The sequence below is a fragment of the Protomyctophum bolini genome (assembly GCF_963924005.1).
Source record: "Protomyctophum bolini genome assembly, chromosome: 17".
NCBI lineage: Eukaryota > Metazoa > Chordata > Actinopteri > Myctophiformes > Myctophidae > Protomyctophum > Protomyctophum bolini.
Genome location: NC_137878.1, coordinates 13907412 through 13969809, shown reverse-complemented (window position 1 = coordinate 13969809; position 62398 = coordinate 13907412). Strand labels below are relative to the sequence as shown.

The 62398-nt window shown below is 41.6% G+C and overlaps 2 protein-coding genes across 2 annotated transcripts; one reads left to right on the top strand and one right to left on the bottom strand.

Moving 5' to 3' along the window:
- Window positions 1-25204: 25204 nt before the first annotated feature.
- LOC308331610 (relaxin-3 receptor 1-like) lies at window positions 25205-26326 on the top strand (the record flags this gene model as incomplete). The annotated part of the gene is made up of 1 exon (XM_080787095.1): window positions 25205-26326. The coding sequence occupies one exon, from the start codon at window positions 25205-25207 to the stop codon at window positions 26324-26326; it is 1122 nt and encodes a 373-aa protein (XP_080643221.1).
- A 6827-nt stretch (window positions 26327-33153) lies between these two features.
- syngap1a (synaptic Ras GTPase activating protein 1a) lies at window positions 33154-61655 on the bottom strand. The gene is made up of 20 exons (XM_080787583.1): window positions 61593-61655; window positions 60854-60975; window positions 57384-57537; window positions 54913-55011; window positions 54511-54750; window positions 52484-52819; window positions 51311-51455; window positions 50630-50774; window positions 50079-50315; window positions 48534-48735; window positions 47015-47205; window positions 45897-46101; window positions 45183-45635; window positions 44289-44456; window positions 42045-42575; window positions 41341-41550; window positions 39062-39223; window positions 38459-38670; window positions 35507-35568; window positions 33154-33303 (listed from the first exon to the last, which is right to left on the bottom strand). The coding sequence occupies exons 1-19, from the start codon at window positions 61635-61637 to the stop codon at window positions 35517-35519; spliced, it is 3909 nt and encodes a 1302-aa protein (XP_080643709.1). The 5' UTR covers window positions 61638-61655; the 3' UTR covers window positions 33154-33303; window positions 35507-35516.
- Window positions 61656-62398: the final 743 nt, after the last annotated feature.

Here is a 62398-nt window from a genome sequence, read left to right as displayed (position 1 = left end):
CATTATCAACCAACTTCATCTTACAAAACACGCAAACACACACACACACACACACACACACACACACACACACACACACACACACACACACACACACACACACACACACACACACACACACACACACACACACACACACACACACACACACACACACACACACACACACACACACACACACACACACAATGCATTTGTGAGAATTAATATGCAATAAGTGAAATGACTAGCCATGCTGTTGTATTGCAATATCACATTGTAAAGATTAAGTATGTGGCTTGAACCCATTAAGATCTGAGTGGTTGTCACGCTTACACAAAACTTTTCAAAAATGTTCAAAAGTAGCAGATGTACAAGCTCACAAAGTAAAGCGCTGCAAGCTTGTATATCTGCTGTTTTAGAATAGCCAACGCAAAGATCTAAAATAACTGATGCTTTGCCACTTTTAATGGGTTAAATGTCAGCCAGTAACACATTCCTCCGAATTCCTCCAAGATAAAAATAGCAAAACGGTGGGATTAAAATATATAAACATGGCCATTTGCAAAGCTTCAATCGTGAGGGAGAGTGCACCATGCTCTATAGCCCAGGCAGGCAGGCAGCCACAGGAAGAAAAAAAAATGGCTATTGTGTCGGCCGCACCAGAACTGTCACATCGCCTCATGTCTGGCCCTCCACCCCTCACTGGGGGGCCGAGATAGTTATTGTTGGAGTAAAGAGGCCCGGGCCTACGTGTCAGCGTCTTGGAATATATGTCTGGCCGAGGCTGAGGGGACACAAAGGACAACCCTCGTCTGCCAATGGGAAGAACCCGCGCCTTTGAATGTGAAAACTCACTGTGCACATCTGCAGAACTGAGAGAGAGAGAGAGAGAGAGAGAGAGAGAGATAGAGGTTGACTGTCTTTGGCATGACTTCCTAGGAGTGAGTGGTCTGTGCCACTGCGTCTATCATCTGTATCTGTGTTTGCATGTGTTATACACATGAAATACTATTATATACTCGTACTATAAAGTTCTGCATGGCATGCATGCCTGCTTGCACACATGTATGCATGTGTGTGCTTCCACTAAAGGCCAGAATGGGTGTTGTCCAGTGCAGTGGTGGATAAAATACTCACAATTTTTACTTAAGTAAAAGTATCAATACTGCAATGTAGAACTTACAAGTAAAGGTATTGGCATCAAAATGTACTTAAAGTGCCAAAAGTATTCATTATGCAGAATGTCCCAAATTACAATGCATCGCGCCGTGAGACGCATTGTGAGCTTGTAGATCTGTGAATTTATTATGGCCAAAGAATATATAGGGCTGAACTGAAGTGGGTACTGTATGTTTTGTAATAATAATCAAAGTTTTCAAATAAATGTAGTGGTAAAAGTACAATATAGGGATCCGAGATGTAGTGTAGTAGAGTCAAAGTACTGACAATTTGAAAAAATAAAAATAAAAATAAAAACGTCATCCTACAATCCAAATTGTACTTAAGTAAATGTAAATGTAAATGACAACACCACTGGTGTTGTCTAAAAAGGTGGGAGGGGCGAGCAGAGTTCTTCCAGAGATGGCAGGTGTTTGGTAGGCAGACGCTATCAGATTAGTGCATGGGCTGTGTGGCACGCCGTCTCCAATGTGGGGGGAGGACTGTACAGGAGAAACTGGAGGGTGGCAATTAAGGGGTTAAGGTTAAGGCGAACATAATGAGTTAACACAATGGGGATGAAGTCAGAGAGCTGAGGGCAACAGATGGGAATAAAGAGGCCATCAGAATGGAGTTGTGGCAGCTTCTACACTGTATAGTGCTTCTGTGTTTGTTGTGCAAAGCAACCCTGCGATACAGCCTGTATTGCTGTGGTTTTATATAACCAATTATATATAATAAATATATATGTACTTGTTTGCGTTTGCTTGGTGCTGTGTTTGATAATGGTATTAATCTTATGTAAAATTCCCTAAGCGTTCCAGTTCCCCCTTTGTGTGCTTCTATAATTTGCCAAATCTTCCCCACCTTGTCAGCTCTCATCCCACGACACACTGAAAAGCCCTGCAGAGGAGATCCGCAACGAGATGCAGATATCCAAACATGTTGCTCCGGGGGGGGGGGGGGGAGGCTCGCTCGTTTCTTTCAGAATCCCCCTCACACTCTCTCGCTCTCTTTCTAGCTCTTTTCTTTGGCAGATGAATAGCCATGTCCAGTCAGCTGTCCCCTCACATTGATTCAGCCTGACGTCCCAAACCAGCTCAGCACAAACTCCCTATGGTCAGGGTACTGGTGCTGAGAGGCTGTGTGTATGCACGTGCACGTCTCTGTATGTGTCTGAGCGCGTACGCACGTGCACACACACGAGTGTGTGTGTGGGTGCACGCACATACACACATATGCTTGCAGGGAAAATGTCTGTTTGAGAGTTCTATGTGTGCAATGTGTATCATTTGTGTGCTTTGTTGATGCACCAAAACGGTGGGTCTAATTCCCCAGCTGGGGGGGGACTGGAAATAGAAAATGCCCCTTAATTCATTAAGAGCTGAGGCCGATTCTACAAATGCCTTATAAATAAGTACGGTATAGTTCTCACACTTTTGAGATGTGATATGTTCAAACATAGCAGATGTACAAGCTCGCATATTGCATGAAGTGAGCTTGTATATCTGCTATTTTGAATAGCCAAAGCAAAAGAAAAAATCTAAAATGATGCAGAGACGCTTTCCCGGCTTTGACGGGTTAATTCACTTTGCATGCTTTTTCACTAAAGGCACACAAATGAGTTTAAATTGCCATTGTGAATCACTCCCTCAACACTCTCGAGACTAAACAGTAAGTCTGCTAATGGCTAATCTCGGCACTAAGAACCTGTACTATAATCACCGGCCGCGCTGCAAGTCTCTCTGAATAGCGTCTGCCAGAGATAGAGCCTCACACGGAATATGCTATCTGGCATACTGTGCGTGTATGCGCGTGCCTCCATGCTTGAGTGCACCATGTGTGTCTTGTTTGTGTGTGCGGTGCACGGGTGCGTCTGTGCTGAAGTCATCCAAATACAACCAGTAGCGAGCATGTGCCAGCATACCCCTGAGTGGAGGGAGCATGTGACCGTCCTTATGTCAGTGTTCCAGGCCATAGGCAGTAACTAAGCTTCATCTAGTAGGCTACCTTTCGATGATTTCATGCACAATAGTGGTCCTGCCTGTTTCTGCCAAATTATACAAACGAGAAACACAAATAAAAAGGTTTGCGGTATAAGCTCATCAGTTTAGTTATTTGACAATGAACCCAAGTGAAGAAATACACAGTAAATTGGTTACATACTGTAAATTAAATCTAATTTAAAAGTGATCATTTCAGTTGAATAGTAAAACGGTATCAGTTGCTCTCCACAACAATAAAATGTATAATAAAAATGAATTAGATACTGTAATGCATAATGTACGTATTAATTAACTGTATGTGTTGTGTGCAAAAGCTTAAACTAGTAAAACCGATGTTACTTAGTCAGTAATTGTGAGCTACCTGTAGATCAGCTGAGGTGGGAAGGAGATTTGGTGACTAGAGGTTAAGGAGAGGACCCGTGGAGGAGCCTCCCTTTATTCCCTCTACTCAGGGTTTGACACTAGGCTCGAAAGTACTTCACCATCAGGCAAGTAACAGGACATGTTCACGTGTGTACGTGTGTGTGAATAGTGGTTAGTGATGACATGCAAGCCTAATCAGTAACATACAGGGCCATGCAGAGGGCACTGAGAGGGGAGGGGCTCAATCCCCAGAAAAGGGCACATTTTGGGGTGGTCTTTTTCTGGGGTCTGTCCCTTGTGCCATTTCATGTCATTGGACAGTAAAATAAGCAATACGTTCTTATTAGAGAGACTGAGCACATTAAAAGTATAGGCCTAGTTATAAACAACAATTATGATAGTGGAATTACCATTATTTGTCAAATGTTTGTCTTGAATTGGCCCCCTACATAAGCCCTTATTGGCCCCCCACATAAGCCCTTATTGGCCCCTACACAGCGAAACGTGTCGTGCAAATAAAGCAATGAAGCAAAAAAATCTTGTCCTGAGCGTCTCTGGAGTGTGCGGTCCCTGGTCGACATTTCATGCCTTCTGCCTACCAGCACCTCCCCCACTTGGATGTGCACGAAAAGCTACCTGTGTATATATATATATATATATATATATATATATTTATTTATTTTTAGGGAAAGGGCACTTTGAGGCAAAAAGGCAGGGGCTCAAGCCCCCCTAGTGCCCCCTCTGCACGTGCCCGGTAACATATTTAATTACAACAAGTATCATACTCAACCGTGCACCCTGTGCGTTCCTGTTCAGTTTGTCTAGACGAGTCTCATTTAATGTTCAATGGAGGTGCCTGTTACACTCAGGCCTCAGTTAGAAAGCGAATGCAACCAAAATGTAGGGCCGGGCCCATGATCATTCAACTGTCTATCATACTTTTTCTCTCTCTGATAAATCATATGATAGGCCATTTCATGCACTTAGTGAAAGGGACAAACAAATGATAAAAGCACTGTGGGCAATGAATCCACAATATATTGAAACCTGCATTGAGAATTAGAACCAATAATCGTAGGTTCATTGAGAAGGATGGTAAAAGATTATATACTGTATATATATTTCTTTTTAATTTCTTATTATGTCAATGAATCGTCATGACACGGTCTGATTAACCACTTAGCTAGTGCTGTGAGCTTAATGTAGACCTTCTATTTTCCATTAAAAAAAAGGTAATTAATCATATTCGAGGCAAAAGTTTGAAATAATCGTGATATTGATTTGAAGTCGTGTGTATTTATCAAAGTAATAGTCAACTTATCAAAACAGCTGTCCAAAGGGGGAGTGCCCATAAGTCAGACCTGCGTAGCCGGTTAAGACTCACCCGTGCGGCGGGTTAAAAATCACCCGTGGCATCCTGTGAGGTTAGGGTTATAGGTTAGGGTTTGGAATAGTGTTAGTGTTAGTAATGGTCTGACTGGTCGGACCAATGACATGTTTCTGTCCAAAGTAAACACTAAACTCCATTTAAGATTGTACAGCATCCAGCCGTCCACTGAGATGGCCCGTTTCAAGCTTGGCCCTTAGTGTGTAGATAGACACCCAAGAGGGTAATATTAACCTTTTGGTGTTAGCATTATGTTATGCTTTAGCTATTGAAAAATAGCAGATATACTAGATCATAGCACCGAGTGTCGCGCTACGAGCTTGTAGGTCTGCTATTTTTGAAAAATCGACTGACATACGACAACAAGAAGACATTTTTAGAATTTGATCTCAGGTCAAATGGGTTAACCACTTGTGTGCCACTTGATGTTTGTTTAGGCTAACATTTTAAAAGGTAGGGCAACAGATGAGGATCAACTTCAGATGTTTATATAGTCCTTGTGTAGACAACATCAGTGGATTTTAAAAATATATATTAAATTATACATACATATTGAATTGAATGTATTTGTCTAATTTAAATGTCTAGCATTCATATATTACCAACGCTACTGTGAAATTAAAAGCATATCGACGATATCTTTGTATTTGTTTATACAGAGTTTTCTTGGGTGAGTTTACCAGGGAAGTTCTCCCTGGTTCTTAATTCTTCTCCTGACATTACAAAATGTATTCACGATTTCCGAATGTTGGTGCACTGCACGGAGGCTTTATCTGTCCACACACACTTCCAAAATGTACATATTTATGGTTTATGAGAAGGTTTTTAACATTATTAGAATTCTCAGCGTTTTAAATGATCTTGGTCTTTTAAAGAACATTGCAATTTATGACACATAGTTTTACCCTTTGATTCTCAAACACTCACTTTGACAAAACTCTGCTGTAGTGTACTTATATAAAGGATTCTTATTTTCTTATTGTTCAAATGTTTACTGTATTTCTGTCATATTCTCTTGTGTAACATATTTCATACACGGTCCCTATTCATAATGTACAAACATTTTGATTCTACAGATATCCCTCCAAAACCATGCATGAGTAGCATGCTCAACAGCTAAATATGTTATACATTGAGAAAAAACACTTTTTAAACAAATGTTACGCAGTATGTTTAACTAGAGTTGTTTATGCTTTGTACAGAAAAAACAAAATAGATTTACTTTAATTTTGTATTGTTGTTTTGAATGTAGGTATTTTATGGGTCACTCACAGGCAAGGTGGCTTAACTGCAATTTTTGAGAAGTTAAGCAGATCCGTAATGGTTGACAGTGGGTCCCTAATGACTTAAATGTTGTGAAAAATAGTAAAATAGCACAGCATTAGGGCCAAATGCTCTAATGTACCTAAGAGATTAGATTGCCACATGAGCTCAACAGCCACGCACGCGCACACAAACTTGTACACATCCCCGGCCCATCCCCCGCCTTGTTCAACTGTCCCCTGGGTTACACAACATATATACAGGGATTATTCTTCACTGCATGAGATGAGCGGCTCAGTGAGTGGCCTTTTATCAAAGATGTGCCTCATCCAACAGAAGGCAATAGACAGATTAGGACCTGAGGCCCATTCTGCAAAATGCCTTCTAAATCAGTAGATCTCACACTTCAACATTTTTCAAACATTTTCAAGACGTAAAAGGGAAAAAAATGAAAAAAGCAGATGTGCAAGCTCACAGCGTGGCACATCTGAATAGTCAACGGAAAGATCTAAAAGGACTTTCCCGGTTTTTGATGGGTTAAATTGTCCATGTTTGTACTTACTATAATATACTTTGTATTACAAACATGAGTACACACACACACACACACACACACACACACTTTATCACCCAAAAATGCCATTTTGGATACCGGTCGGTCACTCACATGCAACGAACGGCATATAACTTTGGACACACAAGGGGCTAGAGGCTCATTCAAATGCTTTTTGAAATGTCACACCACACAGGCTATAATAGGTAATCAATGTTTTCTTGATCGACACACGACATCTTTTTAGAGCACAGTGCTGTGGACCCACGCTCATTTCAGCGTGGATTGGCCAGTGTGGGAGACACTGTAGTATAATCTGTGGGCATTAACTTGCTCTCTAAAAAAAGCACTCTGGACAGGGATTAGATTATCATGGTGCAGTCGGCTCAGACTCCCTCTCTCTCTGTCTCCCGTTGCGTTTCTCTATGTCAGACTGCCCTGTGCCTCTCAGAGTGTCTGAACATCATTGGTTCTCCATCACAGTGGTTCTCAAAGAAAATTGGCTCAGGCCACCACTGTAAATTGTGTGCTGGCTATTTTTTCACTTACTATTGCTGTAAATAACCTTTTCATCCACGAAACCCCTGAATTACATTGTTACTTTATAGCACCTTTTACCCCTTTATAGCACCCCCGGGAACCCCGAAACGGAGTTGCACAACTCACTTCACACGGGTGTGATTTTATACTATTCACAAACAATAGCCGATCTACAAACTCACAACGTGTCACAAAATGCGTGTTGTGAGCTTGTAGATTTGCTATGGTTTGGTGAAGAGACTTGTCTTGGTGTACTGTAGGGCCAGGTTGAAAAATAACTGGTTGTGTTGTTTTGGCTACTTGTACCTTATATGGCCAATGCAGCCCTCCCTGGGCAGAGATTGATAGAGCAGTGCATGGTTCTCAAAGTGGGTGCCGTGAGGCAGGTCCAGGGGTGCTACAGAAGACTTTGAATTGGAATTCATCAATGTCACTTCAGTTTAAGACCCACTGTACTTAGTAAACCGGACCCAAGTTAACCCATTAAAGACCTGATTTTTTTTTAAAGATTTTATGTCAAGGTCCCCCAACATGATATGTATTTAGCCGCGGACCCCCATCTGAATATGTTTCGTGTCAGGGACCCCCAGAAGAGATAATTTGTGTTAAAAAAACCCCACAAAAATAGCAGATGTACAAGCTTGCGGCGTGGCCCGAGCTATTTTTGAGAAGCACTGTTCTAAACCAGGCGTTCTCAACCCGTGGGTTGCGACCCCCCGGTGGGTCGCCAAATTATTTTGGGGGGTCCACAAAATAAATTTACACACAGTACATGCATAAAGTTTCCTTAATGATTATATCTGGTTTCAGTATTTATTTATGATGTATTTCCGCTATTATTAAAGGGATAGTTCAGATTTTTTTAACTTAAGCTGTATGAAATACTTGCAATTAATATAGTGGTTGCAACTGTATTAATTGATTGCCAGAGTCCCATGGTGGGAGTTCTGCTCTGGTTTTGGTGAAATATCAAGTAGTTCCGGTCATTTTGTGGGGGGCACTGGGGGCCACGCAGTAAAGGTAAATTAATCCAACAAAACTAACGTTATTTGTATTGTTGACCTATTTCTAAAATATTAGTGCAACTTTCGTTGGGGTCGCGGGGGTCGGGAGACATGGCCAAAGCATTTTCATTTTCTTAGGCTTGCTGATAAACTATCATTGCAGGTTCGCTGATAACAAAATAACAAACTAGCATTAAACCTGGGTAAAACTGAATCCATTCTCTTTGGGTCCAAAATAAACTTCAGCAAGGCCGACGGCTTCACAATAAAAGTGTGTGACAATATTATTCCAGTGACAAAATAGCAACTAACGGCCCAGACACATTGGAGGACTTTTAAAGTTGTTGGGGAGTCATCAGATCGTTATGTATTTCACACTATAGGAGCCTTTTTTTTTTAATCGGCTGTCATTATATCTTTGTGGTTTTCACACTAAATGATTGATCGCCAACTAGGGATCACACACTGCAAGATGATGTGATCCAGACCCGATACATATAGGCTACATTTGTTTTTTATTTCAATTATTTTTGACGTCTCACAAATGGGTGCAGGATCCCATGATACATGCACGAGACAGACAGGACGCAGCCTGCGTCTCTCTCTCTCTGCGCACACACACACACACACACACACACACACACACACACACACACACACACACACGCACACACACGGTGGTCCAAATGTTTGCCCTGCATTTTAATATCAACATTATTCAAGTGAGATGCGTTGGTTTATATACCATAGGTAGATATATATTAGGCTAATATAGCTACCTATGATACAAACAGACAGACTTTCTGTCTGTGGCTCATATTGGCTGTAATACAGGCCTTCTTGATGTCCAGTGCATACTGTATGATGTCCAGTGCACACTGTATGATGTCCAGTGCATACTGTATGATGTCCAGTGCATACTGTATGATGTCCAGTGTACTGTATGATGTCCAGTGCATACTGTATGATGTCCAGTGCATACTGTATGATGTCCAGTGCACACTGTATGATGTCCAGTGCATACTGTATGATGTCCAGTGCATACTGTATGATGTCCAGTGCACACTGTATGATGTCCAGTGCACACTGTATGATGTCCAGTGCATACTGTATGATGTCCAGTGCACACTGTATGATGTCCAGTGCACACTGTATGATGTCCAGTGCACACTGTATGATGTCCAGTGCATACTGTATGATGTCCAGTGCATACTGTATGATGTCCAGTGCACACTGTATGATGTCCAGTGCACACTGTATGATGTCCAGTGCACACTGTATGATGTCCAGTGCATACTGTATGATGTCCAGTGCATACTGTATGATGTCCAGTCGGCGAGACAGCAAAATATCAAACCTCCTAGATATTCGGAAACGCTCAGGAAGGCGCAGCTCCTTTCACACACAGCGAGCAAAACCTTGGCGATGAAAGCCGATCTTGCGTCAGATCAAGGGTTTTATCGGCGAGCACCGAGAGAATGCTTCCCGACAGCATAATCGGAGTAAATATCGTGCAGTGTGTACAAGCCTTAAAGTAATCAAAAAAGTCAACCAAAGAACACAATTTCTGTACAGGATCTCCTCACTGGCCAGTCGCAACACATTGGGGACTCTAGTTGGAGCTGGACGGTAACAAGACTACTCGCCCCGTTTCTGTTTTCCTCCCAGAATTTTCCCCAGTGAGGGGTGGGAGAGGCTGGACAGCAGACGGCTGGATTTTGAATTTCTCTAACTATAAACTTTCATGACAGCAGAACAGCCTAAGTACAAATATAATTTATGAAAAGCTACTACAGTGAAGTCTGTTCACAGAAGTTGTTGTAGGATATGTGGGGATTATCTGACGAGGTACCATTTGAGGGGGCAAAACCTTACATATACTAAATAATACTAAATTGTTTATAGGTTCAATATAAGTCAAATAATATAGCCTTTCCACAGCAGTATCTTTTCATATTTTTCCAAAAAGAATACAAACAGCATATTACAAAGTTATCCACCTCACTGGGGAAAATTCCGGGAGGATAAACGGGCAAGCACCGGGGCGAGTAGTTCAGTATTCAGCTGGACTATGACTACGCATGCACCTCATGGTACCATAGCACCACAAAAGGTCTTAAAAGAGGCAAAACAAACTGATCATGATCATCATGTTACTACTTGGCCTCACACCTACAACTCATCTAACTCCTTCTGATTTTGCTAGGGGGGATGGCGCATGCACACACACATGTGCACGTACACACACACACACACACACACACACACACACACACACACACACACACACACACACACACAAGTTCACTTGTAGCTGTCTGGTTGGTACCACCTCCAGTGACGTGAACGAGCTACCAGCTTTTCTGTGGGGAGGCCGATTCCAGTCAACTCCCACCATGTAGTGAATTAAGCAATGTTACACGAGAGGGGGGTGGTTTAATGTTATTATTGCCACGACAGTGATGCGGTCAGGAACGAGACGTAGTCGAGTTCCACAAGCATCATTGAAGTGGCAAAAATCACGTTAAACCACACCCTCGAGTGTAATATTGCAATTATACAACAGTTACCCTTAAAACTAAGAAAATAGCTGAAAAAACATATTTTTTTAATGGCAGATGTAGTCACTACGACCACAAATGTCCCAAGAAACTAGCTAGCCTAGCCACCGAGTTTGCTGCGCAGCTGAATTCTTTGTTTTGATTAGGTGTGGAGTGGTGCTCGTTTGAACCACGGATTGCTTCCTCGAAACGACCATGTTGTAAATGTGTATTTCTCCTTGCCGTCCGTACCAATTACCAGACTCAAATATGCAGATGCTCTCTCCAGACTCACCCATCTGCACCAGAGATCCCATGCAGTGGATGGACAACTGTTGATGTTGGATAGTTAGAAATGAACTGGATGTGCACGACCCCTGTATTCATTGAGTTTTGGGCTTGTAAAATAAACTATGCCTTACTACCACAGACCTCTGCAAACTCCAGAACTGTACAAACCAATAACCTGACGGAGATTCAATGCCTACAGTTGAACAGGACAGTTCTGATGAGGTTGCGTAGTTCAATATAAACATTGACTGCCAATGATGTTAATAGACGTAATTTCAAATCCAATGCACAGACCACCATTATTAGTATTTTAGGATTTATAAGAATACTCTGCTTTCTGTTTCTAACTCTAAGACAGCGTTCTTGGTGAAAACAAGCTATATTCAACTGCCAATAACTAAAGAACGGAATATTGCGGAAAGTTTTTATCCAGTTTTTATCCAGATGAAGGTCTCTTCTTTCTTTTGAGACATTTGGTGTTTACATAGTCATAGAACAAAATATTCTGTGGGTCTTGAAAGATTAGTAAAAACGCTGGCAGTGTGTGCAGACTCATAGAGACACAGTTAATGAGTTAAGACTGATGTGATTATTTTGATAATAAAAAGCAATTTTTTTTGTTTATTTGCTAAATTTAGCATCGGCCCATTAGTTGCAGAGTTATGCCATTCACAATATATCACATACTGTAAGGGCCGAAAACAAGTAATCAGCTGCCATTTTGTCATTGCTATTATAACATTTCATAAACTACAGCCATGTAGCAATACAAAAATCACATGCAACCTTTGTCCCTTTTTATGGTACAGATATCCGAAAACGAGGCGTCTGGCCCATGTACTGGCCTGATGACATCAAAACAAGGCGTCTGGCCCATGTACTGGCCTGATGACAGGCGTCTGGCCCATGTACTGGCCTGATGACATCACAATCCCCTAGTTTCTGTCTTTGGGTGAGAGAGTTTGTTGCACAAAAATGAATGACTGTCATCATGAAAATATCAAGATTCAGTGGATACTTAAGCAGTAAGCTTAACCCAAATGTGATTAATCATATATGGTCCGCAGCAGTGTTGCAAATTTAGATTTAGTTTTAACGTAGTGTTTTCTAATACATTTGTATTTACTTAGTCATAATTTAGTAATCTATAATGTTTTAGTCTAGTTAGTCTAGTTTTAGTCAACTAAATCTACAGTTGATTTTGTATGTATTTTGGTGAGCCGTGATGGCGTCGTAATGGCTGATTTTACACTTGTTGCATGCTGAAGATTGTAGATCTGCTATTTTCAGAGCCCAACATCTGAGTGCAACCAAACAAAATGACAATTTAGTCTATTTGTTGAGGAAATATTTAGGCTTAGTTTTAGTCGCCATAGCTTAGTTTTTATGTAGTTTTTGTCAGTGATAAAAGGTAGTTGAACAGTACTTCCCAAGCGATTTAGCCCAAGACCCAAACGAAAAATTGTACAGTACGTTTCCCCAAACTTGTGACAATAGCAGATCTACAAGCTCACAACGGCACTTTGTTTCCTCATTTTAATGTAGTTGACGGAAAAAGAAGATATTTACTCACAACCCATAACAAAATTGGGAAACAGTGATCTAGTCTAATAAAATCATCTTTAAAAACGCGATCAGTGATACAGTAGATCTATATCACTGATCGCTTATCCAGTCTTTTGCCGTCTTATCCAATTCATTCTCAATTCATTAAATTTGCTTCAGACTTCACAATGATAGACGTGATTGCATTAGGCTAATCTTTAACTAATGCAATGGTTGAAAGAACTCGACACCATAATCCTATCTTGTTTCAATATCACTTCTGAAGACAGAGTGTTTGGCTTGTTGTGTCGAACTTAAACATCAATTTTAATCGATAATCAACACATACTGTATGATGAGCTGCAGAGAAAGATGAGGAAAAACAACCAAGGATCCCTTCCAGAGTAATAAAGTAATGACTAATATAGAAGTATTGGTGGTGCTCCTGGATCAGTGGAAAAATCAGTAGTAAAACAAAGGAATGATCCGGGCACTCAACAAAATGGGAGGGGAAAACATGTAGTCTTTATCAGAGCAACGCGATGAAGACTGTGTTGGTATACTAGCCAATACGTATTAAGATATTACGAGTATTACGTTTTGCCTCCATTTTTTTGTCCACTGCCCAGATTGCTCCTTTGTTCTCAACATGTACAACAGAACAAAAATACATGTTCCCCTAGGGGGCAATTTTCCCATTTCCCTGCTATGGTTAAGGTAAGGATTGAGCAAGAGTAAAGTGATATGTGCTTAGCGATTTCACCCTGGAGCACAAGAATGACAGCTGGCAGCAGGGCCTGGATTAGGTTTCCCATAGCGCACTGCATCTTTTACACCGTCGCCTCGGTGGAGTAGAATGGAGCTATAGTAACCTGACTCTCTGAGATCCATCCAATCTCGTCTTCCTCTGTCTCAAAGGGGCCAAACAGGAGGGATCTGTGGACGCCTTCCCTTGCTCATCTCTCCCATCTCCCATCTGCACACATTTCAACTGTGTTTCAACCCCTGATATGCTCTGAGGACTTAAAGGGACAGTTTATTTTTTTGTTTGCTTTTATCATGCACTTAAGAGTAATTTAAGCTCTTCCCCCGTAAAACAAAATCCCAACCATGATGTACATGTACTGTTTGAACGTCTATTCACACCCAGAGATTTAAAGGCATGATAGGCCAAATAAAGCATTCAATTTCAGTTTAAGGTCTACCATTGGCAACAAGTAAATGCAATAAAGCAAACAAGATCAGTCAGTGGGAAGTGGGTTGTTTCAGTGAATAATCAGAACAAAATTATGTGCTAATATTAATCGTATTCACATCAAATAACATAGGAATAAAATGCTATGGGGGACACAATAATAATGGAATTCATCACTGGAAGCAGTTCAAAGTCATACGATTTGTCACACACGTTACCGCAGTGAAATTTGTTCTCTGCATTTGACCCATCTCTTGGAGCAGTGAGCCATAGCCAAGGACCCCCCAATCCAACCCATTGGTGCTGAGTGCCAAGCAGTGAGGCATTGGGTCCCATTTTTACAGTCTTTGGTATGACCCGGCTGGGGATCAAACCCCGACCTCCCATTTTTACAGTCTTTGATATGACCCGGCCGGGGATCAAACCCCGACCTCCCAGTTTCAGGGCAGACACTCTAACCACAAGGCCAGTTTTATATACACCGCAGACAGAGACTACATAGCAAGGGTACTAGCTAGCATGTGTTAGCATGTTACTGGATACCATACTGTATGGCACACACACACACACACACACACACACACACACACACACACAAATAGTAATCACATCAATCACATTAAGGATTAATGTTCTAAAGGGTTTTAAGTGTCTCTTTAAAGTTTCTCGAAGGATTGTGAGTCTAACTCAGGGAGAAAGAAATTTAAAAGCACTCACTAAACCACTACTGAGATTTTTCTTTCTTTCTTTTTCTTAACACAATAAACCTTCATTCATGTTTCTATCACATTCAGGGGTTGACGTTAAGGTCTCAGAGGCATGTTTGCCCGTCAGACAAGTACAGGTCACATTCTACATGCCCTAAGGTAATGCTCACTTGCCCGAAAAGTAAAGCGTCCATTATATAACTTATTTTTTACTTTCTGGGGCTATACCAACATTTTTATGCCAAATACCTACATAGACATAGATATGAATAAATATGACTATGGGTTCACACTTGATATTTCATATGTTTTAAGTGTAGCAACAGTGAAAACAGCACATTTATTACAGGTAAATAGTGCTCTTAATTTACATTCCACAGACCAGAAGACAGCGCTCTGGCCACGTTCACGTGTTGTGTTTATACTTTATAGACGGTTGCGTCCCCTCACAAAGCACTGCTGGGTCGGGCAACCTGATGGCAAACTCCACCTGCCTGGAAGTTCAACCCTTAGTGTCAAGTCAACGCCTGACACTCATTCTACTGTATCTATTCTACAGTAAACAATATATATATTACACCTCAACAGCCAGGAGCTGATGAAACATGGAATAGACTATCTTAACCTATTTTGCATATCCCCACCCCCCAACACACAAATGTCCCCCCCTCCAACCCATCCCCAGACCCCTAGTCCTCCTGACCTAATCTGGATGATTAAATAATTTTTCTTTGGCACAAATTTAGTCCCTCCTCCACTGTCTGTCAGTTGTCACACACACACACACACACACACACCCTATTGATCGCCATGCTGAGGAGATTACTGTAATAGCTGGGATTACCTCCCCACATGTTGGCCACCCGGGGGATGGAGGGGTACGTGTGTCTGTGAAGGGTTATGGTGTGGGGTAGAGGGGGGGTACCCATATAAGTCTGTTTGCATTGTCTGTGTACCCCCTGAAGTAGGCTATTAGGCTACGGTGGAATAAAAAATGAATGCCTACTTTTGTAATGATTCAAGTCTTTCATATAGTGTTTCAATCTACAGCCTGTCAGTCTTTGCTATAATCCCCTGATGGTTAGCCTATACTCATTATCAGACAATAGAACAGATATAGGTGGGTTAATAATAAAAGGCCTTTAGTAGCCTACAGTACGAGCAGTAATTAAACCGCAAGTAACGCTATGTATCACCATTTTGGCTGTGGGCATTATTGCATTATTAATAACCACAGTTGACACTTTGGGTCCAATGTGCCCCGATGGACATCTATAGGCCTACAACATCGTCCTGGCTCCTGGGACCTGGGGCATCATGTCATGAGGTCCCTGCTTGCAAACGAGCACTTTTAGTATGTTTCCAACAAGAGAGCAAAAATAAAGACGTTACCAACAGAGGCAGGCGTCATGACACCACACTGAGAGGCCATTCAGACAGTGGACAGAAAAGGAATTCTAGTAATCCGCTGCTGATCCTGTACAATGGCAGCCTTGTCTGTCCTGTTTGAGCCTCTCACTATAGTCACTATACCACCACAAGTTAGCCTTGACATTGTACACACGCCGATGGCCTATACTAGGCTACTCATTGTCCCAATGTCCCCTCGTCCCAATAATAAGGTATGGGAGCAAAGAGACATCAGCATGTCATGCCACTTGTGTTAAGCACTAAATCCCGGCCAGCATCCTTAATGTGGGACCCGTTGTGAGTTTGTCGATCGGCTATCATTGTTCCAGTGCTATATGAGGCTCACTCACTGCTGCTGGACACTGTTTGATGTTGTGGGACAGTGGTAGCACAACTTTCGCCCTCATAGACATTCGGCTGATCAACCCGTCCCGTCCAGAACTTACATTGCACTGCACAGTGCCGCGCTGTGCCTATGGTTCAAAACATGATCTCGATTAGTAGCCTATCTGCAATCTGCATGCCACAACGCACCGCTCATTACTTCACCTGTACTTCACTGCATAGATCAATCTATTGTATGACTCTACGAGGATCCTTACCTTGTGTTTAGACGACAGCCCATGGGGTAGAATTCTAGCACAGCACAAGGCTAAAAAAAAGTTGTCAACATTAGAATATCCAACGCTCCGATTAGGGTCTGAAGCTTTCCAGGGAGCGCGGAGTGTTCCTGTGTGCCACTGTCTGTTGTTGTTCGGTCCTACTCATCCATCCATCCATCCGTCCATCCGTGCACAGCGAGCTACGTTTAACGGTCGGGACTCGGGAGGTCAACAATTCTAAAGCCCTGTCATACTTGACACCGATTGGGTTGAGCGCGGCGCGAGACACTGGCCAGCCCAGGCAGCGCACAACTGCTGCTGCTGCTGCTGAGCCTCTCTCTCTCTCTCTCTCTCTCTCTCTCTCTCTCGGGACAGAAGCCAAGGCCAAATCACGCGAGCGACAGAGAGATTGAAAGAAAAAGTAGAGGTTGGATTGAAATACCTGACAACACGAGCGAATGACTCTGAGAACAGAGGGACGCTGCCTCGCTCTGCACGCAGTTCTGGTTCAATGACCGCGCGCTCTCGTGCGCGTGCTCGTGCATAGTCCAATCCAAAACATCAAACTCGAGCGGGAATTTGGGAAAGGTTAAATAGTGGTGGTGATGAGAGACTATGGATATGAGAGAGAGAGAGAGAGAGAGAGAGAGAGAGAGAGAGAGAGACAGACAGACAGACAGACAGACAGACAGACAGACAGACAGACAGACAGACAGAGAGACAGAGAGACAGAGACAGACAGACAGACAATAGTGACAGCACCGAGTGGTGGTAGGGGGTAAACCAAGTGCACAGCAGCACAGCATCAACCAAGGCATGCCATGTGCCTTGGTTGTTTTTTGTGTGGTGTGTTACCCCCCATTGATTTAGAATCTAAATCAAATTTTAGATCAATCACCTGTGGGCTGCTGGGCATCAAATCAAAGTTGCTCCCCTGAACTTCTCAAGCACACTGATCTGCCAGTCAGACCATCTCCAGCATCATTATTAAAGGCAGTTTAACTTTTGAATAGCCTACAATACAAATTTGGAGAGAGTAAAAAACCCAGAAACAGAAGCAGTAGCCTACAATTACAGTGCAGAAGAATAGCCTATAGGTATTTTTTTTATCTCAATTTAGGGCAGCGGATATGTGGTGCATAACAACTGTACACTAGTGCTTTTCATTTGGATTCTTGGGACAGAAAGCAATGATCTGTCCCAGACAACCTGAGAGGTCATGATGGTCCATGATACAAAACAAGATTTTAAAGGATATTAAGGCCCTACATTTTATACACCAACAGTAGTATTATGGAAATCAATTATTTGACAGACAGAGAGCCAGTGTACGTGCAGACAGACAGACAGACAGACAGACAGACAGACAGACAGACAGATATTGTCTATTTGGTTCCATCTGACATTTAAATCTCAAACGGCTATGTGCATAAGATTCTGTGTGCAGGACAAGTTATATTATAAGGTAGGATTGTCCATAACCACATACCGGTAGGATAATAATAAAGTGTTTTGCATAAATTACAGCCTAAACTACTGAGTATGATTGCAGATTGAGACCTAGCAACATTCATCTTTATTTCCATGTGAACTAAAGCAGTGGTTCTAACCCCTTTTCTGGATCAGGGCCCATTTGAAATCTCAAATCTCCATCAAACTGCCTCACGCTACAAAAACAGTATACGCTCCTACATGCCCTATATGGGCCTCATGGCTCGGTAAGACTTTGCCTACTTACTGTACTACTGTGCCACATTGTTTAATATTAATGTTATATTATCAATTTTATACAATATTAGTGTTTTGCTATTAATTGACCACTTGTCCACTTGCAGTTGCAATATTCTCACAGCCCACAGGTTGAACCATTGCATTAAAGACATGCAGGACAGCCAACCACCATAGCACAACGAGCACTTTGCTACTGCTGAAGGAAAGGAGAAGCCCTTCAACTGCATCCTTCCCTGCAGCAGCTGAGTTAAGCAAAAGTAGAAATATTCCATTGTATTCTGTATTGTATTTTAATACCATTCCAAAGTACCACTGTTTTCTACAATCTGCCAAATGTGCCATACTTTAAGCATTCTGAATCTCTCGTTTTCTACAACTAGAGCGGTGCCCGTGGGGCCTGGCCTCGTGTGTCTAGATAGATAGATAGATAGATAGATAGATAGATAGATAGATAGATAGATAGATAGATAGATAGATAGATAGATAGATAGATAGATAGATAGATAGATAGATAGATGGCTTTGGGCTTTGTTTTTGATCTTTTGTGTTGCCTATAGTGCTGTAGGTCTAAATGTAGGGCTGTAAAGGTATAGTGCTGTCATAATGTTCTCTTACTTCAACACATTCTAGGCCTATATATTTAGTTGAAAACCTTCAAAATAAAACATGCTTCAGCGAAAATATTAGTGCATCACATTCACAGGAGACAAAATAGGAGTTCAGCAGAAGTGTGATAGCCACAGGTGCTAATTGCTGCACCAGAGCACCACCCTGTGGTTCTCTGCTTGCATTCAACATCCAACCATTGCTCATTCCACTGCTACAGTATAGGCCACCTCCTAACCTTGTTGAGCTGTCACAAAAAGCCTATAATTATGATCACAAGTAATCTACAAAGGTACTGCAGAAGCAAAACCTTGTTAAGTTATACAGGACGAACAGAGAGAGCATGCACATGTGTCGTTTGTTCCAATTAGAACATTAAATTGGTATATTTGTCTGATGAAGATCTGAGGAATAAAATATAAACAATCCCCAAATAAATGCACCAAGCAAGCTAGTGTGGCTGGTTGTCATTGTAGTTTGTTACTTGTCGGTATACCTTCAGGCCCTGTCCTATAGGAGTATAGGGCCCAGCAAAATATCCCAAAAGGACATACCGGTATGTCGCTTAGCCTTCCAGCCCGCATCCTTGTTGTGGGGCGAGTAGGACCCTAGGAGAGACACAGATCAATCACTTTGCTAAAGTGACATGACGAGCTTGTAGCCTAAACAGTGACTTTTCCATGCTATTACACTACTTTAATGGTGCGGATTTTCTCGGTTCATACAAGACTCCTATCTTTTTATGTGTGCAAAGAACATAATTGTTTCTTTGTTATGTGAATAGGCCAACACAACATTCTTCATAATTAATTTACCATTGTGGGGCATTTGTTGAATTCTTCAGGATTGGCCAGTACACCATCTCCAAATAGATTGCACATACATAGATTGCACATACAGTTTTGTCGCTCACTCTCTCATACAGGTACTAGCAGAAAATTGTTGGAGATGTACAAGAGGGCAGTGATGGAAGAAGTACTTACATGTTTTTTACTTAAATCAAATCCTGTATTAAAAATGTACTTGAATAAAAGTAGCCTACAAACGTGTTAAAATATACTTAAAGTAGTGTACCAAAAGTAAAAGTACTACTCATTGTGCAGAATGTCCCATTTCACAAGTTCAAAATATAAAAAATCTTTTGAAAATAGCAGATCTACAAGCTCACATCAACATGTCACATGCGGTGCATTCTGAGCTTGAAGATCAGCTTACAATATAAAGCCTAATTGTAGTGTAGTAAAAGTGCAATGTTTGCCTCTGATATGTAGTGGAGTAAAAGTTTTGAACATTGTAAATACCCAATTTAGTAGTAAATATTTAGTAGTTTTATTATAGTCTTTTAGTCATCGTAGCTTAACTTTTATTTAGTTGTCAGTCAAAAAGGTAGTCGACAAAATCAACACTGCTGGCCAGCATATGGGTCAGGCAGTGAAGTGTTGTAGCTTCACTTTTTTTACCATAGGGTGCAACAAAGCGACATTGCTAAATCCACCCTTCCCACAGATATACATTTTCTTGAGCTGATACACATTCTAGATTTTTAGAATTAATGAATTCTGCATATTCAGTGAGTTCTCAGCTTGCCATTAATGGCAGGGTAACTTAAGTAAAAGTAAGTAAAAGTATCAATACTGCAATATACTGCAGACCTAAAAGGTACTTGCAGAATGTCCCATTTCACACATTTGCAAATGTCTAAAATGTATTAAAATCATTTGAAATGAGCAGATTGTCAATTTTTCTCCATGGAAATAAAAACGTCTGGGTTTCCGAGGCTAGTCAATTTTCAAAGAGCTGAAGGGCTGAAGTGGTTAATGTAGGTAGGCTATGTTTTGTAATAATAATTTAAAAGAAAGTCTGCAAACTTAATAATGTATTATCAATCAATCAATCAACAAAGGAACTATAGTAACTAAAATTTTCCAATAATTGTGGTGGGGTAAAAAGTACAATATTTGCCTCTTAGATGATGTAGGCTAATGAAGTAGATAAGTGTAAGTTTTGAAAATTGGAAATAAATTAGTAAAGCAAAATTACCTCAAATTTGCACTTACTGTAAGTACAGTACTTGTGTAAATGTACTTAGTTACTATCCACTCTGTATGTTCAGCTCTTATCTTATCATTATATGCATCTCATGTTGCTGGAGTTACTGAGTTTATTGCTATACCTCTAGAAAATTCATGTTGACGTGCTACAAACAAGCCAGTTGTATTTCTGATACAGAAAGGCTATACACTCCTTCAAGAAATGCAATTATAAAATGGTATTTATTTTTATCCTGTGCACAACATCTAATATGGAACTTACTCCTTCGTTGCTTGGTCCTTTTTTGTGCAAATACAAACACAACAGATTTCAACGTTGCGTGTTCCTCAGTATCATGACAGTCTGGGCCGTATAGACTGTAATTTAGGTCTTACTGTAGTTTACAACAAGTGCAGTCAATAATCAATCATGTCATATACTTTATGGAAAGGCAAAACCATAAACCAAACACCATCTATCAAGACAATCACAGTCCACACAGTATAATGTAAACAAACCATTAAAGAGACATTATCCTTTTATACAGAGTTTCAAGCAACAGCAGAAACCATATAACCAGATGAAACCATGTAATATTCCTATATTGAACGGAGAGTCTGGAAAGGTGGGAAAGAGAAAGGGACATGACATGCGAGCATCCCTGGCCAGCTGCAGGAATGAATACAGCATTTTCATTTGAGTGCGGACAGGCAAGCGCCTGGTGTGTCTCACTCTCAAGGTAACCATGAAGAGACTCAGCAGGTTCATTCCCCCCTGAGCCTGTCAAAGCCCTGAACGAGGACAAGACAAAACACAAAAAACACCACCTGAAAAAGTTCTTTACATTAATTCAAAGTAGGCCTATATCACAAGTGTATAAAAATAAGATAATAATAACCATATGCTGGCTTTAAGAGATTGAATGCATTTAGCTGATCTTATCAGTTCTGGGAGACTATTACATTTTACAGAATGTCTAGCAGAATAGACATTCTTTAATAATGCACCATGCAACTGCACCACCTCTAGGACATTGCCCTGCTCTTATCCTTATCATAGATTTGCCTTTCTATGAAGTTTAACACTTATAAAATGTCCAAATTATTCTTGTGGATAGTGAGTGGGAAGGTTAATTCCGCCTTTTCCAGAAAGCATGTTACAAATGTTGACTATTGGCCGCACCTCTCAGCTCCATGCATGGCCTGTATATGGTACCTCATAAAATGACTCCAAATTATGTTTAAGGTTCAAGGTTTCTTTATGGTTAGATCTTGTGTGCACCTGCAAGTAGCCTACAAGTTACGTAGATTGTTAACCTTTAGCTAAACAGAAGAATCATAGAACCCATAGGTTATCTTGGACAGCTTACCCCAATGAATCTTTTTTTCTTTTCTTTATTTATTTTTACCTAAAGCCAAGGTACCCTACATGTTAGATCAATTTTATTCACTGGCAGTGAAAAAGTAAATATTTCAAGGAAATGTGTTTTCTTCTTTTCCAGCTACTTGATGAACACGGCACAATTTAAGCAGACCAGCATTAATCAACTGCATCACCCTTCCGCCTATTCCAACCTAATCTAGTTTACTCATTCAATTGCTGATGATCTTTCCGCTATTAACAGTTTACAATCAGAGGCATCCATGTTGCTCAATCTAATCTTGGAACAATGCCCCAGACATAAATAGAAGAAAACAGATTATAATTTTTTTTTAATCTATGTTCCTTGTTGTATGTAATTGTATGTTGTTCTATGGACCATGAGTCTGCAATAAAGACATTAATTAATTCATATAGCCTGCAGTAACGTGCAGTTGATCTTCAAGGCCTGCCCTGATCCTCTTTCTTTGCCTTTACACAGTGCTATCATTATTCTTAGTTCATGTACTGTATGGATATTTTAACTCACATTTTTGCTTTCACACGGCTGTTTTTGTGTTTGTGATTAATGTTACATTGCTGCATCTTTAAATGGCCTATTTCTTCTGGTCATTTCTTTGTGCAGTAACAGTTAGGGTCAGTACGCGGTCAGGACGGGGAATGTATAGGGCAGGGTGGGGGAGGGGAGCTTAACATCTTAAGCCTTGGATAAAATTCCAAGATCCTGATCTTTTATTATTTATTAAAAATAAATGTCACCTTCTATGTCCCCTTAACACATTATCACACTTATTAAGCTGCCGATTATCCCGGGATTATGGGTGATGTGGTAGATGCGTATTTAGTCTGGGAATAAACAGCTGTGCTCCTGTCTTCAATGCGTGTGTACACGCATGTTTTCCAAACATTTCACCAAAATATTTTTTTAAATCTTTAGAAATAATATATGTTTTTAACTTGAAGGAAACGTATAAAAGAGTTTATTTACTGGCAAGTCACGATACATTAAAGTGTATCCACGACCCACTGTTTTGGAACCACATGGTGTACACTGATCCATCACTCACACAACTGCTCTGTGGCTGTCGTTCATTCTAGCACACTGGTTCTCAAACCTTTTCATGTCAAGGATCCCATGCAACTTCATATGTATTTGGCCCCCATCTCAAAAGGTTGTGTGTCAGGGACCCCCAGAAGAGAAGATTTATGTTACTTAAAAGGTTATCAAAAGTATTCAATATTTTCCCAAACATTTTCAATGTGTTTCAAAAATGTTCACAAATAGCAGATGCACAAGCTCTAAGATTGTCATTTTTGAATAGCCAATGTTATGGATAAAGTGGGTAAAATGATTGTGCTACATTTCCTACATTTTCCAAAATGTTAAATAGTGTAAATTAAATCATGCATTGCAAACTCACAGCATGTTTGTTATTTTCACTATTGTTGAAACTGTTTTGGACAACTTTATTGTCCAAAACAGATTTACAGGTGTAAAACAGTGGGTGACAAAAAAGTTCCATTTGTTATTTCCATAAGAGAAAGGGAAGAACAAAGGGGGCAAGGGGAAGAGAGGGAATGAGATCAATAAAAACTACTACATATTTATACACCATATATCTATATGGTGCGGTACTAGAAACGCCCCAAGACTGAATGCAGAGAAAAGGATGGGGTGGAGCATGCATACAGGAGTGACATCCACACTGTAACTTAGATGACTGTCTTGCTGTGGAATATACAAGTGGTGGCTGAAAATAACTGAATATTGAGCAAGTGTATGAGAATGAGGTAAGAAACTTCCACATGTCCTATTTGTATAGTTTAATCATTAAGTTAAATATATTTTAAATCAATTTTAAACACTTAAAAATAATAACAAAAATAATTCCATAATGTTATCTTTAGTTATCAATTGGTCCATTTCCAGTTGAAATAAAACTGACTCGAATCTATCCCTAAATCATGGAATGTGGGTTCTTTGTTTGAAATGGTCTTTGCATTTGCTATGATCTTGAAAGAATTGTGATAATGCAATGATTTGTTAACCTGTTTCCTGCATTATGTTCTAGGGTACTAGTCAGGCATTTGTTGTACAAATTGTATCACACAGCTAATTTCTTCATAATAAACAAATACAAGTCTTTTCATTTTCTATTTAGTCTACTGTATAAGACAAGAACTGCCCCTTCATAAGTAAATTTTCTATCGATCAAATCGAATCTACCATTTCATTACCAAATTATTGTTTAAATTAAATTTTTCCTCACTGTTCAAAAAAGTTAAAGTAAATTATTGTGATCTTTTATTCACACAGCCTCTTGCATAATTCAATTGGTAGTAATTTAGTTACACCTCTATGAACGTCAGAGAGGCACATTTGCGTACGGTATGTAAACAGTGACTGAGACAGTGATTCAAAGGGTACACCAGCTACATTTATAATTATGTTTTGTATTTGCCGCAGCAAAAGTGCCAATGTTACTCATGGGAATTGTAGTAGTTTGACATTTTTTTTCTTCAAATGACTACAGAACATTTTGTTTTTGTTGTAACTGACAGGGGCAAATTAACGCATCCAAGATGTGGTTGTCGAATGAATGTAATCATTATCTCGTCCTGCCACTAAGGTCTTGAAATTAGCTTTCCCATTTCTAAACCTTATGCAATGTATACATTTTCTCACAAGCTTGCACTGTCTACAGTAATACTTTCCTCTTTCCTTGCAGGGACTAATGACTGCCAGAAAGTAATGAGATAACCAAAACATTAATCAGAAAGCAACCATACAACCAAAACATTAATCTGTATATTTGTGGCACAAGGAGCACAAGTAGAAAAAGAGAAAACACTTAAGTTTGGCAACTTTAACCATCTAAGTCTAAGACGATTGCCTACTGGGGTAAAGAAATGTCCGACTTCTTCGACAAACTCAACAGATGCAGCGAAGAGCCAACATGCAACGATTCTCGTTTAATTTACAACAGCACCTATGACCTGAGTTTTCCTGGTGATGGCTCCGCCTGGCTACAGACAGTCATCTCTGTGGTCTACTTTGTTGTGGCTATAGCCGGGATGCTGGGGAACCTCCTAGTGATGTATCTGCTGTATTCCACAAACACCATCACCAAGGGCACCATCAATCTCTTTGTGTTCAACTTGACTGTGGCTCAATTGCTGTTTTCCCTGGCCCTGCCATTTTGGGCAGTGGATATCGCACTGGACTACAACTGGCCTTTTGGTAAGGTCATGTGCAAGGCCGTGTCTTTGCTCACAGGGCTTAACGTCTATGCCAGCTGCTTCTTCCTGACTGCCATGAGCTTGACTCGGTACTGCTCTGTCGCGACTGCCCTCCATCCTTCTGCTCCCATGTGCCGCAGCACGGTTAGCTGTTCCCAGGTGGCCGTGGTGATCATCTGGGCTGTTGCACTTGTGGCCGCCATGCCTAGAGCCATATTCGCCGACCTGAGGATTGTGGGCATGAGCAATGACACAGCATGCCTGCTCCGCTTCCCAGATGGTACAGCTTGGCTCGGAGTAAACCAGCTCCTGAGGGTGGTGCTGGGATTCTTTCTGCCCTACCTGGTTATCATTCTCTCTTATTTGCTTCTGCTGCGTTTCCTCTGCCGGCATAAAATGAAGGGGATCAACCCTCGGCGAAAGGCCCATGTTTCGAGGTCTGTGGCAGTGGTGGTACTTTCTTTCTGTGCTTGCTGGTTCCCATACAACGTCCTCACCTTTTGGAGTGTCCTGATCCAACTCGACATTGCAGATATCACTCCCTCATTTTATTTTGTCCAAACATACTTTTTCCCCCTGGCCAATTGCCTGGCCTTCACCAGCAGCTGCTTCAACCCTGTCATCTACTGCCTAGTTCGCAAAGAATACCGCGTGGCTCTTCGGAATCTGGTGGCCATTATCTGCCTGGGTAAAATTAATCTCAAAGAGGGCCAGGGACAGGGTCAACACCTGGCCATTGCTCTCAACACCTTGGACAGTCAGACTGTCCAATCTGAGATAAATAGATATTAGTTAGTACAGTGTGTAGCATTCCACCATCAATGATTATGCCATAATGCCACTTGCTATAATGTATAAATCATAAAGTCACTTGTATTTTAGAATTCAACATATGCTGTATATTACTAGAGGTACAAGAACTTGTAATGTAAAGTGTAGCTACTGTACTTTGAAACACATAATTATGCTGGTCTCGAAGAACAAATGGCTTGTACAGTGAAACAGTTAACAAATACAGGTTTAGCTGGCTTTAAAGGAGAACAAGGAATATGGTTATATAAAGTTTTGAGTCTCTGTTGTCGAGGTCCTAACTTCAGCTTGAGAGCAGGTATACTGTACACTTAAGAACTCTGGATTGGTCTGAGGTGTGTACTACGTCACTCATCTGTGCTTTACATGTTTTGTGGTCTCTATTGTGTGAATTTCATTTGTTTATTTTATAAACTATAAAACTCTATTTCATCCTTCATGTCATGCAATCTCAAGTACAGCATTAAAAAACAAAATATAAGACAATGAGGTGTTTTGTGACAATGGTGATGTTAATACGTATTATTTGGAGTACGGGTGCACAGTGCAACTACAGAGGCATTGTATATTAAGTTATGTAAATAAAGAAAATGTCTGGTTAATTAACTTGTTTTCTGCACATCTCTCATACCGAGGCAAAACGGACTAAACATACCATGGGAGAAATGAATTAGTTTAGCATTATTTAATAATATATTCATTGTATTAATGGATTATTACTGTTAACTGCGTATGATTATGTTATTAATTAAATGCCAAAGCCATACAGATTAAGTAAATTTGTTGCTGTAATAATGTAATTTTTCATGATCTAACTAACTAATCGGATTACAAGAAGATGGTCTCAGAATATTTGTTACTTGGACGAATTACTATGAGCTGCTATAGAATACCAGATCTCTATATTTGTAGCTAGAAGAAAGAACTCCAGAGCTATTAGTAGTCATTTACTGTACATGTACTGTACATAAACCAGAGTATTTACAGTATAGTTCATATGATAGCAGCCACATTGACGCCATCTAGTGTCCTTGAAATCTACTATCCAACATTGACACATGAATGACCCATGTACATAGAAAGGGGTGCATACTTAGTTTAGACTAGTCATTGGTTAGACATAAGGGTTGGGAGAGGGTTACGGTTAAATGTTGTTTAACACTGCTAGAATGAAATAATATACACTGAAATTCAATATGGGTTTGAGTGTTTGTCTAGTCAAGTGTCTACACACATTATTTAAATCTAACATAGATGCTTTGGTTACATTTGAGCATTATGGAATTATTCTGCATGAGCTTTTGGAACTCACTTTATGACATTTATTGTGTTATGGAAAGCTTATAGATAACGTTACATTTTCTATTAATCAACCCTGTAGTTAATATTCATCTACTTATCCTAGTACACATCTAAGACACAGATCTGCCACAAGGTAGCATTGTTGGTCAACTTTTGTAATTCATGTAGCACTAGATAGGGAGTCATCTTTTGGAATGTTCAGTCGCTTTTCATGTTGCTGGTGAGATTCACAGAACAACGAATCAGCTGTAGCGATCTAAAGAAAATGAGTTATGGTTTTATATGGATTCATTAATTTATTGAAGAGGGGGGGAAAAAACACCTGAGGAAAAAAATGATACATTCCGTGTTCAAACTAAACAAACCATATCGATCAAATATTAGTAACACTAATAATTATAATAATAATTACAAGAGTATGCATACCTAGACTAATTACCATTATGAATTAAACTACCAACAGTTATATAACATCCACCATACAACATCAGAGTTTTGGAGTATATGGCTTATCCAAGGGGCATGGCTTATTTCAAAACAAATGTCGAATAAATTAACATATAACATCCAGGAGGCCCAAGTCGAGAAAAAAAAAAATCACACTGGGTCAACTGTGACACAATAGATCAGTTGTGCAGAATATAGCTGCCAAGAAAACAATATTTTTAAGGGTTTCACTCTTATCCACTTGAAGAAAATGCATTACTGTATAATGTATATATGTATTTATCAATTATTATTCTAAGTAAAATGACAGATCTTATTTTGTAAGTAAAGGTGTTCACCTGATGGTTTCATATAAATAATTTTATGTAGACCTTTATTCCTGCGATAGCTGTGACTCCTGATGAATACTTCATATATTTATACTGTCATATAAAAGGTGTCCCGCACCAAAATGAGCCAATCTAAAAGGTCACGAGTCACGACGCATTGCAACGTAACAACGCATTGTGAGCACGCTTTGGGTAGCTGTCATATGATGGGGCGTAGCTAAATTAGGCAAAATTGGTTAATGTGTTCAAATGATGGAAATCCCACTTTGGAATGGACCACCTCAAAAAAAGGAGGTGTATGCTAAACATTTAAATGAATGACATTTTAAATAGTGACTGCCTGATCTGCACAATCCATCCAAATAATCCAATATACCTCAAGGGGCTGCTTCAACCATTGCCACTTGTCAAACACTATAAGGAGTGTGTGCTTTAGTACGTATGTGCTCTAGCATTATCCGTGTTACCATTAGGTAAACACAATTAATGGAAATGTATTCACAATCAAGTATTTTCCCAGGCTGTATAGAGTACAGTAAAGCCCCAATCTTTAAAGGACGACTTCAACCATTTTGAACCTATCTTCAATGGTCCTCACAATTTCTCATGATAGAACGGTACCATATTATAAGGAGCATTAGGACCAGTTATATGAAGATAGGACGAAAATGGGTGAAGTCATCCTTTAATGCTAACAGACAATGACATGATTGGAGGTATAGCTGTATTTTGCGTGTCTTAAGTACCAGGTCTTATTCCCTAACTTGAGTAAACTAAAGAACTGGAGGCGTGGTCAATGCTCTTTGGCCACTCAGTATAGCCAAATGGCATTGATCACGCCTCCAGGTCTTTAGTTTACTCAAGTTAGGGAATAAGACCTGGTACTTAAGACACGCAAAATACAGCCCATAGTGTGTAGCCTACAATTGCACCCTAATTCAGAATGTGTTCAGTTTAACTCTCAAGCAACCTATGCTTATACAGGAGATTTCAATATACTTTTGACGAAATGGAAACAAGTGCAGTATTTAAAAAAATACTGTATTACAATGTGCATCGATAAAAGCATCAAAATAAAATGTCTTAAAACTGCAATAGTATCATGTCTCTTGCACTGTATGCTACAGTAGCATGTAGTGTTGGTAAGTAACAAGAGTAAAGTAATGTAAAAAGTTAAGTAAAGTTACTTAATTATTAAGAGAAATAATTAAGAAAATAATTACAAAATGTGTAATATTACAGTCACTTTTCCCCAAAAGTAACTAGCTACAATGTTCTTGTACTTTGGTCGTAGTGTGTAACGTAATTTGGGAAAATTTACAGTACAGTTGGCGGGCGGCAGTGGCTCAGGGGTAGAGTGGACGGGAACCGCAAGGTTGCCAGTTCGAACCCGGGCTCCCCCAGTTAGTCAGTGTCGAAGTGTCCTCGAGCAAGACACTGAACCCCTAATTGCTCCCGATGTGCAGGTTGGTGCTTTGCATGGTTTCCTCTGTCATGGTAATGAATGCGTGTGTGAATGGATGAATGTAATGCACAATCTATGTAAAGTGCCCTGGATAAAGGCACTATATAAATGCACCATTTACCATTTGGTGTTTCCAGCACACCTTGACTGTCCCTTCTAAGACATTCAAAACATAAGTTGCGCAATACACTCAAGGAAAAATGCCTGGGTGGACAGTGGAGTGGACACAGCCCCTAACAAAGAACAAAGTGCAGTAAGTTGAGGACCCAAGTCTAACTTTACCCGCAGTGAATAAAGAGTGTCCCTCATCTTATTTAAAAGTCCATAAAGTGAATGGATTCTGTTCCGATCTTTGTGCCAAGTTGCCAACATTATACCCACGCCATCCCATCACTAAAGCATTCTCAGCCTGAAATGGTATTAATTTAACCCTGTTACACATTTGAACAATGTAACGAAAAAGTCATAGAACAAGTTACTTTTGTCTTTGAGTAATAAGTAAAGTAATATTACTTTTGAAAAGAGTAACACATAATATATTCCCTTTTTTCAGTAACAAGCTCAACACTGCTAGCTTGAGTAGAAAGCTTGCATGTTTGCCATTACTGGTAATTTCATTTACTCGGCGTACAGCAGCTTCCATCCCATAAGCAGCAGTCACACAAATGACTCTGGATTGCAGGTTTACAATTTTATAAAAGAAAAACATATAACATAAAATTATAACTTTCTATTCAGTTAGAAAGAAAGTCTTTTTAAAGGCAAGAGGTTAGGATTAGTAATATCAACCATGAAATCTGCAATATAAATTATTCCAGCCCACATATAGTTAACCAACACACTGCTTATTAATTCACTAAACTATTAAAATACACAATGTACAAATTGCCTTACAAGTTACAAATTTGTATTAGTATTTTGTATTGGGCCATGTGGCACAGACTAAAAGGCAGTCAACTCATATGTACATATATAGTACATGTCCCTGCTTGGAGGAAAAACAAACATTATTGTGCTATTCTTCGTCTTTGTGTTACTCTCTCTTCTGGCTCCCTACCTTTTTCACTACATCTTTTAATATATTCTTGTTGTATAATGAGCAACGTCTTCCAAAACAAAAAAGGAAGATTTGGCAGGTTAAGTAAACAAAATGGTCATTGTCAAATTTGAGCTGGTACACTCATACTATAGCTGAATACCACTTAGACATTCTGAAATTCTTTGAATGTTTCCTTGCAAAAAAAGCACATGCAGAACTGTTGCACATCTACGCTGCATATTAAATACAATGAGTAATTTGCTACTTGCTAAAGTAATGTGTTTGCTCTATGTAGCATGTTTATTATTAGAATTAAGAGATTTATGTCACACCTTTCAAAGCAATGTAAAAATAAAAAAGTGCTGTACAGGGTATCCGGTGGTGCAAGGGTAAAGTTTCTGCCCACCTCTGTGGAGAGTACTGCGGTTTCATTCCTCCGCAGTGCCTCCGGCGTAGCCGGGCACTCCAATGAACACAACTGGCTGTGTTCACGAGCGTAAACGTGGCAGGGGAAGGAATTCTCTGTCACTGCACTAGTAATCTTCTACAGGTTGGTCGGGGTGCCTGTTCTGCATGCCATGGAGCATGGTCCCCTGCATCTGTTACTCCCTCTCTGTGAACTATTTAGTGTCAGGTGGAAAGAAGGTGCCGGTTGACGTCGTGTGTATATCGGAAGAGACGTGGCTATTCTAAACCCGCCCAAGACCAATCAGTAGGGGTCAAAAGTGACAGGTGCTATAAACATGAAGGGAATTGGCAGTGACAAAAAAAAAGTTCGTAAAACAATAATTGCTGCACAATAATTAAGTAAAAGCCAATAGCACTTAAATACAAGACATGAAAAGAGGATTACTACATTCAAATAATATTGCCCAATATAACAAGCAAAAACTAAATTATAATGACCCAGAGTCCTAATAGCTCATTCTTACATACTCAAGACCAAAAAATAAATAAACATCTGTTGACAAAATTAATTCCACGTTTCTTGGTAATAAAATATGGAGGGAGAAGAGATGGATGCCCCACCTACCAATTGTGGCTACAGTGCCCTTAAGAAATAGTGGGTCCCAAGATAATACTCTAAAAAAGGTAGCATACAGTATTAGAAAAGTAAGAGCTACATTTTCAGCGTGTGTGTGTGTAATTTAACCCTAGAACACAATGTTTATTTATTTTCATAATGTTGCTGATGTCTGGGTGGGTCCTTGGGTAGCTTCATGATGCTCAGTGTCATCATAGAAGGTAGGGTTGTTTCCTCCCACATCCCTGTTTTTGAGTGGTGCAACCACTCTAAGGAACAGCAATGTCCGTGACTATGTCCGTGTTAACCTATGCGACTATGAGCACCAGTATGACTATGAGTACCAGTAGGGGCACTGTTGTGCCAGAAACAGAGAGAGAGACATAGTGCTGCACTATTGCCTGCTAATGAGAGAGAGAGAATGAGAGAGAGAGAGGGGAGTTGCACCACTCAGTTCACATGGGTGTGATATTTTTTCTCCTACAGGCACCATTTTACTGGACCATTCTCAGATGTCCCAGCAATGGGTGGACCAACGTTCCCTAATCCATAATTCCTTTTACGGAATATCTTTTCAAATAATACCCACATTTTTCACCAACTTCCCCCCCCCCCCCCCCACGATAGGGCCCCCTATCATCGGGTAAAATAATACCCGAAAAAAATTGTGATGGTTTGACAAAAGTTGGGTTTAGTGTTCTAGGGTTAAGAAATACATTTCATAGCAAGTAATTACTCAATGAATGTACCTTTTCTAAATGATTGCATTTGAATACAACACGTTTGATTTTGTGAGCACAGCTCCTTACTTGGGCCCTCTATTTGAGCATTGTAGACAGCAAATGATTTGCAAATGATGAGCCGTCGCATGTTATTAGGCATCGCCATGTGGGATAGTAGTAAAAACATCAAAAGACTATACATTCTGCCAACAGAAACTTACGTGAGAAGCCAGTTTCTCCTAGTATGTGATTCCATCTTCTTCCCCAACGTCTTGCACAAACTGTATTTGTCTGCTTAAATGAAGACAAATATCAGTTCAATATTGCCATGGTTGTGGCATTGGCTTACATTTCAGTCAATACATGCAGACATCTACTGCATGTTTAGTTTTTTGTTTTCAAGCTGATTGTCAACTTCTAGTACAGGCAAAGTTTCAGTATGTGCAAAGTGTTAGACAAATGCTCAAAGACTCCCGCTGGTCTCCGAGCAAGAATTAGGCAGGTGGAGTGTCTCTTATTTGTGTATTTTGCGGTAAGATCGGAGCCTCCTTGAACATGGATCATAATCAGCTCGGCTTATATCTTTTTTGGGCAGTCAGGATCCCGGCTGCCCACCGTATAAGTTGAGAGGCTAAAGGGAGAGAAGAAGTATGGATCTTAGTTATGTGGTTCTCTGAGTAGTTGCTGTTCACACATATTAATTGGGCAGTCCCTAGGTGTATAGGTAGGACCGGCATGCATGAGAAATGAGTGTTTAAAACTCTGCATCAAGGGAATTCAAAACTACCCTAGGGCTGAGGGACTGCTTTGGATAAGTCTAATGTACTACTCGGTATTGTACTGTACTGCACTGCATTAATCATACTGTGCTGTACCGTATTGTACTAATCGTACTGTACTTCTCCCTGTACTGGCCTCTCTCTCTGTGTGTGTGTGTGTGTGTGTGTGTGTGTGTGTGTCGCTGCTCAATAGTGCCATCCCGTGGTATTGCCGAGGTGTTTCAGCTGTCCGTGCTCGGACAGATAGATAGGCATACATACATAGGGGCACACATAGCTGTGTAATGGAGCGGAGGCGCCACTCAAAAATAGTAGCTATACAAGCTCACAATTGTGATATAGTAAATGACCAGATCATCTTTGTCACATCACAGGTTTGCAGGTGTTCAACAGGATATAAGGGAAGGGAAGAAAAATAAGGAATCTACATGTTTACCACAGCATATCACATCCAAACATTATGTAAATGAGGTTTAGAAATAAGGTGCATGAGCATAGCAGCTGGTGTATACAGTTCATGTAATAGACATTAGAGTATCAGTGTCTTGTACATGAGATTAAGGTGCTGCAGGTTATTGGCAAGTGTCAAGTTCAACCTCATAGTCTTCGAAAGGTTGAACTTGCTTGTGGTATGGTAATAAATCCTCAGGTAGGTCCATGAGGAAAGCAAAGTCTGAGGCCAGATTGACAGGTGGTGCCACAGTGGACATGTCTTGTTCAACAGTCTGATGGTAGTCGGGTGAAAGTTGTTCATAAATCTTGTGGTCTTGCCCTCGATAGTACGGTATCTCCTAGATCTCCTTGCCCTGCCTCTTCTTCATGATGCACTGAGCTTTGGCTACGCACGTCTTCCTGTACAGTTCCTGGAGTGCGCCACACTGTATGTTTTTCTTTTCTCGGGTAGTAAAGTTTCTATTCCAGGCTGTAACACAGATTGTACTAAAACAGCACCATTGAAAGTGTCCTGTCAGGCTGAGGATGCGAGGACTAACTCTGTACATCTTCAGGAGGCGAAGCCAGTATAGTCCCTGTTGGCCTATGAGGTACACACACCACATATTATGTGATGTGTGTGTCCCACTTGAGCTCCTCCTCGATGTGTACTCCAAGGAACTTGAGCTCGCTACCGTAAAAATGGGACCCAATGCCTCGCTGCTTGGCACTCGGCATCAATGGGTTGGATTAGGAGTCAATTCAACTAATGATTCCCGAGTGCGGCCACACTGCGGCTCACCACTCCAAGAGATGAAATGCGGAGAACAAATTTCACTGCGGTAACGTGTGTGACTAATTGTATGATTTTGACTATAAGACGATGAGATTCATATATGTATGACGATACAATTGTATACCGAACGATCCATTTTGACTTGATTCAGTGCGATTCAATGTGATACGCTGTAATATATGATGATGTTCATTTACTTCATTATCAATTACAATTTCAGCGGTATGGTTATAATATGCAGTGTGCAGTCAGTAAACAATGTGCAGTATGGTAAAATGGCATGTACAGTATTCTGTCAGTACAGTACAGTACACACTGTCAGTAGAAAGAGTAAAATAAAATGGGCTATCGGCCAAGTTGTGACTGGTAAATGTTTACTATCTGTGTCTTGCCTATTCTTGCTTGTTGTTTTTTAATTTAAAAATCGTGGTGTGCTGTAAATAGGCTCTGCGTTGTTTGTGTCTGCAAGTACTCTTTTAAAAAAGGTCAATGTTAGATCAGAGAGTCTTCCAAAGCATCTACGTTTTACAAAAGTTGTATTAGCAGAAAAGCTTCAGTCAACCAAAGTTAACTTTAGAATTGACCGATCGAGTCAAAATAAACAAATAAAGTAAAGTAATGAAGCAGCAATAATATTCCCCTTGCTATTGTCCTGCAGCTGAATGACGATGGATTCAGCACAGAAGCCCTGGACATAACAAAGACAATGGAATCTGCTCTTGGATGGCCTCGTAAAAGTTTGCATTTGAAGTATTTACAAATATACAGTAAGTATTCTAAAAAGTGTAGACGCAAGAAGTCATGCAACACAAATAATAAAAACAGACCTGTCATGATTCAAACCTTAATATCGGCACTCCCTCTCAGCTCATCCTCTACTACCATGAGTCTGGGAACAAAAAGATACAAAACAACACACATTGATTCACAAATACCAATATCATTGACTTAGTAGCAGTACATGGTACTGAAATGAATATCTTTGACTTAGCATTACATGGCCAATGGAGATATACTATAGCTATATTTATGGCTACAGTACTTCTACCAGCTGCTTCTATAGACCGATTCCGTAGCGGGTCTCATGGTCGCAGCCTACGTATTTCCTGTAGGCGGACTCGACGTAGCTGCGGGGTTTAAACCCTCACCGGGCGCATCTCTTCCACTACAGTGAACGGCAGAGTGACTGATGTTAGTTTGCCTCAAACTTTACTCTTTTACCTGCTTTTTTACTAACACTAACATTACAAAGATGTCCAGAAAATCGAGATGAACCTGTGTAGTTTATGGCTGCTCCAACAGTAGTGGCAACATAAAAAATAAATAAATACGGAATGTCAAAATATCCACCACGGTGGCTGAGACCAGAGCCATTGAGTAATGGTTGAGACAAAGCAGTGAAAGGTCCTGAAAGATACATAATTTCAGTCTTACCCAATACCCAATCTTTCTGTTTTATGAACACAAGGCTGCTGTATTTTATACCTCATACTAAGCATTTAAAGCATCTGCCCGTCGCACAACAGAAATTGAATGTTAATTACGTTTATTTTTATTTTATTGATATGTAATGTTTCGTGGTTAGTACGAGTCGAGTCACCACCAGCTGAGCTTATGTCAACAAGGAATCTCAGGAAAGCAATGTGTTGACAGCTGGGCGTGACGTATATTAGCAGCGACATTGCCTTCATATGTAGTTTCAAGGCTTTTGCGGCCACATTAATTCCATTTTCTCCAGAAACTGGCTGTATCAAATATAAATGGACATCATTAACGACGCACAGCCACTCCCCTGACAGAAAGACCGGGGTGGTCGGTTAATTTTTCAAACACAGTTCTTATATGAAGCGACCTAAAATCACCCTATGGAGATTTCACTGCAAATAAAAAAATACATGAACCTGTGTATTGGCACCCTCTACTGAAAGTGATGTCAGACTTCGGTGCTCTATTGCTTGGAATTAATTGTGCATAAACGTTCTTTGCTTGCAGCTTTGCAGTTTTGAATTAGACAAATTGCATGCATTCGGCAAAGAAAACAACTAACTCGTACAGAATCCCCTTGGCCCGTTAATAATGAGCTTGGAATCTACATCTTTTTTATTTCTTTTTTGAGCGGTGCCTCCGCTCCATTACGCAGATACAGTATGTGTGTCCCTATGTATGCATGTCCATCCCAGCACGGATGAGCACGTTATGAGCACGGAAAGTTGCAACACGATAACTCTGTCATTTCTCGACTGTTTTGGACACGGGAAGGCTCGCCGTACCGGGCAGGCCACCTGGCCATGTTCCTGGGGGTCCGGATGGTCCCCTGTGTCCCTAATTATGTATGTATGTACTGTATGTCTACGCATCATAGCATGGATGAGCACGGAAAGCTGCAACACGATAACTGTCATTTCTCGACCGTTTCAGATGCTGGAAAGCTCGCCATACCGGGCAGGCCAAGGAGGGGAAATTAGTTAAAGGAGAGGAAAAGTGGATACAGTTGGCTATATGTAGTGTATGTTAAAAATGATAGAGAAAAACTACAAGCTCATAACAAATTTCATCGCAGTGAGTTGTGAGATGTAGCTAGCTATTTTCATTTTTTTTAAAGCCTTTTCAGAGTTGGGAGTGGGGGTAGCACAACCATAGGCTATGGCATGGAGATTTTTGGGAACCCCCTCTAACCCATTATAGGCAGCTGGTGTGGCTCGACCAGCTTGTGCACTTTCTACATTGGCATAGATCTCTCACAGCACCATGGTTCATGTATATGTGAACATTTTTAAATAGGCTAATGTACATTTTATTAGTTTTCTTAGTCTTGAATTTTAGGTCAATGCTTGACCTTTTTTACTGTTGTTTATTCTCTTCTGTTTGTACCCTTTTAGTAATTAATATGTGCTCTTGTTTTATTGTGTCTTGTTATCTGTATGGGGGACTACGGTTGGAAACTAGCATTCTTGCTAAATCCAGTGTAATTACAAGGCATTGTATGTGTTGTGTTCATTAATATGTGCCGTCCCTCTCAAATAAACGCGTTTCCTGTGAAAGAAAAAATCTCCCGTACACAGTCTTCAAATGCAAGAAAGTTTGGTTAGCTCTTCATTAGGCTAACTCCATTAAAACTGGGAAAGCATCTGTGTGATTTAGCTATAAATATAGCAACATACGTTTTTCAGAAAACTCTTAGGACTTAGAACAGTGGTTTAGAACAGGCCATCCATATTCAACCGCTTATCTGGAATCGGTCATGGGGGCAACAGTTCCAGCAGAGAGCTCCAGCCTGAGCAACATTAGTCACTTCCTCCTGGGGGAACCCGAGGGGATCCTGAGGCGTTCCCAGGCCAGTGTAGAGATGTAATCCCACCCTGGTCCTTGGTCTGCCATGGGACCTCTTCCCAGTGAGACATGCAGCGAGGACCTCCCTAGGGAGACGCTCGGAATGCTATCGGAAATCTGTACTAAATGGTTCTGCCTGAACGACTTATAAGCTGGCTCATTTTCAAGCACAAAAAAGTTTGAGAACTACTCGTTTAAGAAGACATTTGTAGAATTGGCTTCAGGTTTTAATGGGATAATTAGGATAACCTGATGAAGGTCTAAAAGACAGAATCGTCGCTGTATTCCCATTAAATAATTTTATAATAGTGTGCGGGAGTTTTTTCTTTCAATAATTTGGGCCCCTCGACTGCTCTTCTCATACGCTCCTGACTTGCTTTCTATCGTGTCAATACCGCTAAAAAGGAGTATTCAATTTGTTCTCCTCAAAAAGCTTCTAAATATGTCACCTGTTGATGATGCCTTTGATCTGACTGTCTTTCTCCATCTGCTGCTGTTTCAGTCGACGTTCGCTGTCGTCCAGGCGATGCTGGTACTGCTGCAGGATCTTGCTGGTCTGCTGTTCCTGTGAAAACAGCCTATGTTCATATTCCTCCAGTTTGCGGTGAGACATCTTCAGCCTCTCCTTCAAGGAATATATTTCTTCCTCATATTCTTTCGCCTGAAAAACAAACACAAAATACAGTATGTTTTAAAGAATGCAGTCACTGGCGTGTTTTAACCCATTACGACCTGAGGCTGAATCTTCAAATGCCTTCTAAATCTTTAGGACTAGTTCTCACACTTTTAACAAGCTCTCAAATATAAATTGACACAGATGGTTTTAAGACAATGTTAATAACTCAATTGTATATCTAAACACTTTGTTTGATATGTGTAGTTCTTAATGCTTTTATACTGTAGGTTTATCATTTTGTTTTTGTTCTGTATGCAATGCTTTTTCTCTTGTTAATCTAAATGACCCTTAAATAAATAAAGTTTACTTATACAATCTCTATAATATCTTTACCATCACAATTCCTACTACAACTATTTGTGGGGTGAGCACTGACCCTTTCAAGTCGTGATTCGTCCATGCTCTTGGAGTACTCTTTCAGCTGCCCTTCACGGGCAGGTCGCAAACTCTCGATGTCCGCTGAAAGATGTGGCATGTTGGAGACCCAAGCTACCGTCCGTTCGTTCATAGCTGGGGTACTCAGCGAAGACTGAGAACCCTGAAATACAAAAAAACAAACAGTGTCTTTGATGTCAATTTTATTTTCTTTCTGCAATTAACCAATGCACCTGATATTTAGAAGAAAAAAAAAGATTCAAATTGTTGTCATATTTTTTAAGTGGTGCAACCACTCCTACAACCAGCAATGTCCGTGTACCTGTGTAGGTACCTGTGTACCTGTGTAAATGAGCACGAGTATGTGACTTATTTATACCAGTAGGGGGCGCCAGAAACAGAGAGAGGGGTAGTGCTGTGTCTCTAATGAGAGAGAGAGAGAGAGAGAGAGAAGGGGGGGGGGGAATTGCAACACTCAGTTCACACGTGTGTGATTTTTATTTTATTAGTCACTCCACGATTGCCTGTCTCACTATGAATCATTCAAACGTTGCAGCACTCCAGAAAAATATGAGGTCGCAATTTCATGGAGAAACTTCCCCCCCAAAAAGACTATTCAAAATGTCAACATCTTTCATGAGGCACTCCATATTACTCACTACCGGTCTCATTATAAATCATTCAAACTTTGCAGCACTCCATATAAATGCATAATTACTTGGGGGTTACTGCCCTACATTTAATTTCCTGGTGTCGACATTAACAATTTCCATTTAGAATTGTATTAAACGCATCTCCTTACAGTCCAGAGACCTCTAATTCTGTGGTTCCCAAACTTTTTCATGTCAAGGACCCCCAATTTGACACTAATTAGCCCGCGGAGCCCCATTTGAAAAGTTATGCCAGGGACCCCCATAAGAGAAGATTTTTACGGTTCTAGCAGTGATTCTCAACTCGTTAAAGTTCAAGGACCCCCAGTTTGATATGCATTAGGCTATGGACCCCCATTTAATGGCACTTCTATATCTGGGACTCCCAATTTATATTGTAAAAATCTATGTTAATTGTCTCCACCAGGCCAAAGGCATGGGGAGAGAGTATGTTTTGCACACCATCCGTGTGTGGGTGTGTGTATGTCCATCCGTCTGTTACCAGCTAATCTCCGACACCGTTAACCTGGTCGATGCCAAATTTTGCACACACACACTCCCTGGATGCCAACGATGAACCTCTGCCCCAAATGTTCCAGAACGGCCTGTTGTAGCGCCACCAGGAGGACGACTTTTGTAAAACACATATTTTGATATTACTCCTGCTGATTCTGACCAAAAATCCCAGAAATCGTTACACAGTATCTCTATAGTCATGTGTTCAAGACGGATCTGTCCAATATTTCATATTCCATCCTAATTGGCTAACATTGGCTTTGCAGGATTGGCCCATTTTGAAAAAAAGCCTCAAATCATGAACGCGGCGTGCAATTTACGTGAACTTTTTTTATTATACTTTAAAAACTATTATATGGAGGAAACGAGAAAAAAAAAGAGAGGACGTATAGGGCCCTAGTCCTACTCCTCCTCCCAGCCAGTTACAGGTAGTTACCCCCCCTTTTGATTAAAAGGGCATGTGAGCTCAAACCCACAATTCAACATTTTGGTTTTAAGATGTTAATATTAATTTTGTATTCATGCTTAGGACCCCAAATCACACTTGTGATCCATAAAAACTGGTCCACGACCAAAACATGCGTCCCCACTGTTTCCCAAACAGTGGGGACGCATGTTTTGGTCGTGGACCGGGACCAAAATGCGTCCCCACTGTTTCCCAAACAGTGGGGACGCATGTTTTGGTCGTGGACCGGGACCAAAATGCGTCCCCACTGTTTCCCAAACAGTGGGGACGCATGTTTTGGTCGTGGACCGGGACCAAAATGCGTCCCCACTGTTTCCCAAACAGTGGGGACGCATGTTTTGGTCGTGGACCGGGACCAAAATGCGTCCCCACTGTTTCCCAAACAGTGGGGACGCATGTTTTGGTCGTGGACCGGGACCAAAATGCGTCCCCACTGTTTCCCAAACAGTGGGGACGCATGTTTTGGTCGTGGACCGGGACCAAAATGCGTCCCCACTGTTTCCCAAACAGTGGGGACGCATGTTTTGGTCGTGGACCGGGACCAAAATGCGTCCCCACTGTTTCCCAAACAGTGGGGACGCATGTTTTGGTCGTGGACCGTATGCTTCAGCAGCGGCTGAAGCATACGTTAGGCTTCATCACATTCACCTGTTTGTTGACAACTGGTTTGAGCAGGTGAGGCTGCGGGGGCTGCAGCTGTGACTGCGGAGGCTTCTTGGTGCTTTTGGTGGGTGTGTCGGTAGCCTCCTCTGCTGCTGCAGCAGGCCCTGGGCCCTGGGTCTGGTTCTGGTTCTCCTTGGCTGAGCTCGTCTGGTAAGGAAGGCCCGGAGCCGGGCTGTCCGTCAGTGACGTCAGAGACTGTGGCTCCTGCAGGCAGAGGTGGAAAAAGTACTTTTTACTGAAAAAGTATCAAAGTAAAGTACGGAATTCAAAATTGACTTGAGTAAAAGTACAAAAGTATTGTTATTATAGTATTAAGTACCGGTATATAAGTATTGTTCCGCATTTGGCCACCAAAGTTTGGTGGGCAAATGCGGAAGTGCAAACGAGTGCTCAATGTTAAAGCCCAGCTGCACGGTCATGAATCCACGGGTCCGCCTGCAGTTCACACTCTAACCACTAGGGCCGAATGCTTCAATGCTGGAGAGCCTCCCTGGGGCTTGGTCGCATCGTGACACATAGTGAGCTTGATGATCGGCTATTTTCAAAGTATCTAGTAACAAGATTTCAATTTTTTTTTTAATTGTAAATGTACTGAAAATTGGAAATACTCGAAGCAAAGTAAAAAATAAAATACCTCAACATTTCACTTAAGTAGGCTACAGTACTTGAGTAAATGTACTAACCTTAGCCTCCTGCTGATGCTGCAGTTGCTGCTGCAGTTGCTGCTGCAGTTGCTGCTGCTGCTGCTGCTGCTGTTGCTGCTGTTGCTGCTGCTGCTGCTGCTGCTGTTGCTGCTGCTGCTGCTGTTGCTGCTGCTGTTGCTGCTGCAGTTGCTGCTGCTGCTGCTGCTGCTGTTGTTGCTGCTGCTGTTGCTGCTGCTGCTGCTGCAGTGACGGCTGTGGCTGCAGCATTGGCTGTTGTTGCAGTGACGGCTGTGGCTGCGGCGATGGCTGAGGCTGCAGTGGCCGAGGCAGCGCCTGGCTGCCGCCAAAGCTCGCTTCCGAAGACTCCAGGAGGAGGTTCCTGCTCTGGGGGCGAGCTCTGGGGGGCGTGCCCGTGGGCGAGTTAAAGGACCGCTGTGACCTGAGGTGCTGCGGCACGGCGGACGTGTGGCGGACGGGGTGGACGGTCGTAGGCGGCGTGGCCAAGGACGCGGGGGTGCCCGTGCCGGTGGGCGTCTGCGACGTCAGGCCCATAAGAAGCTGCTGCTGGAGAGACTCCTTGGGAAGTGACAATGGAACCAACAGAGAAATTATCAGCAAGCTACAGTAGACAGACTTGGCCCAAAAAGAATCCATCTGGTCACCGATGCATTGAGGCAATGAGGGGGGGGGGGGGTGATTGCAAGCCAGTAGCCGCTGGGCACGAACATGTACACGAACATGTACATGAACACAGGAACAAAAGAATCCTTTTTATACAGTGATAAAATGTTTTGAGAGCAAACTATGTTGTCACTTATCTCCCTGTAAAGCAAAACACATTGGCGACAATAACATACAATCATCCTGCCTCAGTTCTTTATAGCAAGTCAAATGCCACCACTTTAACATCAAACGGGTATCACAAATGTGATATTGCACTTATATTGCACTTATTATGTCTTCAAACCTGAATGTACTGTACAGCACTTTACATACGATGAAATGGATGATGTGGGTACTGACATTTTCTGTCAGTCTATATCCAGGCTCTGTCAAAGTAATGGAAATCATTGCATCAGTGGACTGATGCGTTTATTCACATACAGTACATGAACTGCTATCAAACCTGTGATACAAAGTAGATGTATAAGATTCAGGTTTAGAATCAGAAGAATAGAACTATCTTTGTTTTCACATCACATGATTTACAGATGCAAAACATTGGGTGAAATTAGTTTTAGAGGGGGGGGGGGGGGGGCATGGGGATCAAGGGGGGAGGGGGGGAGGAAGAAAGAATAAAGAAACAAAAAGGTATCTAAACATTTACACATAGCATTTTTATCCGTACAAAATGTACATTAAGGCACCTTTAATGGGAAAATAATATAAAGCCCCTTTTATTTGGACTTTGGTTAATCTTCCTATGAAGAAACATTTCAGTCCTGGTGAAAGAGGTCTTTTATCACGAGACATGGCCAAAGCATTTCCGGGGGTCCCCAGCCAAAAAACGTTGAGAACCCCTGCTGTACTGCATGGCCACTGATAATAAATTATTCTGTATGGCCGGAGGATGTGCATTATATATAGATAAAAGCACACCTTTGATGCCTAGTACTAATCCTAATGAAACTCTGCAGGGAGAAGAATGTGGAAATACAATCAAAACATATCTATAATTTGATAGAACAATGTGGAAGAACAATCATTACTAAGTTACACGTTTTAAGGAACACAAAATGTATGTGTTCTGACGTTGTGAAAAGATATTTTCACCAGACACAGTTGTGACGCTTCTCCCACTGCATGCAGTTGGAGTTCAGTTGTAAGGTAACATTTATTCCAAGGTTGACAAAGATTTAGTGCCAGCACAAAGTTCAAGTTCCAACTAAAGAGCTGCATATGGATGAAGACAGTTTAATTGTTGGTAAGTGGCCATGGTATGAGCAAGATAATCAACTGGAAACATAATACACTCGGCAAATGCCATCATGAACCCCTACATCATGCATCATTTTTTTTAAACCACACGACGCGTTGATTATCCCAGTATATCCCTTGATTGAATAAAGGCTTAACTTTTATATTACATTTTATTTCCGGATGATGAGAGAGAAGAGAACCTGTTAAACTTAAGAGGAAATACAAATGTCAATTAAAATGGTATCCATTCGGAGCATAATCCGCATATTGTTTGGGTTTTAGTGTGCCCGCATGGATGGTTGTCCATCACATAATGTAAATGAAGTGAAACGGCAAATGTATGCCTCGGGCATCAAACAGGCCACCTACCTGCACTTGCAGTGACAGCTGGCGCCAGGCGTAATCGTTGCTCTGATTCTGCCGGGTGAAATCATCACTGTAGCTGTGCGAGTGGACGATGCTGGGCTGCACCAGGCTGCTCTGTGACCGTAGCGCCGACAGGTCCTCGCTGCGGGAGAAGGCGCTGTTGCCAAAGGCCTGCGCGTAGCCCTGTCACAATTATCAAATACCGTAATCACCCAATCACCCCCACAGTTATTTAGTGTGCATAATTGTCATACCGTAATGGTTTCAATGTTCATACAGTACATTTTCAAACGTTTGACTAAAATAGCGGAAAAAGCATATCTACAAGCTTAATTTCCGCTATTTTTGACAGTATATTATTAAATGCGACGCATAAAAACCACAATTATTTGTGTGACAATTCATCATCAAATTTGTAATCGTACCAACCTGTGCCAACTACCTGCCATCTACCCTAGCCCCGACGACCTTACAGGCATATGCAAAGGCTCAACTCAAGCTATGTGTGTCTGTATGAATGTATGTCCGAGCACGAAAAGTTGCAACACGGTAACTCTGTCACTTCTCGACCGTTTCGGACACAGGAAGGCTCGCTGGAACTGGGCCGCGTTTTTAGATAGAATTGTATGTAGAGTAGACATAGCACTATGTATAGTGTATACTCATTCATTGTACAGATATTCTACTGTTGGATGGATATTAGGTTCTTGGCTTACTTATGATTCTTGATGACTACCCCCACACAGAGTTGCACCACTCACTTCACATGCGTGTGATTTTTATGTATTTAATGACATTTAATGATTTTCTATGCATTTGATGCATTACCATGTGTTGTTCTTGCTTACTGTAAGTAGCTCTGGATGAAGTGCTAAATGCCTAAATTGTCAATAGTACCTGCGTGTAGTCGTTGTGGTGGCCGTTCTCGGGCTCCGGGGCGAGCAGCAGAGGAGGGGGAGCAGGCTGGGGCTGAGTCGGGGAGTTCTGCGCGGCCAGATGGAACAGGGGGTTCTGGAAGGACAGCGGGTAGTGCATGGCCGCCGCCGCCTGCTGCTGCTGCTGGGAGAGCGACTCGGTCGGGCCTCCTATGTGTCCCATCTGGCTCAGCCTCAGAGCGGAGCCCCCGCTGCCCCCCGTGCCCGGGGCGGACATATGCCCGCTTCCCATGCGAAGCGGACCGCCGCCTCCGCCTCCGCCCGGGCCTTGCAGGTTGCCGAAGCTGTGGCCCAGGCCGGCGATGGAGGCCTGCGAGGAGGCGAGCATGTCCCCCACGGAGTTGAGGTTGGAGATGCTGTTCATCCGGGAGTCCTGGAGGTCCATCATGGAGACACTTTTGTTAACACTGTGGATCTTCGAGGGGAAAAGATAAAAGGTCATACTTATTGTAACAGTGCAGTCTTGAGTTTGAAATTGTATGTAAAAATGTTACCCCCAAAAAAAGAAAAAAGTTAGAAAAAAAGTTAAAAATATATATTATTATTATAATATAATTATAATAATAAACCATATGAAAAAACATTTAGAGCTTTATTTCATTTTTGGCGCCAAAACTGGGTCATGAGAGATGCTCTGACAGGGTCGTGGGAACGAAGACAGACAAAATTACAGTACCTTTGGGTCAGGCTCAGTGATGTCTGAGCTGCTCGTGCAGTATGCAGGGCTGGATCGAGCCAAGGGCGGCCGGGTCACATAGAACACTTCTCTGGACGAACGGAGGTCTCGCTCCGGTTGGCGCCTCATGTTGAGATGAGAGGAGAGGGCTTCCACAGCGGATACCCCCGTTGTGGGGGAGGGCAGGCGGGAGATGTCTATAGAGCTGCAGAAACGGAACCAAAAGAATCACATGGTGAATGGCAATTTATACTTACAGTATGAGTATAAAGTATGTAGTGGTCGCACGCTGGTGTCGGCACCAAAAATTGCCAATCCACAAGCTCACAATGTCTCTGAGCGATGCATTTTGAGCTTGTAGATCGGCTAATTTCAGCATGTCACCGGTGCACGGTCCAGCTCAGTGGCCTTGTGGTAGAGTGTCCGCCCTGAGACTGGGAGGTCGGGGTTCGATCCCCGGCCGGGTCATACCAAAGACTCTAAAAATGGGACCCAGTGCCTCCTTGCTTGACACTCAGCATTGGGGGTAAGTCCCTGCGACATACTAGCGTCATGTCCAGGGGGTGTACTTGTACATCAAGCTGCCTCACGCTACAGAAACAGGAGATAGGCTCCTGCCCTATGGGCCTCATGGCTCGGCAAGGCTACTTACTTACTTACTTACCGGTGCACGACCAAATATAACTCTTTACGATGTTCACTGTTGTGATCACATGTAGCTTTTATGGGCTTATATAGAATCCTGTTATCCTTCCTAAGTCTCTCAAATTCTGCCTGCACTGTTTTCTGCCATATTCCAGAATATAAATATAAAGGGGATTTGACTGCCACTCATTCATTTCATCACAACTCAATAAGAGAGGCTATTATACAAAGGAACACACCACATTAACCCATTAACATGCCACCGACCCCCATCTGAAAATATGTTGTTCCAGGCAGGGACCCTCCAGAAGCAAAGATTTGAGTTAAAAACTGAAACCCTGAAATAATATATATTCAAAGATTTGAGGCACATTTTCACGATTTTTCTAAAATGCTATTTTTCAATAGCTAAAGAATAACATAACACCAAAAGGGGTTCCCGCCCAAAATGGGTTAAGTAGAAATCCCATCACCTGTTTAAGTCACGCATCATAAGGTTTTGGAAATCCGACGACATCAGGCGATTGAAAGACGGCCGGGAGAAGAATCGATCCTTCTGTCTTTCCGGCTGGTGATTGGCTGGCGTGTGGAGCTGAGGGTTTCTCAGGGCTACGCTGATGTCGTTCAGTAACCGTGGCAGAGGTCCAAGTTTCAGAATGGCATCCTGAAGGAGGTTTGAACAACATTATGAGCCAGTGAGTGAAACAGAATCATTTTACAGACCACATTTTTTATTCTAATCCAGAGTTACACTTTCCATCATAGACCCTCCTAGGGAGATGGCCCTGGAGTGTTGCCAATTAGCATAAGCTACAATATTGGATGGTTGTTAATTCAGTGTTAATGACATGTGAATGTGTAACTGTCCATATCAAATAAACTATACTACTACAGTACATGAATACATTGGACAAAATGTGTGGGTGAGAGGGACTTTTATTCTGAGTGTGAGCCTATATCTGTATCCCCGTTTTTACCCAGAAATTCAGATGAACGGAGAGGCGGAGGAATGGGGGGAGCTACTTGTGTTGTGCTGGCTATACTGCGAGCCGACGAACCCCGCCTCCCCGTTCTTCTGTCACCCCACACATACACTCGTCACGGCCAGGAGGACAGCTGCCCGGCTATGCTCCGTGGTGGTTTTGCGATCTGAGCTCTCATTGCAACTATTCTAATGTATACTATAGCCAGCACAACATAACAATTTAGACCAATCACATGGCCTGAAGCGAGTCTCGGTGACCGAGTTAAAACAGAGAGAAGGGCTGGGGAGAGCGGTGGTCTGCTGTTCACCGCGGCTCAGTGACATATTGTTGTAGTTTTCGGTGATAGCGGTGGTCTGGTCACTTTATCACCGAGAACTGGACTATGAATAGGCCTTTAGTCCCGCTCCCGCCCGATCCAGTTGGATTTCTGACCATTCCTACCAGCGCCCACAATGGTATCATTTCTGAGCACTTGTGATTTATTTCTGACCACCGGCCCACTCCTGCCTTAGACCTGCATAATCCTGCAATATTACCGTCCAGTCCAGCATAATCCTGCAATATTTCCATTGGGACGGAAAGATATTGCAAACGGAGAGAGAGAGAGAGACAGAGAGATGGCCATTATAGCACCACAGACAGCGGCACGCTGGGCTTACAGTTTGACAGTAGGTCATTAATAAATAATTTATAAATAACCTACTGTCAAGCAGTAAGCCTCGATTAAATAATGCATGTACACGTCCCTGTCAGCAAGCACGTTTCAAAATGACTACATTACTACAGTACAACTGCTTTATTCCAGATGTATGTAGTGTGTCCGCAAGAAAAACCCTGCAGGTTTTCTTTTGATCACCCATTCCCGTCGGCAACTATTACAAAAAAAGAAAAGAAAAAAAAAGCCAGCTCCGGCGAGATTTACAAATACTCAGCCTTCTATTAGAGGTCAAATCCTGTTTCTTTAGTGGCTTTTCCCCCCTTTTTTCTTTTTTACAATTTCACTTACCTTGCTGAGCTGGCCCATGACTTCCCAGAGTAAGCTGTGGAGCATGGACAACTCTCTGCCCAGATCAATGTAGCCCTCGAACCCGCCTGCGTTGCCCCCCGTCTCCATGTTGGAAATCTCATAGAGGAACTGCTGCATGGAGCCCCACTCCATCTCCAGAAACTCATTCATGAAATATAGGTATTCTTCCTTAGGTCCAAATCTATAGAGGTGGATAAATGACAAAGACAGGTAAGTCATGGAAATAAAGAGGACAGAAACATTATTTTTTATCTTTAGCCCGAGACCTAGTGTCCATTTAAATTCTAGGCGGGCCTGCCCCAAAGTTATTAGTGCAGCCACACCCGGCAAAAACTAGAGTTCCCGAAAATTAAGATCTTACTCCCCATGCCAAAGCACCAGCGCTTGCCCAGCAGTCTGCTGTCACCCAGGCGGATATGTTGATCTGACCCCCATTCCAAAGCGCCAGCGCTCACCCAGCAGTCTACTGTCATCCAGGCGGATGCGTGCATGTCTTACTGGTATTGCCTTATCCACCGTTTGGTCCTGCACCTGCCATCCAGTAGATGTGCCAGTTCTACTCTTTCTATAGTGCTAATCCTTAACATAACATGCGCAGCCGAGTTAAAGTGTCATACTCATAAGAGTATCTTTTCATGATGCACAATATGGTCAGCTTTCAATACCATCAATAGTAATTGCTTGCCTTCTTTAAAACTCACTCAGTGCCACAGGACGCCTTTGGACGCCTACCCTTTTTAAAAGGTCAAGTGAAACAAACATTTAAAAATAGCACTACTGAAGCACAATATAGTTTGCTTTTAACGTGATGATGAGAACAGCCTCTAGGAGCAATAAACACATACAAACAAACAACAACATATGCAGCTCTGTTCACTGTTCATTTTATATACATAACTTGTGTGTTGAAGTTAACACTCATTCCTAATTTGTCCACTCTGTACTGCATGTACATAGCTGTTCTTATTGTGTTTGGAAATCTAGTCAAACAATAAATGTAGCTTAATTGATGCTATTAATGCATATTCTTATACAGTACATTGGCATCTCTTCTCTATTTCCATTTGTGATTTAAAACAAGCAATATGATGATTATTGCTTGTTTTAATCATTATTAATGACTCATCTACAGTAATCTGCTCTAAACAAATTGTCGTGTTGATTGAGTGTTGTTTGAGGTACTGTGCACTCTATCAATTAATTATTTCTGAACCTTGTCTGTACATCTCGGGGTGCCAGAACGATTAAAGTATAAAAACATACATATTTAATTATTATAAATTGGATTGTCCATATAAAAATATTTATTTGCAAAAAAAATGGCACTTCCCAGTGCTATTCACTTTGGACCTGACAATATATTTTTTAGTATATGACGCGCAGACGCGGTAGCAGTCTGAAATGTGAGTTTGCTGTCACTGAATTCCAAGAATAATGTCAGTCCCCAACATACCATAGGTCCAGTAGAATATATTTAGAATGTTATAGCTGCCATAACGGTGGGAAAAGAAGGTAGTGACTCACTTGCTGAAGTTGGCCAGGTTCTGAATCACCTTGGCTATAAGTGTGAGTGTGCGAGAGGTACGTTCAGCAGGGTACTCCTGGGTGAGGTTAAAGAGGGAAGGGGACATAATTGCGGGGCACATAAAGCGAAGAAAGAGGGAAGAACTGATGAGGCTGTCAGCAAGGTCTTCCCTCCCCCGTTCAGCACATCTGGCTCTCCATGAGGCAAAAACTTCCTTTAACTCCCGAGGAAATATGCTAGGGAGAAAAAAATAATAAAAATAAGATTGCCTTTTATTTTATTTATCATCGTGATAAAATATTCAGCACAAAATGGACTATGCACAGCTGTGTGTGTGTGTGTGTCCGTAGCACGGAATGTGATGATTTGATTGGCTGATGTATGATGATAATAGCGCCCCTCACTTCATCACATGAGTGTGATTTTTACAGTATGAATCAACAAAATAAGCACTACGATGGGCAACAAAAAAATCACATCATCAGTCTGTGCTCAGCCAATAAAATCATCACATTCCGTGACACTGTATGGCTGTAATGGTAATACTGACCACAGAGAGTTGATGACCTTGCAGAGTGCCAGCTCACAACACATGCGGAGATTGGCTTGATGGTCTGCAAGGACTGAGGGGGGGACACGCATGGGGTCCACCTCACAATTCTCCTCAGACTCGTATAAGGCTCGAATGAAGTCACCTATAAGATAAACACGTTTTCATTATTGTGATTTATTATTACTATTGCTTCATGCAATCAAGATGCAACACCGCTTCTTTAAGACCTGAGGGCGATTCTGCAAATACCTTCAAAATCAATAGTTCTCAAACATTGGGACAGCCCAAAGTAAAATTTGGCTGCCGACCCCCCCCCCCCCCCCCCCCATCTGAAAATGTTTTGTCCAATGTAAAGATGTTTCATATTATATATTACAGTTCAGTAATTTTTTCCCACCCAATATTGAACCAGTTCAGAGTTTTTCCACTGGAAATCAAAACCCTAAAAGTTGGTTTGGAACTGGAACCAAAAGATGGCCACCGGTTCCGTGAAAGCACCAAGGTTCCAAGAATCTAAAACGGAACCAGTTCTAGAATCAGTTACTTTTGTGAAAAAGGGCCCAAAGACAATAGGTAAGCACCACCCATTCCTCCAATCTTCCACCCCTAGACCAGCTTGTGTCCATGGTGACAGAATTGAAATCTGCAGTGAAAATACTACATTACACAGTGTTTTACCTACGGCATCCTTGAGGTATCTGTGACCTATCAATTTGAGGTACTCTTCGACAGCCTTAGTTGCAAGGGTGTTCTCCCGAAAGATCATATGCTCCCGGTCCATGTATCGGTCAACCTCACTCATCGCCATATCAGACAGGAACTCCTGAAAAGAGATCGGTCACAAGATAATAATTATAATAAAAAAAACACACAATGTATAGATAGTCACAAAGGTGAATGGGTGTCAATGCAGGCCTGGGACAGATTCAAACTCATCATCATTTCATGGTATACAGCTTGACACAAGTGAATGTAGTCTTGGACAGAATTATTACAACCTATGATTATTGTGTGGCAAATATACAGTATACTACCGTATTTTACATTATATTATCCCAAAGAAAGTTATTGTTCAATTGTAATTTTATTTTGTTATTATTTGCTTGGGGGTAATTTGTTAATATCATTTAGTTACATTAATTTACCATTGCATTTGTGTTTTTGGATGACACTATAAGCGAAAGGGCCGTTTATATGTAGCACTTTCTGTGCAGCATGAAAATAAAAATACATCCTCCTATAGACAAGTCATTATTTATTCTTCAGATCCCACCGATTATTACAATGGGATCTAGGACATTCCCAACATAGCGCATTCACTCCAAAATAAAGGTTAAACACTGATGCTGGTTTTGCCCCATGTTGCAGTTCTCAGATTTTTTCACCATCAGCATCATTTATGTACAGTATATAGGATAGCCACTTCATTTTGTATGATTTTGGCTTTCTTTGTGATACTTTCTCTCACGTGAAACAGCATGATATTCTACTATTTTTGGTGCACTAATGTTGGATCAGAAGAACACTTCACACCATCTAGTTCTTGAGACTGGTGCGTAGGAAAGGGACATCAATCTGTGTATACTATATTGCAAAGATTCTGTGTTGATTTTCCTGACGAGGTTCCGGCACTGAAATGTGCATAGGATACATATATGATTGCAAATTAGACAGTATGCAGGACTAGTTGTTTGCAACAAGAATTATGGATAAAAAGCTTTCTCTTCCAAGCCACAGGTTTTCAGAGTGTAAACTGGGGCACCAGGTCAAATTAGAATAGAGAGGAACATGAATAAGATAAAGATAAACATAAACATGTTACATGTTTTTGACCACTGCCACCGACCTCACCTTGGTCTTCCCTGTGCTTTGCAGGATGTGCACCAGGGCAAACGCTACCTCCTCTTTGCTTTTGACGCTGAGCAGCGGCTCCAGGACGGCGCACAGTGTTCGGTAGTTGTTGGTGGTGTACTCGGCAAACTCCTTGTACAGCTCCATGGGGAGGATGTTCATTGTCTGATAGCGGGACTTGACACGGAGCGAGGCATTGATTACTTTGCCACTCCCGACGCCGCCACTCTTGGCCAAGACACTGGACTGTATGACGGGATACCACTGCTCTACAAACTGTCTGCCGGTGATGCTGGAGATGGGGATGCTCACCAGGCCAAGGTATGTGCTCTTTTCCTTGATTGGGAAATAAAATAGAATCACTACAGGTTCAAGTACACAGTTGTTCCTTACTTATATGAATTATCAATTTACATGAATGACTATATTAGGGTTTGATTTACTAGGGAGGGGGGGGGGGGTATCTGAGGAAAATCCTTGATATACCCCCACTCTGATCATGACCTTTTTTCGCCGGTAGAGATGTGTTATATACCTAGGTCAGATTGAAATAAATGCATGCTCTTCTTTATTGGGAAAGGTACACTGTCTGATATATTTTATATTTCGCAATTAAATAATTTGGTTAAACATTTTTGCTAAATGCACAAATTGTTTTTTACACATTTTTGGTAAATGTGTAAAATATTTTAATTTGGTTCAAAATAGGTGAGATGAATGTGGAAAGATTATACCCGCACACTACCACTTGCATGATTAAAATACGTTTTATTACTGCGAGAGATCCTTTTTCACAAATTTAGTTTAAAATAAAATAAAAAATGCTAAAATAGCTCATCTACAAGCTCAAAACATGCAATATCACAATGTATTTTGAGCTTGTATTTGAGCCATTTTCAGTACGTGTCTTACTTGAAGTATAATTACCTCTGTCGGGTAGAAACTACATGTCCAGAAATTAAAAACTAACAGACGTAGCAGATCGACAAGCTCGGAATGCATGGCTTCGTACACACCGCGTTCTGAGCTAGTGGACGTACTACCTTTGACGCTGTAATATGATCAACTATAGGACATTCATTTACGGGAAAAAAACACAAGTTATAGAATATGCAGTTGAGATGTTTCTACCCGACAGCGTCGAAAATGTCCCCAATATTTTTTTTACTGTGCTACAGTATATTGTAAGATATGGGCACTGGTTTGCTGTGGTCATAAGCATGAGACCAAAGGCACACCAGTGCCAATATCACATGGTACAGCACCACCGCTTATTAGGGATTTACAGATAATATCGGTCACATTCTCAGATTATCAGTACCGGACGATATCGCCCCCGTGTGTGTGTGTGTGTGTGTGTGTGTGTGGGGGGGGGGGGGGGGGGGGGGGGATGATTGGAGGAGGAGGAGTGCCAGTAGCAGACCGGATTGGTGCCCAGTGGATGGCTCCAACTTTAAAAGGATGTCAGTGAGACAGATATGTACTGTAGCGTTATGTTGTAAGAAAAATTAAATAAATGATGGGAAATTATACTGTTTGGACGGCGGTTCTTCGAGCTGGGAAGGTCAGTGTTTTCCACAACATATGTTTCGTCCTGGTTCCCCTAGACCGGGACGTGTCCCTACTGCTTATAGTTAGGATGGGTAAAATGTAGAAGACACATTTCACATACTATGTGCAAATGTGCAGTGACAAAAAATAAATAAAATCAAATACCCCAAAGGACGTTGGGACTAAATTACTCTCTTTTGTGTATTATTTTGCTATTACACAATTTAATTATTAATATTCATGAGATAGAAACAAAAAACGACTTTGTAATGTAAGTGAATATTGGTGCTCATTACAATGCCTCTATGCCAACCATAGAGTTGAAAGTTGAAATCTTACAATAAAGAATGTTTTAAATGTGCCTTACGTAACAGTACAACTTATTTCACTACAGTACAGTATAGAAAGACATTTCGCACATATCTGTGTCATGGATAAATGGAAAATGAAGTGTAGAATGAATAGACTTAATGTACCTTGCGTCTTTTTTTGTCCGTTTCTTTGTAGAGGTGCAAACGAAGGCTACGGATTGTCGGCAAGTTGTTGAACTCAAAGTGCTCTCCCCAGAACACGGTGTCTGTGCGGGGCTTGCTGGTGGTGCGTGCGTACAGCATGTCGTCCAGACACAGCTCACAATAGTACCGTTTCTTCGTCGGAAGGTCCCGAGCTTCGATGATCCACAGCTTGAGCACATTCTCCACTCTTCTGCTGTTATCCTATGAAAGAAATACATATTATAAATGGTGTCACTTCCCCACTAAATACTTTTCGTTTCTCTCTTGAGATGAGAGAACGTTTGGCCTCAATTCAGATGTTATTATTTTGTTCACCCGTTTAGTTACACTCTCTTCTTACACTCTCTCAATGTCTTACTGTACCTTGTTCGGTTTGACAGCTCGCTGCAAATTCTCGATCCATTTGTCCCTCTCTGAAGCTGAACGACACGCAAAGCATTTTGTCCCTGAATTAGTTGTCACCTGCAGACACAAAGCACACACTATTATCCCCGGCAGGCAGAAACCTTTTCTGAAAAGGTTGACAGTGGATACAGGAGTAAGTCTGTCTTGAGGGTTTTTTAAACATTTAACCAATGAAAAGTATTAAGAGCTTGTGACAAAATAATTTCAAGGTTTACATGCCCGTATTTATTTAAAATTTAACGCACACTAAATGTGTGTGGGGGGGTGGGGGTATGATAAACACTCTTAAAACTCCTGACCTGCATAGATCCACTTTGAGCAAGGCACTCATAATTCCCAACGGTCACAGTGGAGCTGCATAATTACTAAGAGTAAAATGCTAATGTTTTACTAGGCAGCTCCCAGGTGTATGTACAGTACACAGTCAAATCTGGTGTGTACATTGAAGTGTGTTATAATTGACCCTTAACGGTCGGGCCTATTACATCACTCTCAGAGTAAAATTAACACTCTGGATTTCACTGTGCATGTTCCCTGCTCTTCCAGAAAGTACACCCTTTGGGCGACGCTGTAATTAAGCATGTACCGTAAATACAGATCCTATGCAGAATGTGTAATGACTGGAGACAACATCATATCCCATAATGATTCTGCATTACCTTCTGGGAAATGACTAATTATTACGGGCAGCTACATAACTTGCGTTTGTGGGAGAAGGGGAATGCTGGCGGAGGTGGTTACATGGTGCGTCGTTCACCTCTAACCCCTTGCATTGAACAGACATGATCCCGTAGGCTGGATTTGTTCCATTTTTTATGGTGGTGTTTTATTATTCAAGAGAAAATCTCAAAAACGGAGGCATGGGCTTAGTTTATGGTGTAGACTAGAGTGTAGACCCAGGCTAGTATGGGCCTGCATATACATGTGTTCGATTGAACTTGTTCCCAACATGGGCTGCGGGCCCAGAGATAACATTTTATAAAATGGAAGTCATGGCCTAATGCTCATCAAACTTAACCTGACTACGCCAGATGGAAGCAGCTCTGCAGCCCAATCGCTGAAAATTTCAAGCTACTATAGGCAGATGATTGGATGGGACCGTCTGTTCATCACCTGGGGCGTGCTAAATCATATTGACGTCTACATGACCTATAGTAGCTGCGCCAACAGGAAAGTAAGGACTAACCCCGCAAACGAAAAAGTGTTAACGAACACCCTGATAGCATTAGGTTTAACATTCAAAACACAATAAAACCTCACTATCGTGTCAGATGTGTAGGTCATGCCTTCGCTTTGCTTTCAAGAATAGAAGATGATTTTCCAGTTTTAAGGCGTGGGGAAATACAATTTCAACAGGCGCTTCTCGATGCCGTCACACCCAGTCTCGCCAAGATCCCGCCCGTATCTGCCACTGATTGGTTCGACTGATTCCACTGATTGGTTTCAACGCCAATCCATGGAGGCTGTATTGTGAACGCAATAGCGCCCCATCTTTAATCTGGTGGGGTCAGGCTATATCAAACTGGGGGTCGCTGAGAAGAAAAATAAGAAATGACCACAGTGATATTTGTCAGGTGAAAGAAGCACTGTCTCCATTGTGTTCTCCCTCCCCCCCATATTAGTACGATTATTATTTTAGTAACGTGTATGTTTGTGTGTCACAACCTCACGCCTCGCGGCCGTTGTTTGTGTCTTGTCGTTGTGTTCTCCCCCCTGCGCCGTGCTTCCCTCCCCGTCACCCCGTGAGTGTGACTTTGAGCATGCTTCTCTGCTGCGTTGCTCTGCACTGTCTGTCTGATATTTGCCTCTCCCCTTCCCATTGGCCAGAGGGCAGCTTTGCCGTTACTTGGTGTCCCATTGGCCAGAGGAGCCTATCAGGTCAGTATGACTAGGGCTAGAATAGGTCGTCTAGACAAAAAGGTTGGAACATGTTCTAAAGGTGTCTATAGGTTCCTCTATAGCGAAGGTAGCAGATCACATGGTGCTGCCATTTTATCCCTTTTCCTCAACCCTGTTCTCATTCACAGCTCTGACATCCACAGCCACGGCTCTGCAATGCACAATCACAGCCAGAGCAAAACTGCCTTCGACCAGCCAGCCGTGTGTGTGTGTGTGTGTGTGTGTGTGCGCATGCGTGCGTGCGTTTGTGCCCCTAACATAATGGATTCACAACTATTGCTGTTTGTAATATTAGTGAATAGCCTATATAAAATTGTCAGACACAAAGAATAAAAGGTAGAAAGACACAGGGCTCAGGAGAATCGATCAGGCTGTTGACTGACGGTGTGACTGAGACTATTCTTCTTTGTCGTGTCCTATGTTTTTCTCTCATCTCATTTTTCTCTCTCTGCGGACTGCACCCCGGGCCAATGTAATAACTGGATGGACGGGTTAACATTTAAGACAATGTTAAAATATAAGTTCAAAACCTCAAAGCAGTACTCCTGTCCCAGTATGCTGGAATGGACAGGTTTGATTACGGCATCTTCGTCCAGGACTAGGTCTAGAGCTTCTGCCGCACTGCTGGGGGAGAGCAGAGACTCATGGGAGTGAGATTCTTTGAAGCTCTGCATCAGACGTGTCCTGGGAAGACACAGGGAGAGCTTTATGTAAGATCAATTCTCTGCAAGCGTTACATTCGAAATGCAAATTCTATGAGACCAAGCTTTACTATTTTCTTTGTAATGGCCGTGTACTGTATTAAACCCATTAAGACCGGAGGTCGATTAAAAAAAATAAACAGTTTTCTGAAGAAAAAAAGAAAAAGAAAAAACTATATATATATATATATATATATATATATATATACATACATACATACACACACATATATAGTTCCAGGGACCTCCAGAAGAAATGAAATTAATTGAGTTCAATATTTGCACACATTTTCAAAAGTGACCTAGGCTCTTTCCCAGTTTTGATGGGTTAAACACAAATGTTACCATTTGATGTACTGCACCAAAGTTAGCTTATATCTAATTTCCATCTGCAGTCACTTTGGCAGAAAACAATTAAAATAGCACAATAGATAAAAGAAAAAAACATATACAAAGTTACAATTACACAATACACACACCCACACCCTGTCAGCTAAAATTACAAATGCAACAGGCATGATTAATAATACATTTTAATAATACATTTTATTTATATGGCGCCTTTCAGGTCACTCAAGGTCGCCTAACAAAACAGAAAAGAAATACAATACAATAAAGCAAGTTTAAAATACACACAAAGGCCTGCAGCAGACTTTTACTCAAGGTGGGAGTAAGCTTGTCTGAATAGGTGAGTTTTGAGGTGGGATTTGAAGGTGGGGAGTGAGTCCATGTTTCGAATGTCGGGGGGAAGGCTGTTCCAGAGGCGAGGGGCAGAGCGGCTGAAAGCTCTACCCCCCATGGTGGACAAACGAGCTGGGGGAACAGTGAGGTTGGTGGAGGAGGCAGACCTAAGTGACCGGGTGGGAGTGTTGATATGGATGAGATCAGACAGGTATGGGGGGGGAGAGGTTATGGATGGCATTGAATGTGTTGAGGAGGATCTTGTAATCTATGCGGTATTTGATGGGTAGCCAGTGGAGTTGGTGAAGAACGGGGGTGATGTGGGAGATGGCAGGGGTTTTGGTGATGATGCGGGCTGCAGCGTTCTGGACCAGTTGGATTTTTCGGGGGAGACCGAAGAGAAGGAAGTGATTATATGCATTAAGAAGTCCATGAGATCAAATGTAGTCAATGGTTACAGTGTTGAGTGGCTTTTTAGTTTGTTTTTAATTAGTACTGATGCCAAGTCTTCATGTTGTCAGGTAAGGCATTCCAGTTGTGGCTTTCACAGTGAAAACATACTGCCTGAGTGCAACTTTATGGATAATAGAAGAGGATTGAAGATTTCATAGAACTCACTAAATGAGAATACACAAAGTGAGTCACAATGCAGGAGGGGGCAATTCAGCTTTTTAAACTAGGTACAATTTTGAATGTAATCTAAAATTCTCATTTTCCAAGCAGTACAGTACAGACCACCGAGTATACAGTACAGTACAGTACAGTACAGTAGGCCTACAGTATATGAGTAGTACAGACAGTGCAGTACGAGTACTACAGGGGAATAGGGGATGCACACGTAGATCCTACACACCAAAGGTCCGACATGTGGAAACAACGGTCGGACATGTGGTCGGACATGTGGTTGAACATGCGCTGCTCCCGTGCTTGCGGTTATGGTTAGGTTAGTGTTTGAGGTAGGTTGTTGTTCTAATGACAGTCGGAACTAAAGCCTGTACCCTACTACAGTACAGTACATAGTTGCACCGCTCAGTTCACAGGGGTGTGATTTTTAAGGTTTGCTAGTATAAAGAGTCTAGCTTTTATCTGTCCCATATATATTATATCTAATATTGCAATGCCCTGTAAGTCTGCGGTCACACTTTTCAGTTCTGTATAATTTGGACAATGAAAATCCCTTATTCATGAGAATTATGGCGTGTAAGGCAGACTACAGCCAACCTCATTTCGATGTGATCATGAATGTCTGATGTATGTTGAGATCACATCTCGTGGTGCACCCACAGTCCCACACCCACACATCCTGCCCTGGAAATGTCCATTATGCATCTGCTAGGGTTGTGCTTTGTTTATTTATTTATTTTAATCTGTGTCAGCATAATTTCCCCCCCACTCCGCCTTCTCACTTTGTCTCCCATGTGTGCAGCAGTCACTGGACTGGATCCAAACCACATAGTAAAATCCTCAGTGTTCATATAACCAAATGGACCCGGCGGTAAACCATTTGGTCCACGTGTAATCGTGCATCCTCTCAAGATGCCTTTCTGTGTGGAGTTTTCATGTTCTCCCCATGTCCCCTAGGGTAGGTACCCGCACAAAACACATGCAGAAAATCCTGGTCTCTAAACTACCTCCACCTGGCCAGCCGGGTCGACTGCTGGGCAGAATAACGTGATCCTTCCACATACTATGTCTGGCCGGGGAAACTCCCCCGTCAGGTGAAAAGAAGCAGATTGGACTCCTCATGCATAGATTGAAGCATGAGTTCAGTCTGCTGCCCCCCAGGTTGGCAGAGGAAGTGTAGTGCCCAGGATTAGATTGAATGATTGACACTGGGTGAAAACATGCGTTGGGATAAAAATGATAGAAAAGAAACCCAGTTACAAATCATGAATAAACACGGAAGATTTTACAGTGTGTTTGTGGAGCTCCGATCCCAATGTGACCTTGGGCCCTTCAGGATAAAAGGCCTCATTAATTTAGACATAGGAGTATGGAGACCTACAGTATATTTGAAGTGTATCCCAGCACAGCCGGCTGATATAAATCCCATAAAAATGTGTGCAATAAGAGCGAATGCCTCGTAATTCTATTGGACTATCCAATATGGGTATTTCTGGATTTATAGATATTTTTGTAGAACCGCTGATCCAACTGAATTACACAATGGGTAGCTCACTCCCGTACCTTGCTACGTATTGTGTGTGTTCATGTGCATGTGACAGTACTTGTGTACAAGAGGCCATTAACACCACCACAATGGCATCACAACAAACCAGTAAGCCTAGCCGAGCCTTTCAGGCCCATATCTATGTTTCTGTGGCGGGAGGTGCTTTGATATACAAGTACATCCCCTGGACATGATGTACAAGTACACTCCTGGACATGACGCTAGTATGTCGCAGGGACTTACCCCCAATCCAACCCTTGATACCGAGTGCCAAGCAGGGACCCATTGGGCCATTCTTATTGTCTTTGGTATGACCCGGCTGGGTAAATGGCATCACAGGGGGGCACCATAATGGCTTTTAATCATCATTAATGCACGCTAATTGGACAATTTGGCTTTTAATCACAGACTATGCACGCTAATTGGACAATTAACTAAAAGATCTCACCTCTCTTGGTCCGCACTTCGGAAACGAGGTAAAATCATTTGACGGAAGCTGCTAGTCCGATCCAATTTTGGCTGACTTTTAGCCCTCTTGATGGAGCTCTTCAATCTCCGATTGAGAAAACTCTTGAAATTCAACAAAGAGAAAGGAACAGTCTGTAAGAGCACAATAGAACACATTTCGTAGCCGTTACAACCACTGGAGGATGTCTGTAACGCAGTAGGCAAGGCCTGTCATAATTACATATTGAACAAGAACTTTTAATAGAAATAAAGAGTAGAATGAATGAAAGAGAAATTAAGAGACTAAAGATCAAAATGCTATTGCCTTTTACTACTCTGCCAAGTTGCAGAATACCATAATTAGTATTGTCAGAAGTGATTAAACAAACCAATAATTTACTGAAACACATAGCCAGAAACCTAATTATGTGACTTTATTCTAGACAATGCGTTATAGATTTTTTTTTAAAGGTTTTCTCATTAGAAACAAATTCCCACTGAGGAGAACACTGATTATTCATATAAAACGAAGAGAGAGATAAATGAGTTTCTGTGTTGGTGACATTGACACGTCATTGAGCAGCTCCACTGGGGTGTTGGAGCAGCCCGTTGCTCATGAAGGACACCTTCCTGACGGGCGCCAACACAAAGAACATTACTCATTCACTGTTTCATGAAGCCTGACCGCATGCACCCCGGCTGCAACATAAGGGGCGACAAGAGGAGGTTGGTGAACTCACTGGCTGTCTGAAGGGTTGTGGTGTGGCGTTGGGAGGCGTTTCCATGCTTGACTCTCTGGCAGAGGCAAACTTGGCCTGCAAGTGTTTGTCTAGGAGAAAGACAAAGAACGGATTAATAGGGAAGAGTATACGTAGGGAAGACATTTATGTTTAAACAACCAGACAAGAGGCCAACAGTGACAGAAATAAAGAAAAGAAAACCAATACTCTGACCAGTGCCGTCTGAGCGAGAAGCTCACCTGCAGCTCTAACTAACAGTGTTGACACAGGGTCTCATGACCCCCTGTCCACCAGGAGGTCAGTGCTCTCAGAAGGACCAAGTAATTCAATTAACAACTATGAACCACTTCTGAATAAGAAACCGCACAGACAGTACTGGAGCACCTATATGTAAGTGCTCCAGTACTCACCTGCATGCAGTTCCTTAACTGAAACATTTGCGTTGTTCTTGGCTTTAGTGCCACTTGATCAGTACACATCATGCCTTTCTCCCGGCTTCCATACCAGTCTACACTAGGCATGTAACGATATATCATATATCGATATTAATCCCGACGATATGAATCGATTCATTGAAATAAAAATATATGATTTTCAAAAAAGGGGGGGGGGGGGGCTAGTGTGTGATGTGAAATGTGAGCTTTAGTCATATTCCATCATATTCACGTCACATGCTTGAATAATGAATATGCTTGAATAGAGAAATGATAGTCACTTTCAGTAGTAGAGCACTGTAGAGGGGAGCTGTGTGTGTGTGACTGTGCCCAGGTGATGATGGTCGTTGATGCTCATCAAGGAAGGCAATT

What these genes read in the sequence shown, in the direction of transcription:
- syngap1a (XM_080787583.1), bottom strand. Translation starts at nt 61,637, where the DNA reads ATGGAAACGCCTCCCAACGCCACACCACAACCCTTCAGACAGCCA. An exon ending in TCACTGAGCCTGACCCAAAG is followed by an intron (nt 45,636 to 45,896) that starts GTACTGTAATTT and finishes TTCCCCTCGAAG; the next exon opens with ATCCACAGTGTTAACAAAAG. An exon ending in ATCAAAGGCATCATCAACAG is followed by an intron (nt 35,569 to 38,458) that starts GTGACATATTTA and finishes TTTTGTTCCCAG; the next exon opens with ACTCATGGTAGTAGAGGATG.